Raw genomic sequence first — 72,089 nt, 5'->3', positions numbered from 1 at the left:
TGGTGAATTCTAAACACAAGACTGTCTTTTTTTTCTTTTAAATTATACCCATGTTCAGACAGGCGAGATGGCTCAATCCTGTAATCCTGGGGCTTTGGGAGGCTGAGGCAGGAGGATTGCTTGAAACCAGGAGTTGGAGACCAGCTTAGGTGACATAGCAAGACCCTGGCTCTACAAAAAATTTTAAAAATTAGCTGAGCACAGTGGCATGCAGCCGTTAGTCCCAGCTACCCAGAAGGCTGAGCCTGGATGATGACTTGAAACAAGGGAGTTGAGGCTGCAGTGCACTATGATCATGCCACTGCACTCCAGCCTGGGGGACAGAGTGAAACTCTGTCTCTACAGAAAATTTTAAAATTAGTTGATTTTTTTTTTATTTTTTTATTTTTGAGACGGAGTCTTGCTCTGTTGCCAGGCTGCAGTGCAGTGGCATGATCTCAGCTCACTGCAACCTCCGCCACACGGGTTCCAGTGATTCCCTTGCTTCAGCCTCTCCAGTAGCTGAGACTACAGGCGCGTGCCACCATGCCTGGCTAATTTTTTTTTGTATTTTAGTAGAGACAGGGTTTCACCATGTTGGCCAGGATGGTCTTGATCTCCTAATCTCGTGATCTGCCCTCCTTGGCCTCCCAAAGTGCTGGGATTACAGACGTGACCCACCACACTTGGCCTAAAATTAGTTGATTTTTAGTCATTAATGGTGGTGAATGCCTGTAGTCCCAGCTACTTAGGAGGCTAAGGCAGGAGGATCACTCAAGCCCAGAAGTTCAAGGCTGCAATGAGCTATGATCACACCACTACACTCCCTATAAATATTCCTTTCCCTATGAATGCCTTCGCAGAAATGACCATAACTGATGATTAGCATTCTAGCTGCTGTGATTTATCTCTGGGAATGATGAACGTTGGGTGACTAGAAATAACCTGAGCAATAATAGCGTCACCTCCTGCCACGTCATCCCGAAACATCTTGGCAAATATGATTCATTGCGTTATTCATTAAGTGTTTATGAAGATACTCTATAGCTTGAACTTGACCCTGTCTTCTGGGGACAGGACCTTTTCTGGCAAAATATGACAATAAACCCTACTTTTAACATTAGTGGCCCGGCGCGGTGGCTCACGCCTGTAATCCCAGCACTTTGGGAGGCCGAGGCGGATGGATCACGAGGTCAGGAGATTCAGACCATCCTGGCTAACACGGTGAAACCCCGTCTCTACTAAAAATACAAAAAATTAGCCGGGCATGGTGGCAGGCGCCCGTAGTCCCAGCTACTCCGGAGGCTGAGGCAGGAGAATGGCGTGAACCTGGGAGGCGGAGCTTGCAGTGCGCCGAGATCGCGCCACTGCACTCCAGACTGAGCGACAGAGCAAGACACTGTCTCAAAAAAAAAAAAAAAACCAACACATTCATTTCCACTGAGCTTCTTTTCCCCTCTCTAGTGTAGAAAGAATCTAGTCAAACAATAACAATAATAATAAGTTAATAATAATAACAACAACAGTAATAAGCATGAAGACAGCACTATTTATTGAGTGCTGACATGCATGCCAGGCACAGGGCTATGCCCTTCACATGTATCAGCAACTGAATGCTCAAACAACTTTATGGGGAGGTATTATTATCCCCATTTTATGATTACATTGAGACCCAGAGAGGTTAAGTAACTCACTCAAGGTCACACAGCTAAACAGAGGCAGAATGGGATTCAAACCCATACCTCTCTGATTGCATATGCTGGGCTTGGATCATCATCATCAACAACATCATTGTTGGCAGTGCATGGTGGCTCATGCCTGTAATGCCAGCACTTTGGCAGGCTGAGGCAGAAGGATCGCTTGAGCTTAGGAGTTTGAGACCATCCTAGGCAATATAGTCAGACCTTGTCTCTACTAAAAATCATAAAAGGTAGGCGGGCATGGTGGCATGTGCCTGTAGTCTCAGCTACTCAGAAGGCTGAAGCAGGAGGATTGCTTGAGCCCAGGAGATCAAGGCTGCAGTGAGCTATGATTTCACCACTGTACTCCAGCCTGGGCAACAGAGTGAGATATTGTCTCGAAAAAAAAAAAAAAAAAAACACAAAAATCACTTATCAGAGGAACAAGAGAAGGATGAGAAAAATGAGAAGGATGAGAAAAATGAGAAGGATGAGAAAAATGAGAAGGATGAGAAAAATGAGAAGTTATTGTTTCTTGAACACCATAAAGAAGTAAATAGATTTTTTTTTAATCCCAGAAAATGAAATACCATTGGGAGAGACCACCTGAATTCACTCATCCAACAAAGCATTCTTCTAGAACATGATGCTCCAGGAGACACCCCCAGACATAGAGGTCACATTTATTGCGTGTTTGTCGTGCACCGTATTTTATTAGCTCTGATATCCACCTGTGGAAGTGGGAGCTTTTGGCATACTACCCATTCTACAGACAAGGAAACCAAGGCCAGAAACATACAATAACTGACCCAGAATCCCACAGTTAGACCTGGGGAAGCCCAGATTCCAACTCAAGCAGATAACCCTAGGGCTTGTTCTCATAATCAACACTCTCTTGCCTCCCATTTCCCCTGGTCATTCTTTCCTCTAACAAACATCTGTTGTGCCTCAATTCTGTACCCTCGTCTGGCAATAAGCAATACGACAGCCTCAGTTTCCGTCCTCCTTCGCTGACACGTTCCCAAGCATTCCGCATTATTCCCATGACCTCCCACCCCTCCTTCAAAGCACTTTCACTTACCTGCCCTCAGTTCTACAGGAAAATCCAGACAAACTTCCCCTCCACTTTGTAGTTCAAAGCTAGAGGGACAGGCAACAGGTCCTCTTTTTTTCTTAACTAACCGGTAAGGCCCATCTTTTTCTGCCTCTCTGCCGTGTCGCCTTAAAGACTGCTCCTTGCTATCTTGGTCACACGTCTGGGCGGGAAGCCACGAAGATCACGGTGAGGGGGTTGTTTACTGAGCTCATTGCTGTTTTACGCCGCCCTGGCTATCATCTCTTTCCTCACCAACCAATGAGTAACCAGGTCTCACCTGGTGAAAATGCAAATCAGTCTTCCACCTCTACCATCACAGCTGCACCTACGGCCTCTGTCTACTGAGTCCGCAACGATGAAGGCCTAACTCAGGTCCCAAGTTGTGCATTTCCTTCTTCCTAAGCCCTAACTCCTCCCTCTCATTAATATTCTTTTGTTATCAGTTCAATGAAAATATCAAAGTCCTTTCTAGAGGTTATTTTATTTCTTGGACACCATAAGGAAGTAAATAGATTCGTTTTGTGTTTTTTTTTTTTAACCCTAGAGAGTGAAGTGGTGTGGGAAGAGACTACCTGAATTCATTAATCCAACAAAGAATGGAACGTGATGCTCCACTAGACACCCCCGGGCACTGGCTCCTTTTTTTTTTTTTTTTTGAGACAGCGTTGCCCTGTGTCACCTGGGCTGGAGTGCAGTGCCACAATGTCAGCTCACTGCAACCTCCGCCTCCTGGACTCAAGGGATCCTCCTGCCTCAGCCTCCCAAGTAGCTGGGACCACAGGTGCAAGCCATCATGCCTGACTAATTTTTGTATTTTTTGAAGAGCTGGGGTTTTGTCGTGTTGCCCAGGCTGGTCTTGAACTCCTGAGCTCAAGTGATCCACCCATCTCGGTCTCCAAAACTGCTGGGATTACAGGCGTAAGCCACTGCACCTGGCCTGGCCACGTTTTTCTTTTCTTCTTCTTTTTTTTTTTTTTTGAAGACTGAGTCTTGCTCTGTCGCCCAGGCTGGAGTGCAATGGCGCCATCTGGGCTCACTGCAACCTCCGCCTCCCAGGTTCAAGTGATTCTCCTATCTCACCCTCCCGAGTAGCTGGGATTACAGGTGTCTGCCACTACACCTGGCTAATTTTTGTATTTTTAGTAGAGATGAGGTTTCACCATGTTGGCCAGGCTGGTCTTGAACTCCTGACCTCAGGTAATCCACCTGTCTCGGCCTGCCAAAATGCTGGGATTACAGGCATGAGCCACTGCATCTGGCCGCCTGGCCACATTTTTCTATAGATACATCCCCTTTGGCAACATGCGGACCATACAGGTTTAACTCTGTAGTTATGATCACCAATGGCATGTCCCTTCTGGAAACAAAGGACAGGCAGTATAAAACCAGCCCACATTTCAAGACAGTTGACTCGAATTCAAATGCTGACTCTGGCACTCTAAGACTGTAATGTCTCAACTCCTCTGAGCCTCAATTTCCTCCCCATTAACCTACAAAGTGGGAACTATATACACTCCCTCCTCCTAGTGTTGATAAGGGCTACATCAGTTAACATTTGAGAAAGTTTGGACTAAGATTATTTCTAGCCACCTAAGACTCACATTCCCAGGGATAAACCCCAGCAGATGGGATGCTAATCCATCACAAAGAGTTTTCTCTGAGAAGGAGATTTTATATTCATACAGAAATAAAGAAGGAGGTAGACAATTGAGGGCTGGATCAAATTTCTGTATTTTTACAAATACCAAAACAAACAAAATCTGTTTCCTATGGCATTTGCATTTGGGGGAGTATCATTTAAAAGAAAAAAAGAATGTCCTAGTTCTATAATTCACAGAAAGTATTGGGGTCTATAGTTACCGTTCCTCTTTTTTTTTTTTTTCTTTGAGACAGGCTCTTGCTTTGTCAACCAAGGCTGGAATGCAGTGGTGCAATCATAGCTCACTGCAGCCTCTGACTGTTGGGCTCAAGCAATCCTCCTGCCTCACTCAGCCTCCCAAGGAGGTGAGACTACAGGTATGTACCACCACATTTGGCTAACATTTTAAATTTTTATAGATATGGGGTCTCTCTACGTTGCCCAGGCTTGTCTCAAACTACTGGGCTCAAGTGATCATCCCACCTTGGCTTCCCAAGGTGTTGGGATTACAGGCATGAGCCACTGCACCCAGCCCCAATCTTTGATGTATTAGCACTAAATGCAAAACAGTGGCTTTCCAATGGAGAAATGGAATTTTCTCCTGTGGAAGAGACCTGAGTTATAAATTGTATGATCAGAGGAAATGAGAGGAGGAGGGTGGTGGTTTCCAAGAAGACAGTTTGGTTTGCCCCAAGAGCTGTCATTACTGGGGTGAAAGGGCAGTACCTGGCAGCATTTGACTCTAGGAACACCTGGATCGTGCGGTTCTGCCTGCCAATCATTGTGGAGCTGCGCCAAACGAGCTCCTGGCAAGAAGTCAAAGCAGTGATTTTGATTCTTTTGTAGCTATAAGTCAGGATTTCTCAACCTTGGCAGTACTGTCATTTGGGGCCAGACAACTGCCTGTTGTGGGAAGCTGGGGGGACTGCTCTGTGCATTGTAGGGTGTTTAGCATTATGTCCGGCTTCTATCTATTAGATACCAGGAGGACACCCCAACCCCACCCCATCTGCAAGCTATGACAACCAAAAATATCTTCAGGAATGGGCAAATATCCCCTGGGAGGCAAAACTGCCTCCCCCTGAGAACCACTGCTCTAAATGTTACCAAGTTCCATGGACAGCGTCTCCTCGCTCTCCATTGCGTGGGACAAGGAAAACAGCAACTCAACATTTTCTCTAATAGAGTTTTCTCCCCTCTGTTTCTCCTCTTCTAGAAACTATACCATATTTTTACATATTTCAGTTTATGACACATATATGCCCTACAAACTGTAATTATACATTTCTTGTCTGCAGGTAGACAGTAAGTTGGCAATACTGGTTGCTTCCAGAGTGAGAAACTGGGTGGCCGGAGACAGACATGGAGGGAGATACTTTTCAGTATTTGCTTAGATATGCTGTGGATTTTTTCCATTTTTCTTTTTTAGAGACAGAGCCTTGCTTTGTCACCCAGGCTGGGCTCAAACGATCCTCTTGCCTCAGCCTCAGCCTCCTGAGCAGCTGGGACTACAGGAACTCACCACTATGCCCACCTAGTTTCTCTTTTTTGTCAAGATGGGGTCTCCCTATGTTGCCTAGGCTGGTCTCAAACTCCTGATCTCAAGCGATCCTCCCGCCTCAGCCTCCCAAGGTTCTGGGATTACAAGCCACTGTGCCTGGTCTCTTTGGGGTTTTATACCACGTGGCAGTGTAACTTTTTCAAAAAATAAGTGAAGTCTTGAAAATTGTCTCTTGTGAATTGCACACAGTATGAATAGCACGGTCCCATCTTTTTAAAAGATAAGTAAAAATAATCTCTATTATTACACCCAGGAGGAGACGGAGAAATCTGGAATAACACACATGAAACTCCAAGCAGCAATTATCACCAGGGGGTGAATTAGCAGAGTTTTTCACCTTCTATGCAAATATTTTTATAAATAAATTTTTAAAATAATTTGCATGAGTATTGTGTTAGTAATTGGAGAAAACAACAGGAACAGTGAAAGAAAAAGATATATTTCCAAGGTCACTGGGAGCCCCTCAAGTTTGGGAAGTGAGGAAGAGGGAGAACCTTCTGGAAGCAGCAGATGTGGGAGCCCCAGACACAGAAAGCAGGGACCCTAGATAGAGGCTGATGATTGAATTAGGGGGTACAATGAGGGGGGCATGAATTAAGAGGGAAATGAAAATAAATGAGCAGACACTGGAATAGGAAGGATAGTTCTATGTCATTGGACGGGTTATGAATTTCCCTGAGCCTGACTCAGTTTCCTCAGCTATAAAATGGAAGTCATTGTAATACGTAAGTGGCCGACATTTATCCTTACATTGTTCTGTCACCATCTGTGTGTGGGTTGTATTTAATCCTCACAGCAGCCCTATGAGTTAGGTACTACTAGAATCATCCCAGTTTACAGATGAGTCATTCGAAGCACAGAGAGGTTAAGTAACTTGGCCCAAGGTCACACAGCAAGAAAGTGGCAGAGGCAAGAAAGTGGCAGAGGCAGGATTTTAACCCAGGAGGTCTGGCTCTGGAGCCCGAGTTCTGTAGATGACTAGGGCTGGGACTAAGCACAATATCAGACACATGGTAAGCAGAACAGGCATGAAAGACTATGATTATGTTAAAGGCTAGGATTCCTCATCCACCAAGTACCATATTAAAGGATGTAGTGCCTCCCACTAAGAGGAAAGCACAATGCCCTTCCCATCCCATGCCAGCCTTACTGTCCCCAGAAACTGCCCTGGCTTTTTTTTTTTTTTTTTTTTTTTTTTTTGAGGCAGGGTTTGGCAATGTCACCTAGCCTGGAATGCAGTGGCGCAATCTTAGCTCACTGCAATCTCTGCCTCCCGGGCTCAAGCAATTCTCGTGCCTCAGCCTCCCGAGTAGCTGGAACCACAGGCATGCACCACCACACCCAGCTAGTTTTTGTACTTTTAGTAGAGACGAGGTCTTGCCGTGTTCTCTGGGCTGGTCTGGAACTCCTGGACTCAAGTGATCTGCCCACCTTGGCCTCCCAAAGTGCTGGGAATACAGGCTTGAGTAACCATGCCCAGCCTGCCCTGGCACACTTAAAGGCAGCATTTGTCCTACCAGAACACAGAACTCTCCAAAACTTTGACAGGTGGAGATCCCTGCAAGGAGACTGTCTACATGAGAAGCGAGTGGTAGGGTGCGCCTAAAGCCCTAGCTACTTGGGAGGCTGAGGCAGGATGATCACTTGAGGCCAGGAGTTTGAGACCAGCCTGGGCAACACAGCGAGACCTTGTCTCTACAAAAAATTAAAAAATCAGCTGGGTGTAGAGGCGAGCACCTGTAGTCCCAGCTACTCAGGAAGCTGAGGTGGGAGGATCGCTTGAGCCGTGACTTTAAGGCTGCAGTGAGCTACAATTGTGCCACTGCACTCCAACTTGGGCAACAGAGCAAGACTCAGTCTCTAAAACTAAATAAATAAATAGATGAGAAGGGGTTCAAGGAAAAAGTGCTTTATGGATGCAACTACTGTGCCATTCCCCCACTCCTGTAGAGGGCGGTCATAGCATTTACTGTAGCTAATGTTGATTGAGCACCTACTAAGTGCCAGGCACTGTTCCGAGTGTTTCATCTTTAATCCCCACAAAAGGGTGGGCTCGGGCTGGGTGTGGTGGCTCACGCCTGTAATCCCAGCACTTTGGGAGGCTGAGGCGAGTGGATCAACTGAGGTCAGGAGTTCAAGACCAGCCTGGCCAACATGATGAAAGCCCATCTCTACTAAAAATACAAAAAAATTAGCCAGGCCTGGTGGTGGGCACCTGTAATCTCAGCTACTTGGGAGGTTGAGGCAGGAGAATTGCTTGAACCTGGGAGACAGCAGTTGCAGTGAGCTGAGATTGCACCATTGCACTCCAGCCTGGGCAACAGAGCGAGACTGTCTCAAAAAAAAAAGAAAGTCGGGCTTGGTGGCTCATGCCTGTAATCCCAGCACTTTAGGAGGCTGAGGCAGGAGGATCTTTTGAGCCCAGAAGTTCAAGGCTGGACTGGGCAACATAGTGAGACCCCCATCTCTACAAAAATTTAAAAAATTAGCCAGGCATGGTGGTGCGTGCCTTTGGTCCCAGCTACTCGGGAGGCTGAGGCAGGAGGATCGCCTGAGCCTGGGAGGTTGAAGCTGCATAAGCTACAATCACAACACTGCACTCCAGCCTGGGCAACAGAGCGAGACAACAATTCAAAAAAAAAAAAAAAAATCCCACAAAAACCCTATAGGATAGGTGCCATTATTGTCCTCATTTTACAGATAAGGAAACTGAGGCACAGAAGAATCAGATAACTGCCACATTCACTGTGCTAGGAGGTGATGGAACCTGGATTGCATGTCAAGATCACACAGACTCCTCTACAGACCACCCAGGTAACATGGGGTGACTTATTCAACCTCTTGGAACCTTTGTCTCCTAATCTGCAGTCTGGAACTAGCAGGGGTTATTGAAAGGATAAAAGGTAACACGTGCCCCTTATTCATCCAAGTATTTATAGGACATCTACTGTGTGCCAGGCACTGGGGATGTATCTGCAAGCAAAACAAAAAAAATCCTACCCTTCTGGCATGCACACATTAGTAGGGGGACACGTATGTGGGTTAGCTCAGTAGATCTTCACAACCCCATAGGCAAGCTACTATTATTGCACCTGTTTCACAGATAGGGAAAGGGGTCCCAGAAGTGGCAAACCCAAGTTCACCCTTCTGAGAAATGGTGGGACCTGGATTACATAATATTCAGTCTCCGGAGTTTGACTTCCTGAGTTGAAATCCCACAGTTTCCATTTAATTGCTGTGGGCAAGTTACTTAACTGTCTGAAACTGGATCTCCCAAGAGTAAAATAGGACCAGGAGACCCTATTTCGTAGATTACCCCAGGAGAAATAACAACATCTAACATTTAGGAAGCAAACAAGGCTCACAGAATCTCTGTGAGGGAAGTCTAATTTTAACCTTTCTTTTTCCTTTTGTTTTTTTAAACAGGTGTGGAAACTGGAGCCCAGAGAGCATAAGTAACCTGTCCAGAGATGCACAACACACAAATAGTGCGCTTCCAAAGCTCATGTTCGCTCTGACCCAGGCCGCTGCTCAGATAAAAAACTTACCGGATCGGACATGGTGAAGTAAGCACCTGAGAAACGGGTGCGATTATTTTCTTCCTGCACCTGCAGGGCGGGCTGCACGAAGGCGGCGGCCAGGCCGTGTGCATTCCCCGGAAGCTTTCTTAATGCAAAGTGACAGAGCGCGGCGGTCTGGGGCTGGAGCCGCTGCCCCCTCCACGTGCTTCCCAATTCCGGCGCTTGGTGGTTCTCCCTGCACTCTGGCGCCGCACCCCGCTGGCTCTCCGCTCCCAGCCCGGGCTGCCACGCTTGGGCGCCCTGCACTGGGGACATCCCTCCCAGTTCTTCCCAGCCTCTCTGGGAGCCGGCGAGGGGGCTCCGCCAAGACGCCCCTGCTAGGCTGGCAGCCCGGGTGCTGGCCCCACTCCTGGCGAACCCGCCTCACCTCCTGGCGCTCCTGTTGCCGCTGCTTGCGCTGGCCCTCGGGTCGACCCTGGCCCGGAGCAGCCCGCAGGCGGCGCGCCCTGCACCGGAGCCGGCCTTCCTGCCTCGGGGCCGATCGCTTTCTTCTGGGAATTGAGCCAGTTCCTGCTGGGTTGGGACGCCTGCTGGCATCCGAGACCTCTATTCACCGCCCGTAGTCTGCATTCATTCTTTCTTTCCATGACCCAGCCTTACCCAACGGCGACCAGACGCCGCGCAGGCCTGGGTGGGGCGGCTCTCGGAGGACCCAGCAGGCGCATGGGCCAGGGCTGTGCTCTCCAAAACTCTGGCCAAGAGCCACATCATCTAATCCTAAGAGAGATGCAAGTCCTCTAATGATTATCAGTAACTACGAGATAAATGCAAATCAAAACCATAATGAGATATTGGAGCAGGAATTAAAAGAAATTAAAGAGTGCATAAGCAGAAACTCAGCTGTATGTAAGAAAACTCAATTCCCCCTGAGAAAGAGAAAGAGCTGGAGTCCTTTTAAAACTAACTGCCTATTTTTCTGTGGCTAGTGAGCCTTCTCTCCCCTCCTTTCCCAGGCATTGTGAAGACCCTGATTCCCTAGCTGTGTAGCTGCAAGGTCACTAGACAGATAAACTCAAGTAACAAAACATGTTTTTCCTTGAAAAGTAAGAAATGATGTAATGCATGTCTCAATTGAATAACTGCCTTTGTTTCTCGCTTCTGTAGTATGCTTCCCCCTGCACAGATCTCCCTACCCCTACGAAATGCTTAAAAGTTAACTTAACTCTTTGTTCAGTGCTCAGTCCTTTGGATGTTAATCCGACTGGGCCGGTGCACCTAAATAATTAATAAATATCCTCCTGAACCTCATAGGTCTCTGTGATTCCTTAAAAATCCCGCAACAGGCCAGGCGCACTGGCTCAAGCCTGTAATCCCAGCACTTTGGGAGGCCGAGGCCAACGAATCACGAGGTCAGGAGATCGAGACCATCCTGGCTAACACGGTGAAATCCCGTCTCTACTAAAAATACAAAAAAATTAGCCGGGCATGGTGGCAGGAGCCTGTAGTCCCAGCTACTCGGGAGGCTGAGGCAGGAGAATGGCATGAACCTGGGAGGCGGAGCTTGCAGTGAGCCGAGATCGCGCCACCGCTCTCCAGCTCTGGGCGACAGAGCAAGACTCTGTCTCAAAAAAAAAAAAAAATCCCGCAACATTTCCAGCTCACATCTACTAGGCTGGCCACTATCAAAAAACAAAAACAAACAAACAAAAAATAAGTGTTGATGAGGATGTGGAGAAATTGTGCACTGTCGGTGGGAATGCAAAATGGGTGCCACCGTGGAAAACAGTATAGTGGCAAAAAAACAAAAACAGAAAGGTATATATCTAAAAAAATTCAAAGCAAGATCTCAAAATGACATCCGGGCCAGGCATCATAGCTCAGGCCTGTAGTTCCAGCACTTTGGGAGGTTGAGGCAGGTGGATCACTTGAGCCCAGGAGCTTGAGACCAGCCTGGGCAGCATGGTGAAACCCAGTTTCCACAAAAAAATACAAAAATTAGCCAGGCATGGTGGCACATGCCTGTAGCTCCAACTACTCAGGAGGCTGAGGTACGAGGATGGCTTGAGCCTGGGAGGTGGAGGCTGCAGTGAACAGTAATCGTGCCACTGCACTCTAGCCCAGACAACAAAGGAAGACCCTGCCTGAAAAACAAAACAAAACAACAACAACAAAAAAAGATATTTGCACACCCATGTTTATTGCAGCATTATTCACAATAGTCAAGCATTAAAAGCAAACTAAATGTCCATCAGCAGATGAATGGGTAAAGACAATGTGGTTACATACATACAATGGAATATTGTGCAGCCTTAAAAAAGAAGGAAATCCCATCACATACTACCACATGGATGAACCTCAAGGACATCATGCTAAGTGAAATAAGCCAGGCACAGGAGGGCAAATACTGTATGATTTCAATCATTGGATGTACCTAAAGCAATCAAAATCATAGAAACAGAAAGGAGAAAGGTGGTTGCCAATGGCTTAGAGAAAGGAGGAGGGAGATAATTTGTGTGCAATGAACATAGAACTTCAGTTTTTCAAGGTGAAAACATTCTAGAGATCTGTTACAAAATGTGAATACTTCCTATACTTCACACTGATGAACCATACAGTTAAAAATAATTAAGACTGGTAAATTTAATAACGTGTGTTTTTACCACAATATTGAAATGTCATTATGTCCTTACAATGACATAAATGTAATTGTGATTATTGCAACCAAGAAGAGGTATATAATGTTGTAAGAATTTATAATTAGGGGCATTCTCCCAGTGTCAGGGAAGGTTTCCCTAAGGAAATAATGCTTCAGTGAGCATCTGAGTCAAAGTCAAAGTTGGGAGGTCACATGGCAAGTCTAATTTCTTGTATATAATACAGTTATCTGTCCATTTGATCTTTTCTGCTTTGTAAATAGAATCAAGGATAATGGGGGCATGATGGCAGAGGCCTATAGTCCCCAGCTACTTAGAAGGCTGAGGCAGGAGGACTGCTTGAACCCAGGAGTTTGAGATTGTCATGAGCTATGACTGCACTACTGCACTCCAGCCTGGGCAATGGAGCGAGACCCTGTCTCAAAAAAAATTTTTTTTAATGTTAAAAGGTGAAAAAGAAAATAATAATGATGACAGCAACAGCCAACATGTACTGAGAAATAATTCAATTAATTACTTAATTAACATAGTAGTTAAGTGCAGGGACTCTGAAGCCATACTATTTGACTTTGAATTCCAGGTGTGCTATATCCTTACTAGCTTCATAATCTTGGGCAAATTACTTAATCTCTCTGCCTCAGTTTCTTCATCTGTAAAATGAGGGCAATAATAGTGAGACAGCCAGGTGGGAGGAGGTCCCTCAATAATCTCCAGCCTCTCCAACTGGCCTGCACACTGGGAGGAGCCACAGAAGTTTGTGCTGTTTGCAGCAGGGAGAAGCCTGGCCCCTCCTCTTTCTGTGTGGAAACTGGGATTTGAATGGCCAGGTAGGAAGTGCTCTAACAGAGACTCTGGCCCAGTGAGAGTCCCTGTTTCCCCTTTTCTTCCCTTTTCACCCAATAAAACCCTGTCTTACCCACCATTCAAATTGCCTGTGAGCCTGAATTTTCATGATCATGGGACAAAAAACCCTATCTTTAGCTGAACTAAGGAAAAGCCCTGCGACATTTTTGGCACCCAACGTGGGGCCTGAGAAGTGGTGAGTGAGATGCAAATCAAGAATTATTTTTCTCTCTCCCTTCCGAGCCTTTTAATCCTCATGGCTTTTTCCTTCCTCTTTTGGGATGCACCAGAAAGCAGCAGCTCCCCGCTGCTCCCCACTCCCTCATGGGGCTGGGATGCATGGCCCAAGGGTTCAGCTGGCTGGCTGGTTCCCAGCCACATGCCACCTGCCGTGGCCTTCCCTTTCCCTAGCCAAGGAGTTTAATTCTACCAGACAGTAATTAAGCTTAAACTTGTCTCCCTGGTGGAGGAACCACTTGCATAAGAATGAGACATTCTTCCCCAGGCATTTTTAAACTGTTTATTTTTCTTTCCTATTGTCCACCCTATCAGCAGTTAACCTTTAAAGTTTTTTTTTTCTTTCTTTTAGAAATCGTTTTTACTAGGCCAGTCCCCAAAGCTATCACTGTTTATATTTTCTGCAAAGTTTTAGTTGTGAAATCAAGCCTCCATCTTGTTTTACATCCCAAGGGCATGGCTTGTAACTGTGGTGGCAAGGCTTTGTTTAGCAGTCCTGCCTTAGGGAATAAGTTTCTTTCTGGTTTGATATTTGCATGTTTTCCTAGCCCTGTCTGTTAAAGGGCCCTACCCAGAGGACTGGGTTTTCTTCTGCCTGTCTGTGTGTGTATTATATGTGATGTCTGTAAAAGAACTCTAATTAATTTGGCCTAAAGAAAGACAAGCGCTTGCATCTAATGTTTTTTAAAGGGGAGATAAAAGCTGTGGTACCTTTCAGTTCACGTGACTTTAATCTTTGAGAAATAAAAACAGTCTTAAAGATTATTTGTAAAAAGTAGATGTCATTAAAATGTGAGTAGGTGGACAAAATAATGCAGGTCAAATGCTAGGTTTGCTAAGTGTTTTGAGGTTACAAACTGCTTTTTGGGTTTTGAGAACTATTTGACTTGCCAGCTTCACAACTGGTAAGGCCTGAGGACCCATGAAACTAACCACACCCTTAATTATAGTGGAGTCAAAACTTGTCTGTACTTAGCACACAATTAAAACAACTTGCCAGGTTTTAAATTAAAGTTAAAAATTGCTAGGGGTTACCATTATAACATGTAATTGAAACTACTGGAAATAGATTTACATGCAAGATGTGTAAGAACAGTACAATGTGGTTTTTTTTTTTTTTTGTAAAAGGTTATAAGAAGGCATGGAAATATACATTTTTGCCTAGGGTTAAAGGATTGTTTTAAATTAGATAGGGAAAAGCTGAAAGTTCAAAGAAGTGGTGGAAGAATTGTGGAGATTAATTTTGCAGAAAAGGTTCTCTGTGTGAACATATTAATTAAATTCAAAAGGGTATTATATGGTTTTTCTGTAAATTGAGAATTGAAATAAAAACACAACAAGGTATTCTTAAAATGCCAATCTGCTCTTTGGCAAAATTCATAAAGGGTTATAAAAGGTTTTTGCTTCTTTTAAATTTCTGAGTCATTATTTTGGCAAAATAAATAACTTATGGTAACCTGGAATTCTATTTCATAGTATCGAGTGCTTTAAACATATTTAAAAGGCATCCCAAAATCAAACTGAAATTTCAAAATTGTCTTTCCTAACACCTGGCTTTTCAGATGTTTCAGAGGGCCCATAAGTGTCCAGAAAAGAGAGGTAAATAGGATTATTTGACATGTTTAGGTACATGGGATTGCCAAAATGATGTTCAATCTTCTTTAGATTATATTTTTGGTAAATAATGCTAATATATGTTCCAAAATTATATGGGATTTCTAAAATTCTTGTGTCTGAGTATATGCTATCAATCATAATTAAGATTTTTATGTTAAGTTGTTGTAAACCATGGAGGTAACCAAACTTCTTTGTCAATTTTGTTTCTAACTGTAACCACCCTGGACATTTTGCTCTTCACAGACATTTGTTGTCTTGTTTTAATCCTTCTCAAAGACAGTTTATAATGAGCTATAGAACTTTAACAGGTGCTCTCAAATACAAACTTCTGATAACTTTAAAGATTGTACCATTGGATAAAGGAAAATGTATAGGACTCATAAAGAGCTGAAATGTTCACAAATATCAAGCAAAACAAGAGTTAACTAAATGGACTGAACTCAAAAAGCTGAAGAAACCTTTCTGACTTTTGCTTGGAACATTGCTAATCCTTGTTTTGTTTTTCAGATTCAAGGAAACTTATTTTGAACTATTTATGGCCTTTAATAATTGAGCAAGGTATACTCCTGGAAACAAAATTTGGAGCACGTCTGTTTCTCTCCACCTGGTTCCTGTAGAATTTGGAAACTATGTGTGAGTATTCTTAAATTACGGCAATATGGTTGTTTGCATCAGTGCAAATAAGAATCCAGTTTTCTTTTGCAACAGGACACAATTGGAGAAAGTGGTTATTTTACCAAGGCTTTGACTGGAAGGGTATGTTTCCCTTTAAGGAGTCAATCTCAACTTGCAGAGCCAATAAAAGCCCAGGGGGGAAACTGGCTTCATACCCTTGCTTACGCAGTCCCTGTACAGGGTTCCTGACTTGGGGTCAGTAAAGAACGTCACTTTCTAACACATCCAGGATCTCCAACTTTATCTTGGGACCTTAAGAGGAAAGGATCACCCAACTCACGGGAATTTGAGGATAAATCCATGGCTAGCCTTGGCTTTAAAAGGTCTTCTTATCTGAGATTCCTGTGGAACAAATTTCCATCAAAGCGAATCCAAAAGGCCATGTAGAAATAGTTATTCTTGCTGCACTTTATGCAAATAATCAGGCCAAGTATAAGACTGAAGTCTATTCTGCAAACCACTCAGTCCTATGATGATTTTTTTTTTAACAAACATGTGGACTAGAGAGAGAGAAATCATGTGTCAAAACTTATATATTTGTCATTAAATTCTAAACTCACTAGTTGTTTTTAAGTTTTCACCTACATTTTAGACTAACCCTGCTTGTTCCTGTGAACCAACCAGTAATCTCCGACTGCAACACAGAAAGAGCAAGAGGGATGGCTAATGTAAAAATCTGGATCAATATTCTAGTTCTGAGCAATTATCTCGCAGATCCCGCCAGGTGATGGGAATAAAGAGGGTGCCCATCACCCAGAGGTTTCCTTTTTGGGAAAGTAAGACCAAGGGAGCTAACCAAAGCCAAGCACAATGCACCCAAATCCTAGCAAACATAACTACAGCCACCAGTTATCTGGGCATGTCACAAGACATCCTCTTCTTTCCCTTGTTGGAGGAGGACTCAGTTCCACAGTTTCACCTTAGCATTCAGCTTATAATAAGGAGTCCATGCAATCCCCGTGAGACACATTTTTATCCCAAACTCAATTCCAAGCATCATGTCAAAGCCCTGGAAAGGAAAACTGAATCTGAGGAATCCAGAGTCAAATGACAACAGTAATTAAAGGGCACAGCGCAGGTGAGCATGGCTGATTCCTGACGATTAAGCCAACCCCGAGCTTCCTGTTTCATGGATAATGGCCACGTTAAAATCCATGGCATAAATGAGGTCTAGGGAACTCCAAGGCTACTGACAGTAGGGGGGATAGAGGCATAGGTGAGAGAGAATAATTCGTATTCTCTAGGCCCTCCCTGCTTCATGGGTGCAAACTGCTTTAGCACTCGTGGCCATGCCTGCCAAGGTCACGAGGACATGGGAATGCAGGATGGAAGAGGAAAGAAGACGCTCTTCCCTCTCTCCCTCATATGCCCCAGGTATCTGCTAGGAAGAGAAGGGAACCAGGGATGACTTCTCCCCTCTTTCTAGATGGACAGCCATTCATCTTCAGTCTGTACCCCTTTCAAATGCATCCTGAAGCCCCCGGACTCCTTTGAAAAACGCCTTCTTTTTCCTTTCTCCTCCTCTGTTCTCTCATCACTGATAGGTAATTGTGTCTCCATAGTATGGGACACTCCCCTCAGATGCATCCTCCAAACTGGAAAGAGTTAATTTCCCAAACCTTAAACTGGTGGGCTTAGGATTGGCCTCAAGGGAAGGGAACCCAGAAGCCCAACATGCTGGCAAAAGGTAAAGCTTTTTTGCCAGTCAGGCTTTTGGTCTCCCTCTCCCTGTGCAAACTGGTAAAAGGCTTTGAAATTTTTGAGCTGTCCTTCCCCTTCCCCTTGTTTCGTTTTGATACATGTTTTCTAATAACCTAGTTTGTCTGTTCTTGCCTTCAGGCCATCAAACTCCAAACAGTCATATAACTGGAGCCTGGGATGATGGTCCCTTCTGCTGGGAACCCTTAGATAGACCTCTGAGGGAGCTCTGACTGTCATTTCCCCAAAACAGCATCCCCTGTCAGCAGGAAGCAGTTAAGATCAGTCTTTGTCCTTTTCCTTAATCTAATGGCAGTTAGATGTACTTTTTTAGAGGTGGGAATGAGACAGCTAGGTGGGAGGGGGGTCCCCAGAGAACCTCCAACCTCTCCAACTGGCCTGCTCACTGGAAAGAGCCACACAAGTTTGTGACTTTGCAGCTGGGAGGAGCCTGGCCCCTCCTCTTTCTGTGTGGAATCTGGGATTTGAATGGCCAGGTGGGAAGTGCTCTAGCAGGGACTCTGACCTAGCAAGAGTCCCTGTTTCCCCCTTTTCTTCCCTTTCCACCCAATAAAACCCGGTCTTACTCACCATTCAAATTATCTGTGAGCCTGAATTTTTGTGGCTGTGAGACAAAAAACCCCATCTTTAGCTGAACTAAAGAAAAATACTGCAACAATAGGACCTATCATTTTGGGCTTTAATGGGGATTTAATGAGTAGCTTATATAAAGAGTTATACCTATAGTGCCTGCCACACATAAAAGTGTGTAAGTGCTTGTTAAATAAAAAGAAATTTAGTTCCATGTAATAACTGTGCTGACCATTTTACATGCTATCACAAAGTCCTCCCATCCCTTTCAACATACCCTTTTCAATGTGATCTTGCAGGATCAGAATCCATCACCCCACTCAAAAGTAGGGTGAATCTCAGAGTCTGGGGCAATAGCTCACTCCTGTAATCCCAGCACTTTGGGAGGCTGAGGCAGGGGAAGGTTGCTCGAGTCCAGTAGTTCAAGACCAGCCCAGGCAACATTAGGTAGACCCCATCTCTCAAAAAAAAATTCCTCAAAAAATTAGCCATGCGTGGTGGCATGCATCTGTGGTCTCAGCTACTTGGAAGGCTGAGGTGGGAAGATTGCTTGGGCCTGGGAGGCAGAGGCTGCAGTGAGCTATGATTATGCCATTGTATTCCAGCCTTGGTAACAGAACAAGACCCTATCATAAAAAAAAAATATTGGGTACATCTCAAATTTAACAAAACTAAAATCGACCCCTGAGGGTTACTCTTCTAACCTGCTCTTCCACAATTTCCCTGTGGGAAAGAGAGTTTCTGGGTTGCCAGTTGAGTTGGTCTCCCCTGTGTGAGACACCCATGGGAAGCCATGGGCAGCCTCTAAGGAGAAAAGTCTCCTTATTGCCTTCATGTTTTTATGCCCCGAGAGCATAACTGCTCAGCAGCATTCCACAGGTTGCTCAGGGAGATTACACTCCCTTGAAGCAATGGAGTATAATCAAACATCTTGGCTTCTCCTGAAACCCACTTCCACCTGTTTCAGTCCTGATAAGTTAAAGATCTTAAGTAGTTTAGACACACATCTTTGCTCAAGGAAATTCACAGAAACCACCATTGCTACACATCTTATCGAATGACTCACGAGTTCTCCTTCACTGATTAATCCTGTTCCTCATCCCTTCCTCCCCCTCCCATCTGCCCTAAGAACAAAGAGCTTGTAAGCCAATAAATTGGGTGAAGCCCAAGAGCTGTGGGCCCTGAGCAAGCCTCTGATGCTCTGGTCCCCTGAACCCACCTTTTAAATGCTTATTCTGTCTCTTTCTAAATCCTTTGTGTCTGTCGGACTTGGGGTACCCACTGGGTGGTGTGGGGCTGGTTTTCCCAACATCTGGCGCCCAACGTGGGGCTCCCCATAATCTCTACAAATAATCCAGTGAAGAAATGCCAGAGCGTGGAAAGTGGAGGATGACTGACAAAGGTTGCCTGAGTACATTTTCACTTCAGGCTCTATGGGTAAGTAGGGTGCTCAGAGAATTCCAGGGTAACCTCAGGAAAATATGGGTCAGGCTGAAAGTAAGTTTGCAAATTACTTAAGCCTGGTACAGCAGTTGTTGTGCCACGGGGGGGGGTAATTGTGAGTACCCAAAATCTCACATCTTTGTTCCATCTCATAGAAAAGTATTCTCCTTTGTTCCCAGGATATGGAACCATGAATGTAAAAGATTGGGACAAGTCGGATCAGACTTAAAAGGAGCAAAACAAGAGGGTTATGATATTCCCTTCTCCACTTGGTCTGTGTGGCCAGCAATTAAAACAGCACTGGAGCCCTTCTACACTGAGGAGGAGGAGTTTCAGGATGACATACAAAAGTTTAATAATCATGAGTCTGATGATCAGCAAAGTGAACCATCACAGTCTAGTTTAAAAAAGGGGGAGAAACAGGAAGCTACATGGGCTAACCTCCAAAAACTTATGAAAGAAACAGTTCCACCTACTGCAGAAACAGTGCCACCTACTGCGCCTTTAGGGGAAGGTCCGGAACGGCCACCCCTGCCTCAGCCTTATGAATTTTTGTAACGAGAGCCTGAGACGCAGCTTGCCACTCCCATTGTTGCACGCCCCACCATTAACTATGGCAAAGGGAAGCTTCAGTCTTGCCCAACAGCCAGTTACAGTGAGGGAATGATCCAGGTTGGTCCACCTGTTAATTATGGTAGAGGAATGCTGTGAACCGGCCCAAATACATATTATGGCGCAGGGACAATCCAGGCATCCATTCGCCAGGCATGAGAAATGGGGGATTTGGATGCTTGGCAGTTTCTGGTAATTATTTCGCCAGCTGAAGAGCCTGGAGAACATGCTCAAGCATGCTGGGAGCCATTTCCTTTTAAAATATTAAAAGACTTAATGCAAGCAGTTGGACAATATGGGCCAAATTCTCCTTATGTTCATTCCTTGTTACAATCTGTGGCTTATAACCAGCATTTAATACCTATGGATTGGGAGACATTAGCCTGATCCACCCTGCCCCCTCTCAATTTCTCCAATTTAAAACCTGGTGGATGGATGAAGCAATAAATCAGGCAGGCAGAAATGCTCAAGCCCAAACTTTCATTAATATCACATCTGATCAATTGCTTGGAATTGGACAGGCATGGGGTACTCTAAATAAACAGATGGTAATGGGCGATGAGGCTGTTGATCAGCTCAGAACTATATGCCTAAGAGCCTGGGAAAAAATTCACTACCCTGGTATTACTTATCCTTCTTTTAACTCAGTTTGACAGGGTCGAAGGGAGCCTTATCCAGATTTTATCATTCATTTGCAAGATGTAGCTCAAAAGGCTATTTTGTATTCTCATGCCAGGAAAGTGATCGTTCAGCTACTTGCTTATGAAAATGTTAATACAGAATGTCAGGCAGCAATTAGACCTATTAAGGGAAAGGCAGATCTAAATGAGGAAAAAACTTTAAGAGTATACATTAAAGCCTGTGATGGCATTGGGGGGCACTTATATAAGGCCAGCCTCCTTGCTCAAGGAATGGCTGGACTAAGGGTAACAAAAAACATATGAGCATGCCCTGGATCTTGCTATAATTGTGGACAGATAGGACATACAAAAAGAGAGTGTACAAAGAGCCAAAAAAGGCAAAACTCAGGAGGAAAAAGCAGGGAACCAAGTACCTTTCCTAGAAGTAAAAAAGGAAAAGACTGTGCTAATCAATGTCATTCAAAGTTTGATGACAGCAGACAGACAGAACTTGCCAGGAAACGGACAGAAGGGCCAGCCCTGGGCCCCGATTCAAAATGGGGCATTCCCAATTCAGGATGGGATGTCCCCAACTCCAAACGGAGTGTCCTCAGCCCAGTCTATCCCTGTATGAATGTACAGCAATTGTCCCCCTCCACAGCTAAAAGTGGGGCAGTAGATTTATGCTGTACCAAAGCCATATCCCTCCTTCCTGGGGAGCCTCCTAGGAAGGTCCCAATGGGAGTTTATGGCCCATTGTGAAATGGCATGGTGGGACTTATACTGGGAAGGTCCAGCTTAAACTTAAAGGGAATTCAAGTACATACTGGAGTAGTGGACTCTGATTGCCAGGGAGAAATTCAAATTGTTATCTCCTCCACTGTTCCCTGGAGTGCTAATCAAGGTGACAGAATAGCTCAACTGTTGCTTTTACCATATGTTAAGTTAGGAGAAAGCTCAGAAAAAAGAACAGGAGGATTTGGAACACAAATTCAGCAGGCAATGCTACCTATTGGGTACATCAAGTCTCTGACAATAGACCTATTTGTATGGTTACTATTCAAGGAAAACAATTTGAGGGTCTGGTGGACACAGAAGCAGACGTGTCGATCATAGCTCTTTATCAATGGCCAAAAAACTGGCCCAAACCAAAGGCCCCAGTAGGTCTTGTTGGGGTCAGAATTGCTTCAGAAGTTTTCCAAAGTACTTTTATCTTACCATGTCTTGGTCCAGAAGAACAGGAAGGCACACTACAACCTCTAATTATGCCCATTCTTGATAACTTATGGGGGAGAGATCTGCTTCAGCAATGGGGCACAGAAATTTCAATCCCTTCTCCCCAGTTCAGTCAAGCTAGTCAAAAAATAATGTCAAACATGGGCTATGTTCCCAGAAAAGGCCTAGGAAGACAGGGGGCTGGCATTATTGAACCCATACAGGTTACTGTAAAAAATGACTGAAAAGGATTAGGTTACCATTTTTAGGGCTGGTCACTGTTGAGTCTCCAAGTTCTATTCCCTTAAAATGGAAGACCCAAAATCCTGTTTGGGTTGAGCAGGGGCCACTTTCTCAGGAAAAATTGGGGGCCTTACAGGAATTAGTCAAAGAGCAATTAAACAAAGGAAACATTGAGCCCACATTTCCTCCATGGAATTCGCTAGTGTTTGTAATAAAGAAAATATCCAGCAGATGGTTCATGCTAACCGACTTATGAGCGGTCAATGCAGTCATCCAGCTGATGGGGGCCCTGCAGCCAGGGCTTCCATCACCCACCATGATTCCTAGAGACTGGCCATTAATAATTATAGATTTGAAGGATTGCTTTTTTAATATTCCTCTAGCAGAGTCCAATTTTGAGAAATTTGCTTTTACTATTCCTGCTATGAACAACAAGGAACCAGCAGCCAGATCTCATTGGAAAGTCTTGCCGCAGGGTATGTTGAATAGTCCTACTATTTGTCAAACTTTTGCGGGGAAGGATGTTCAACCTGTGAGAGATCAGTTTCCCGATTCATATGTCATTCATTATATGGATGACATATTGTGTGCGGCTGAAAATCGAGACCAACTTATCCAGTGTTATTCATATTTACAGGAGGTGCTAGCCAATGCTGGATTGCTCATAGCACCAGATAAAATTCAAACGGCCACTCCTTTCCAATATTTGGAAATGCAGGTTCAGGAAAGGGCAATTAAACCCCAAAAGGTTCAAATTCGAAAAGACTCTCTGAAAACTAAATGATTTTCAAAAATTATTAGGGGATATCAGTTGAATTTGACCTACTTTGGGAATCCCTACCTATGTTATGTCTAATCTGTTCTCTATTTTAAGAGGAGACCCTGCTCTCAATAGTAAATGATAACTGACTCCTGAGGCTGACAAAGAATTACAAATAATTGAAGAAAAAATACAACAGGCCCAGGTTAATAGAATAAAGTCAAGTTTACCATTACAGTTCATTGTGTTCCCTACTCTCCATTCTCCTACAGGGGTTATAGCTCAGAGGGAGGACTTAGTTGAATGGTCTTTTCTGCCTCACAATACTGTTAGAACACTCACAGTATACTTGGATCAGATGGCAATCTTGACTGAGCAAGCTTGCCTTAGAGTTGTTAAACTTTGTGGCTCAGATCCAGATAAGATTATAATTCCAATGAATAAAAATCAGATTTGGCAAGCCTTTGTTAATTCGGTCAATTGGCAAATAAATTTAGCTGGCTTCATTGGAGTTCTTGACAATCATTATCCAAAAAACAAAATTTTTCAGTTTTTAAAGCTAACATGGGTCCTTCCAAAAATTACCTGTAGTGCTCCATTGGAAGGAGCAGTGACTGTGTTTACAGATGGCTCTAGTAATGGAAAAGCAGCTTACGTAGGACCTAAAACAGAATTATTCAAACTGACTTTCAATCGGCACAGAAGGCTGAATTACAGGCAGTTATAGGTGTGTTCGAAAACTTTAAGCAACCTGTAAATATTGTCTTTGATTCAGCTTATGTTGTTCAAGCCACTCAACACATAGAAACTGCACTCATTAAATATCCGGTGGATGAACAACTCTATCAGCTGTTTTCTTCTTTACAAAAGGCAGTGCATGATCACCGTTTTCCTTTCTATATTACACACATTTGAGCACACACTAATCTTCCTGGGCCCCTTGTAAGGGCTAATGATCAAGCTGATTTATTAATTTCCACTGTGCTTACTAATGTACAAGATTTTCACTCCCTAACACGTTAATGCAGCAGGACTTAAACAAAAATAACAAATTACTTGGAGACAGGCAAAGGGCATTGTGCAACATTGCCCTCAGTGCCAGGTAGTACAACTGCCACGTGAAAGGACTGGTGTTAACCCACAGGGATTAACCCCCAATATGTTGTTGCAAAAGGACCTAACCCATGTACCTTTGTTAGGGAAACTTTCATACGTCCATGTTACTATAGATACATTTTCTCATTTTGCATGGGCAATTTGCCAAACAGGCGAGGCGGCTGCTCATATTAAGACATTACTTCCCTGTTTCACTGCCATGGGCATCCCACAAAAGATTAAAACAAACAATGGCCCAGGCTACTGTAGTAAATCTTCACAGGCATTCCTTCAACAGTGGAACATTGAGCACAGTACTGGAATACCCTATAATTCTCAAGGTCAAGCCATTGTTGAACAGGCTAATCGAACCTTAAAATCTCAATTACAAAAACAAAAGACAGAGGGGGAAACCAGAGAATACGCTACTCCTTATATGCAGCTACAATTGGCTCTTATCACTTTACATTTTCTTAATTTGTCTGGAGATCAGGTTACAATGGCAGCAGAGCAGCATTTGACAAGGCGAAAAGTAAATGCTTATGAAGGAAAACATGTGTGGTAGAAGGACATCAGAACCAAAACCTGGGAAAAGGGCAAAATCATTACATGGGGTCAAGGGTTTTCTTGTATCTCACCAGAAGAGAATCAGCTTCCTGTCTGGGTGCCCACAAGACATCTTAAGCTGTGCCATGAGCCAGAATCCAAGGAAGAGGAAAAGACCTCGGAACATCCCTGCACCCCCAGTTCATCAGATGGCTCAGATGAACATCTCTGTTGAGCAGATGGAAACCAGTAAAACTCGCCAAGCAACTCCACTGACCTGGGGGCAGGTGAAGAGACTAGCTCACATTGCAGAAGAGAACCTGAGGTCTCTGAACAAGCTGCTGACCACCAGTAATCTAATGGTAGCTATGATGGTGGTAATCTCCCTGCAGTGAGTCTCCCCATAGCTGAGGCAGATCAAAATTACACTTACTGGGCCTACATTCCATTCCCACCACTGATTAGGCCTGTTACATGGTTAGACCCCATGTTAATGATAGTATCTGGATGCCTGGACCAATAGATAACCGAGGCCCTACTCATCCAGAGGAGGAAGGAATGTTAATGAATGCTTCCATTGGTTATCACTTTCCTTCCATCTGCCTGGGGCCGGCAGCAGGATGTTTAAATTATGATAAACAAAGTTGGATGACTTGTGTCCCTGCAAATAATGGATCAAAAGCCCCTATTCATGCAATCAGTGGAAGAACATTTCAATCTTTGGACACTATTAAATACCTTGAGCACGGCTATGTTATGACACATCGCCAGATTAATAAATATAAACCTAATAAGAAGCCCTGCCCTAGGAAGGCCACTAAATGGTCTGGAAAGCTAGAGGTGCTAAACTGGGAAGATTGTATTGCAAACAGCACTGCTGTACTGCAAAGTAATTCCTATGGAATCATCATTGATTGGGCCCCTATGGGGCGCTTTGCAGTAAATTGTAATGGACAGTGCGAAGATGGTAGAGAGACTCCTTTTGCAAACAACTACCCAGATAATGCACCAAAATTATATAGAAGAATTAAAACAAATTAACCTATTAAGTGGGAGGAGAACGGTATGGCTCTTTCAAGCCCAAAAATGATTGATCCAATTATAAGTCCAGAACATCTAGAATTGTGGAAATTAATGATGGCTCAAACCCCAATTTGGATTTGGAAAGGAGAATATAAAACAAAGACCCTTAGTAAAAAAAACTTTGATTTGTTGTAGCCATGACCTCTAATCAGACATTCCCATTGCAGAGTTTTGTTAAACCTCCTTTTATGTTGGCAGTGGGAAAAATTAATATCCTAACTGACTCTCAAACCATATCATGCCTCAACTGTCATCTTTTTACCTGCATTAATTCTACCTTTAATAAAGATAATAGCATTTTACTGGTTAGGGCCCAAGGAGTTTGAATAACTGTTTCCCTCAATAGACCTTGGGAGGCCTCTCCCTCCATACATAATATCACAGAAGTACTAAAAGGAATACTTAATAGATCAAAGAGATTCATATTTACTTTAATAGCTGTGATCATGGGCCTTATAGCTGTCACAGCTACTGCTGCCGCTGCTGGTGTTGCTTTGCATTCTTCTATTCAAACAGTGGGCTTTGTGGATAGTTGGCAGAAAAATTCTTCTAAGCTTTGGAATTCCCAAAGCCAAATAGGTCTAAAATTGGCAAATCAAATTAATGATCTCTGTCAAACAGTAATTTGGATGGGAGATTGGATTATGAGCTTGGAGCATAGAATTCAAAAACAATGTGACTGGAATACTTCCGATTTTTGTTTTACTCCTAGCTCTTATAATGCCATTGAACACCAGTGAGAGACGATTAGATGTCACCTACAAGGAAAAGAAGATAATTTAACATTAGATATTGCTAAACTGAAAAAACAAGTTTTTGAGGCATCTCAGGCTCATCTCACCCTATTGCCTGGAGCTGATATTCTTGCTGGAGCCTCTGATGGCCTTTCTAATACCAATCCTTTAAAGTGGATTGAAACCATAGGTGGATCAACAATTGCAAATTTTATTTTGGTTTGTGTCTGTTTATGTTGCTTGTTTTTAGTCTACAGATGCAGATGGTGCCTTGGGAGAGAAACCAGACACCATGAATGAGCCATGATAGCAATGGCAGTTATTAATAAAAAAAAATCAATAGAGGCAAAAAAGGGGAACATGTGGGAAAGTGTTTCTGGGGTGCCAGTTGAGTTGGTCTCCCCTGTGTGAGACACCCATGGGAAGCCATGGGCAGCCTCTGGGGAGAAAAGTCTCCTTATTGCTTTCATGTCTTTATGCCCCAAGAGCATAACCACTCAGCAGCATTCCACAGGTTGCTCAGGGAGACAACACTCCCTTGAAGCAGTGGAGTATAATCAAACATCTTGGCTCCTCCTTAAACCTGCTCCCACCCATTTCAGTCCTGATAAGCTAAAGATCTTAAGTAGTTTAGACACACGCCTTTGCTCAAGGAAATTCACAGAAACCGCCACTGCTACACATCTTATCGAATGACTCACGAGTTCTCCTTCACTGATTAATCCTTTTCCTCATCCCTTCCTCCCGCTCCCATCTGCCCTAAGAACAAAGAGCTTGTAAACCAGTAAATTTGGCAGAGCTCAAGAGCTCTGGGCCGTGAGCAAGCCTCCGACATTCTGGTCCCCTGGACCCGCCTTTTAAATGCTTATTCTGTCTCTTTCTAACTCCTTTGTCTCCACCAGACTCAGGGTACCCACTGGGTGGTGTGGGGCTGGTTTCCCTAACATTCCCCACCAAATAAAGCAGCTCCAGCCTTCTAGATGGTTGCTCAGCTCAGAAGTCTTAGAGAAATTCTGATGCCTCTCCTCACATTTGCTCTGTCGGCAAATCCTGGTGTCACAAGAGGGCTCAGGAGGGTTTCTGGATGCCAGTGAGACCCCAGCCACAGCCGGTCCCCAGATTCTTGACATCGTCACAAGAAAGAATTCACAGGTGAGTCAGAATGAAGTGAAAAGCAAGAAACTTTTATTGGAAAGCAAAAGTCCGCACTTAAGAGAGAAGTGGGTGCATGCTCGTGAGAACGAGTCACGCAAACAGAGTTTGGGTTTCTAATTTTATCTGGTGTTTCTTTAATTAGGGGGTGGAATAATCATTAGGTATTCTGGAAAAGGAGGGGACTTCAGGGACCCCTGAAATTGCCCATGCTAGAGTGTTGTGGCACAATCCTAGCTCACTGCAACCTTGACCTCCTGGCCTTAAGTGATCCTCCTGCCTCAGCCTCCTGAGTAGCTGGGACTACAGATGTGCACCACTATGCCTGGCTAACTTCTAAAAATTTTTAGTGGAGACAGGGTCTCATTATGTTGCCTAGGCTGGTCTTGAACTCCTGGCCTCAAGTGATCCTCCCACCTTGGTGGGAGCCTGCAATTACAGGCATGAGCCACCACACCTGGCTTCTGCTTTATTATTTTCCAAAGCACTCATCCCTGCCTGACACATTATAGATGCATGTGTGTCTTGTCTCTACAATGTGGGCTCCCAGAGGGCAGGGACTTTGCTCTGTTCTGTTCTCTGTTGTTGAATCCCCAGTGCCTAGGATGGTGCCTGGCACAGAGTAGGTATTCAACATCTATTGAATGAATATGGTCCCTGGGGCTAAAAGTAAGAAAGGAGAAAAAAATAAAGCAACCCCCAAATTTGATGAGAACCCTATAGTCCCTGACTGATTGTTTCCTGGCCATCATCATCATCAGCTTCAACTTTGTCAACACACCCTTAATATGGGTGTACCTTGTTTTACAGTTTGTCAAGCACTTTCACACCCATTATTGGATATGACACACAACCCGGTGAGAGTGCTCTCAGTGGAGTTAAGATTCATACTTTTCCCAGACATGGTAGATTGCCCCTGTAATCCCAACAACTTGGGAGGCTGAAGTGAGAGGATTGCTTAAGGCCAGAAGTTTGAGACCAGCCTGGGCAACATACTGAGACCTCATCTCTAAAACAAATAAATTAGCCAGGCATGGTGGCACATGCCTGTAGCCCCAGCAACTCAGATCACTTGAGCCCAGGAGTTAGAGGCTGCAGGGAGCTATGGTCACACGACTGCACTCCAGCCTATGCAATAGAGTGAGACCCTGTCTCTAAAACAAAACAAAAAAATTCATACTCTCCCCAGACTTCAGTTTTTTATCAAGAAATGGATAAAACCAGGGGACTTTCCCATGATCAGTTTACTCAGTGGTAAAGAACAGTGATTCAACCATGTGTTTTAATTCCAAGTCCAGTTGTCTTTATCTCGAGCAGAAAGTCTACATATGCAGCAGTTAAGACCTGCAAGCTGTGGAGTTTGGACAGAAAAGACTTTGAAACTTGCCTCCAGCATTTCCTGGCTGTGTGATGTTGGGAAAGTTGTCAGCCCTCTCTGTTGTCTCTATTTTTTTCACTCATCAAATTGGGCTAATAATAGTACCAGCTGTGTTTGGTGGCTCACACCTGTAATCCCAGCACTTTGGGAGCCTGAGGCCAGTGGATCACTTAAGTACAGGAGTTCAAGACCAGCCTGGGCAACATCATGTTGAGAGGTGGAGCCAGCTGGACTTGTGGGTCGAGTGGGGACTTGGAGAACTTTTCTGTCTAGCTAGAGGATTGTAAATGCACCAACCAGCACTCTGTAAAAATGCACCAATCAGCGCTCTGTGTCTAGCTAAAGGATTGTAAATGCACCAATAAGCACTCTATAAAAATGCACCAATCAGCACTCTGTGTCTAGTTAAAGGATTGTAAATGCACCAATCAGCACTCTGTAAAAATGCACCAATCAGCACTCTGTGTCTAACTAAAGGATTGTAAATGCACCAATAAGCACTCTGTGTCTAGTTAAAGGATTGTAAACGCACCAATCAGCACTCTGTAAAAACACACCGATCAGCGCTCTGTGTCTAGCTAAAGGATTGTAAATGCATCAATCAGCACTCTGTAAAATGAACCAATCAGCACTCTGTAAAATGGACCAATCAGCAAGACGTGGGTGCAGACAAATAAGGGAATAAAAGCTGGCTACCCCAGCCAGCAGCTGCAACCTGCTCGGGTCCCCTTCCACACTGTGGAAGCTTTGTTCTTTCACTCTTCACAATAAATCTTGCTGCTGCTCACTCTATGGGTCTGCACTATCTTTACAAGCTGTAACACTCACTACGAGGGTCTGCAGCTTCATTCCTGAAGTCAATGAGACCATGAACCCACCGGGAGGAACAAACAACTCTGGACACGCCACCTTTAAGGGCTATAACACTCACTGTGAAGGTCTGCGGCTTCACTCCTGAAGTTAGCAAGACCACGAACCCACCGGAAGGAAGAAACTCTGGACACATCTGAACATCTGAAGGAACAAACTCTGGACACACCATCTTTGAGAGATGTAACACTCACTGCAAGGGTCCGCAGCTTCATTCTTGAAGTCAGAGAGACCAAGAACCCACTGGAAGGAATAAATTCCGGACACAGTGTGACCCCATTCCTACAAAAAATATAAAATTTAGCTGGGTGTGGTGGCATGCACCTGTGGTCCCAGCTACTCGGGAGGCTGAGATGAAAGGATTACTTGAGCCCTGGAGATCCAGGCTGCAGTGAGCTGAGATTGCACCACTGCACTCCAGTCAGGATGACAGAATGAGACCATGTCTCAAAATAATAATAATGACAGTACCTATCTCATAGGGTGGTTCTGAGCATTGAATGAGGTAAGACCTGGAACATAACAATAACTGATTTTTAAAAATAATTTTAAAAATCTAAGTGTTACCAAAATACCAGGGGTTCAGTCTTGGTCCTGCTGCTCACCACACAGAAAGCCAATGACTGGGACAATGACTACTGCCAAGGAAGAAGGCTTTAATCAGGTGCTGCAGCCAAGGAGATGGGAGCTCGGGCTCAAATCCATCTCCCTGACTGACTAAATCTAGGGGTTTACATAACAGGGAAGAAATGTAACAATGTATAAGAAAACAGGAAGGGGCAAGGAAGCAATCATGATAAATGAGGGGTCCCATACCTCATTGTTCTGATGTGGTGATCTGGTGAGTTTCAGTTCTTTGATAGTTTTTTTTTTAATTTATTTTTTATTTTTTGAGAGGCCTGAAGATGTTTTCTGAGGAAGGAACTCAGACAAAACAAATGTAAGTTTCAAGCTTTAAGACCAGAAGCGGCCAGACATGGTGGCTCATGCCTGTAATCCCAGCACTTTGGGAGGCTGAGGTGGGCAGGTCACTTGAAGTCAGGAGTTCGAGACCAGCCTGGCCAACATGGTGAAACCCCATCTCTACCTAAAATACAAAAATTAGCTGGGCGTGGTGGCGCACACCTATAATCCCAGCTACTTGGGAGGCTGAGACAGGAGAATGGCTTGAACCCAGGAGGTAGAGGTTGCAGTGAGCCGAGATTGTGCCCCCACACTCCAGCCTGGTCAACAGAATGAGACTTCATCAAAAACAAAAACAAAACGAAATAAAAACAACAACAACGAAACAACCAGAAGAGTCAATTTCCATGTTTAAAGAAAAAAAAGAAGTCTGTCTGTCGATCTATTGGGTCGGTTTCATAAGCATGTTACACTGTGTTCATGCAAGCATTTTTTGAGTGGCCCTTGATTCTGTCCAAATTTCTTCAGCTAACCTGATAGAGAAAACACTGGAAGTACGACATCATCTACTTTAAAGTTGGTAAAAACTAAAGCTCCTGGTCACAAAAGGGATTTCACTCAGTGCCTTTGGGAAGAGAAGGACGGAAAATTGCATAGCAACTAGAAGACAGGCTCCCCAGAGGGAGAACAGAGCTGTGGCCAACCCCTGGAGCACTCATAACTGAGATCATTTTATTGTGCCCTCGCCTGAGAGGATGGTGTTTGCACACAGCAGAGACATACAAAGGTGGCCCCTTAGCCTCCATGGGCAGGGACTGTGCTCTGCTTCCCGGCTGCAATCCCTTTGTACCTGCGCCCCCTTGTGGGAAGTCCCACAGTCTTTCCAGAAGTGGGGTGCAGAAAAGAGTGTTAACCTAGACCAAAGAAACGGTGCTAACCAAAACTAAGAAAAGGGAGCCAACCTAGGGCAAAGTAAAGGTGCTAACCTGGACCACGGAAGGGAGCTAACCTGGACTAAGCACCTCAGGCTAGGAGTCAACTTTGCACCTGACATCATGCATGACCTCACTTAACATATCCATGAGGTGGCTCTGCAAATATGGAAACTGAGAGATACAGACAGACAAACAAAGAAAAACTTGCCTAAACTCATCTCATTAGGAAGCATCAGAACCAACATTCAAATCCAGATCAGTCTCCAATTCAGAGCTCACACCCTTTCTCCAATATTGCATTGTAGATGTGAAATGAAGTCAACCAGCCTATTTGTAGATCCAGCTGTATCACAATTCCATTATTCCATCCTATGTAATATCCCAAAATATGAAAACATCCCCCTACCCTCTAGAAAAAAAATATTTCACGATGGTCATGCCAGCAGGAGTGAGGTAGGGCTTGGGGCTATTATCTAAATGCCTTGTTATAACATGCATAATTTTCAAGATAAACTGTTCAACCAATTCTTAAATCACTGACCCATATAAACACAATAATCCCATGTATTTAATACCAGTACAGCATGTCTTTTAAGACAAAGTGGTCAGAAGAATATAAACTTAAAAGTGGTTACCTCTGGGAAGAGAAGCATGAGAGAGGTATGAAGAGGGATGCTACTTTTTATTCTGCTTGTTTCTGTATTATTGAAAACAAGCATATGTTATACATATGTCTTTTTTCTTTTCTTTGAGACGGATTTTTGGTCTGTTGCCCAGGCTGGAGTACAGTGGCACGATCTCAGCTCACTGTAACCTCCACCTCCTGTGTTCAAGCGATTCTCCTGCCTCAGCCCCCCGAATAGCTGAGATTGCAGGCACGTGCCACCATGCCTGGGTAATTTTTGTATTTTTAGTAGAGATGGGGTTTTGCCCTGTTGCCCAGTTGGGTCTCAAACTCCTGACCTCAAGTGATCCCAAAGTGTTGGGATTATAAGCATGAGCCACAGTGCCTGGCCATGTTATACATATTTCTGTCAAGTTTTTCAACAAGCATTATTTTCATAAGTTCAAAACCATTTAAAATTGTTTTAAAAGACAACATTCAACTCAAAAATCCATAGGTGATTTTGAGATTGAAGATGGGCAAAAAAGGAAAAAAAAAAGATAATTGCTGATTTTAATCTGTAACAGATAAAAACAAACAAACGAAGACAGAAAGATTATTACCTTAAAAATGACAGTATCTGTAGTGAAACTGCTATGCTATGGGCCAATAATAACAAAAACTAACATTTATAAGCATTTACTGTATATAAGCTTTGGTCTAGGATTCTTTCCATATACTAACGCATTTAATCCCCATGGCAACCCTTTGAGTTAGATACTTGTGGTAGTCAGCCTTCAAAATGTCTCTCAATGATCCTCCCCTCCTGGTATTCACCTTCCTGTGTATGCCCTGTGAATAGGGCCAATATGTGCAATCAATAAGATATTGTAGAAATAATGGTATGTCAGCCTGAGCAATATAGTAAGACCCCACCTCTGCAAAATATTAAAAATTAACTGGCATGGTGGCAATGGCACACATCTGTAGTCCCAGCTACTCAGGAGGCTAAGGCAGGAGGATCTCTTGAGCCCTCAGGAGGTTGAGGCTACAGTGAGCTGTGATTGTACCACTGCACTCCAGCCTGGGCTACAGAGTGAGACCTTGTCTCAAAAAAAGGAAAACAGAGAAATGACGGCATGTGACTTCCAAGACTAGGCTATAAAAGACACTGCTGCTGCTTCCTTCCTCTTTCTCTTTCTTGAGTTACCCATTCTGGGAGAAGCCAGCTGTCATTTTGTAAGGACCCACAGTTAGCCCTGTGGAGATGCCTGTGTGTAGAGGAACAGAGGAACAGCCATGTGTCTGGGCCACCTTGGAAGCAGGTCCTCCAGCCCCAGTCAAGCCTTCAGATGACTGCAGCTCCTGCAACATCTTAACTGCAAACTCATGAGAGACCCTGAGTTTCTGAGCCAGAAACTCCAAGCTAAGCTGCTCCTGAATTCCTGACCTATAGAAGCTGTGAGAGACAATAAATTCTTATTTGTTGTTTTAGATTGCTATATTTTGGGTAAATTTGTTATGCAGCAGTAAATATTACTCAGTTGGGCATGGTGGCTTATGCCTATAATCCCAGCACTTTGGGAGGCCAAGGCAGGAGGATTGCTTGAGCCCAGGAATTTGAGAACAACCTGGGCAACATAGCGAGACCCTATCCTTATTTATTTTTTAAAAAATTACAGCACTTATTATCGCATCCATTTTACAGATGAGGACACTTAGGCACAAAGATGTCAAATAATTTGCCAACTACCAAGTAGTCAGAGCGGGGGCCAGGATCACAGCCTGAGTAAATCACTCCCAGAGGTGGTGCAATTAACCTCAGCACCAGCAGAAATGTGATAGAGGGCAGAGTGCAAGAAACCAGGTCTCCTATTCTCTGTGCCTCTCATCAGTTCCTTTGATCCCCTGACCTGCACCCCCACGCCACCAAAGCCTCCTTGGTGAGTTTCTAGCTTAGTTTCCAGGGAGCACATCATGTAAGTTTATGACCAGCATGTGACTTGGTAATTAATATCCATGACACTTGGCCTTTGAGCACAAGAAACAAGCCCAGTGTATTCATCTGTTCTCACACTGCTATAAAGACATACCTGAGACTGGCTAATTTATAAAGAAAAGAGGTTTAATTGGCTCACAGTTCCACAGTCTGTACAGGATGCATGGCTGGGGAGGCCTCAGGAAACTTACAATCATGGCAGAAGGCAAAGGGGAAGCAGGCACATCTGCATGGCAGGAGAAGGAGGAGGAGAGAGGCTTAGGGGAAGTGCTAAACACTTTTAAACAAGAAGATCTCAGGAGAACTCTGTCACAAGACACCACTAGAAGGATGATGATAAACCATTAGAAACCACCCCCATGATCCAATCATCTCCCACCAGGCCCCACTTCCAACACTGGGGATTACAATTCAATATGAGATTTGGATGGGAACACAGAGCCATCACCCAGGAACCACAAAGTGAAGCTACCTGGCATGGGCATTGACGCTGTGGTCTGAAGCATGCCATCTTATTCTTCAGTGATGAAGAAGGAACCCTGCTGTTTGTATAAGAAGGAAAATAATTTTTAAAGGTTACATTCTGTCCAATCAGCAAAGGATGCATTTAAATGTTCAAATCCTACTTCTGACTACATTGGGCTTGGCAGTAATACTCCAGCAATATTTGAAGATGCTAGACTTTTCCATGCTGTTTTGTTTCATTTTATTTTATTTTTATTATTGTTAGAGACAGGGTCTCACTCTGTCACCCAGGCTGGAGTGCAGTAGTGTGATCACAGCTCACTGCAACCTCCACCTCCTGGGTTCAAGAGATTCTCCTGCCTCAGCCTCCTGAGTAGCTCGGATTACAGTTGTGCGCCATCGCACCCAGATAATTTTCGCATGTTTAGTAGAGGCAGGGTTTTGCCATGTTGGCCAGGCTAGTCTCAAACTCCTGGCCTCAAACGATCCTCTTGCCTCAGCCTCCCAAAATGTTGATTACAGGCATGAGCCGCCATACCCGGCCTATACTGTAATGTTTTAAATGAGTATTTTTATTCCTTCCTCCATCTTTTATTCTGAAAATTTTCAAACCAACAAAAATTTGCAAGAACAGTACAATAGACAACCACATTCCTTTTATGTAAGTTCACTAATTGTTCACATTTTACCAGACTTGCTTCTTCCTACTTCTCTCTGAGCCGTATGAGAGTTAATTACAGACTTTTTGAAACTGCATTCCTGTATTCGTTTCTTGTGACTGCTGCAACAAATTATCATACATTTGTTGGCTAATTCTCAAAGCTCCACCATAAATCACATTGCTAAATTATCTGATGTCACCCAAGGCTCCAGGTAAATAAAGATGTCCTGTCATGCAGGCCATCTCAGGGGCTTAGAGATCACCCCCCAGGAGCTGGAGGCAAAGGGATAGACCTCTCTGTGAGTAAAGTAATTCTTCACTACATAGTAATGTTCACACTTTTTTTTTTTAGATTAGGGTCTGAAATCTTCGGGAGACATCTTTTAGCCTACCTCAATCCCAGCTACTTTTCTAGGTACCTCCTGAGAACAAAGACATCCTCCTAAATGGTCGTCTTCTATTCCTTCAAACAGGAGATTTAAGAGACTGTTGTTTCCTGAAGAACTATCCAATTTCTATTCCTGTGAAATTGTTCCTCTTCTGGGAGTGGGAAGTCTCCTTCAGGAACCTGGTTCATTCTTCTGCTCCTGGAAGAAAAAACTGAGGTCTCCCTGGCTCAGGTGCAGATCCAAGTCAGGGCCAGGTGCCAGGTGCCAGGTGCAGCCAGCAGGAAATGCTGGGTCTTCTCTCTAAGGTCACTGCACAGTCACCACTCGCCTCCATCACATTCCATCTTCCATACGTGGAACAACTGGGTTCCACCCATCCCTTTCCAGACCTGCAGGCTGGGACTGGGGGCGGGGAGGTGGCCTCCAGTAAGGAAGGGAAGAGGGAGGAATTGTCTCACAATAGAAATAGCCATCATTTCCTGACACTTCCTCTGTGCCACAGACTTAAAGATCATTTTTTAAAATTTGAGCATGTATTAGTAATATGTCTATGGAGTAAAAAAAAGGGGTAATCAGTAAAATTTTCCCTGCCCTTGTCCTGAGATGTATGATGCATTTACAAACATATACACATATATTCTTGGTTTTTTAACCCCAAAGGTGGCTTACCTGGCATCTTGTTTTGTTTTGTTTTGTTTTTGAGACAGTGTCTCACTCTGTCACCCATGCTGGAGTGCAGTGTCATGAGCATGGCTCACTGTAACCTTGAACTCCTGGGCTTAGCAATCCTCCTTCCTTAGACTCCTGAGTAGCCAGGACTGCAAGCATGTGCCACCACCCCTGGCTAATTTTTACTTTTTTATTGTTTGTAGAGATGGGTGTCTTGCTATGTTGCCCAGGCTGGTCTTAAACTCCTGGACTCAGACGAACCTCCTGCCTCAGCCTCCAAAAATTCTGGGGTTATAGGCATGAGCCACTATGTCTAGCTTCCACCTTGCTTTTTCACTTCATAATATACCTTCTATAGGCTGGGCGCAGTGGCTCACACCTGTAATCCCAGCACTTTGGGAGGCCGAGGCGGGCGGATCACGAGGTCAGGAGATCGAGACCATGCTGGCTAACATGGTGAAACCCCGTCTCTACCAAAAATACAAAAAATTAGCCGGTGTGGTGGCGGGCGCCTGTAGTCCCAGCTACTCGGGAGGCTGAGGCAGGAGAATGGCGTGAACTCCGTAGGTGGAGCTTGCAGAGAGCCAAGATTGCGCCACTGCACTCCAGCCTGTGCGACAGAGACTCCATCTCAAAATATTAATAATAATAATAATAATAAACCTTCTATAAATATAATTTTCTATATATCTACATATAGAGGTAATTGCTGCACAGATGTGTCAAAATTTATTTAATCCATCTCCTATCGATGGAAATATAGGCTGCCTCTAGGCAATTGTTCTTGCCACAGCCCTGAGACCTAAGCTCTAGTCTTATATCCTCATTTTATGGATGAGAAAACAGGCTCAGAAAGGTTGTGGCATGTGGTCCAGCTCACACAGGAAATAATCGGAAACCAGGTTCCCATCCAGTGACCTTACCCTTAACCACAATGAAAATAGCTTTTATTTTGAGCCAGGAAATTACTTACCCACACACATAATTTTCTGTTTTAGAACAGTTTTAGATCTACAGAAAACCTTTGAGGATAAGATAGAGACTGCAGCCGGCAGTCCACCACGGTAGGGCCATGGGGAGCGCTCATAGGGAAGGTGTTCCTGGCATCCGAGGGTGCACGGAGGGACCCGGGTGCTATAAGCTGTGTCCGGTCACTGCCACCTCCCACCCTCAGCACCGGGTGCTCCCAGCTCTGGGGGATAGCAGGTGGTAAGGGTATCTTCCTTATTCCTGCTCCCTCCTCCAAAGTGTCCTCATCCAACCCAGACGGAGCCAGCCGACATCTCAGCTAGCCTCTCAGCCAGACTCTCAGCCAGCCAGCCTCTCACCCAGCCAGGAAGACTGCCCACTAGCCTCTCGACCAGCTTCTCAGCCAGCCCACCAGCCTCTCAGCGGGCCAGCCAGCCTGCTGGCAAGCCTCCAAGACAGCCACTCGGCCAGCCTCCCAGCCTACCCCTCACCCAGCCTCCCAGTCAGCCACTTAGCCGGCCAGCCATTTAAGACTGAGCCCAATCTCTCTCCCATTGCAAAATTTCATTACTGTGTTCCCTATACCTATCATGATGGTCCTGAATAGTCTGCCTTACCGTATTTTAACATGTGTCATTGAATAATTTTTTCTTCTACAGAGGTAGATGCTATTATTAGAATCACTCCCAAGCAGCTGAGACTACAGGTGTGTGCCACCATGAACAGCTAAGCTAATTTTTGTATATATATATATATATATATATATATATATATATATATATACATATTTTGGTAGAGATGTGGTTTCACCATGCTGCCCAGGCTGGTCTGGAACTCCTGGCCCTAATGCCTGCCTTGGCCTCCCAAAATGCTGGGATTACAAGCATGAGTCGCTGTGCCCAGCCTCATGTGCTCATTCTGAGGGAGATATTACAGGATTTGGTGATTGAATGAAGAAGGAGGAGGAGGGAAAGGAAAATATTTCTGATGACAGTGAAGATTTTAACATGTTATGGTTTCGGAAGACACCATCACCCAGGGAGGCTTGAATATATCACCTGACTCAGTTACTGATATGCATCTCTCCTTCCTTAGCAAATGTGAAAGCCTCAATTTTTTTTCTTGTTACCCTGCTCATTCAGGCTGCTCTCCGCCCCCAAATGTACTGCCAGCTGCTGTTTATTTAGGAAACGAAAGCTAATTTTAGTGTTAGCTTTAGCAAACCCTAATCTCGAAGCAAATCAGCTGCAAGTACAAGGGGCTTCAGAGTCAAACAGAAATACCTTTGGACTTACCTGCTGGACAAAGTTACCTCAATACTCCCCAGCACCGCTCTACTATGGAGCTAAAAATAATGATTTTCCCTGCTGAATTTTGAAAATATCATGTTCACTGTATTTGCTTTATCCTCCACCTGGGATGCTCTTCCTTCAGTTCTCTGCTCAAATGTCATCGTATCAGTGACAGATGCTGAACTCCTTATGTAAACTAGCACCCCACTCCACCTTCTTGGGTGGAAAATCAACCACTTTGATTTTCTTCATAGCACCGATTGCCATCTGACAAATGACATATTTACTTGGCAAGCAGTTTATTGTATCTCCTCACCCCTTTCATAGATTACAAGCCCCATGAGGGCAATGACTTGTGTATTTTGGTCACTGCTGTATCCCCAGAGGCCCCTGAAACAGTGGAATACCTCAATTTCTATTTGCATAATGTCATCCAGGGCTGGCCAAGGTGGCAGGCCTGGGATATGAAACCTTTAAACAAACTGCTGGTGGCAATGTTGCTTGAAATCAACTTTCTGAAAAGTAATTTGACTTGATACTCTCTTTAAAAAAAATTAAGGTCAGGTGCAGTGGCTCATGCCTGTAATCCTAGCACTTTGGGAGGCCAAGGCGGGAGGATTACTTGAGCCCAGGAGTTCAAGACCAGCCTGGGCAACATAGTGGTACCCTGTTTCTACAATTTTTTTTTTAAATTAGCCAAATGTGGTGGCATTCGCCTGTGATCCCAGCTACTTAGGAAGCTGAGGCAGGTGGATCATTTGAACCTGGCAGGTCAAGGCTGCAGTGAGCCATGTTTGCACTATTGCACTCCAGCCTGGATGACAGAGAAAGACCCTGTCTCGATTTTAAAAATTTAATATTTTTAAACTTTTATTATCTTAAAAAATTATATATATATATATATATTTTGTGTGTGGAGACAGGGTCTCACTATGTTGCTCAGGCTGGCCTCAAACTCCTGGCCTCAAGTGATCCTCCCTCCTTGGCCTCCCAAAGTGCTGGGATTATAGGCATGAGCCACTGCACCTGGTCTTACTTTTAAATTTTTAATTAATTTATTTATTTTTAAGAGGTAGGGTTCTTGCTATGTTGCCCAGGCTGGATTTAGATTCCTGGGCTCAAGAGATCTTTCTGCCTCAGCTTCCAGGGTAGCTGGGACTATGGTGTGCAGCACTGCACCTGGCTGGTTCTATTTTTTTTTTTTTTTTTTTTTGAGACAGAGTCTGGCTCTGTTGCCCAGGCTGGAGAGCAGTGGCACAATCTAGGCTCACTGCAACCTCCATATCCCAGGCTCAAGCCATACTACCACCTTGGCCTTCCAAGTAGCTGGGACTACAGGTGCATGCCAGCTAATTTTTGTAATTTTTTTTTTTTTTTTTTTTTTTGTAGAGATGGGGTTTAGCCATGTTGCCCAGGATCCTGGGCTCAAGCGATCTGCCCACCTGGGCCTCCCAAAGTGCTGGGATTGCAAGTATGAGCCACCACTTGCGGCCTTGATTCTCTTTCTATATGTTTATCCTAAGGATGGACTCAGCATTGTAGATAAATATTTAGAACAGAGGTTGGCAAACCTTTTCTGTAAATAGTCAGATTGTAAGTATTTGAGGCTTTGTGGGACATAAGGTTTCTGTTGCAACTACTCCACTTTGCCTTGAAAGCAACCATAGACGCTATGGGAATAAATGCACGTGGCTGTGTTCCAACAAAACAGGCAGCAAAGTGAATCTGGCCCACAAGCTGCAGTTTGCTGACTGAGATTTAGAACAAAATGCTGATTATAATGGCAAAGATTGTGAATGTCCTAATTATTCAACAACTGGGAGTTACTTAAATTATACAGCATCCACAAGATAAAAAAGAAGTTACAGCCATTAAAAATGGTATTTTCAAAGAAATTGTAATGAACTGGTGATGGGCTCAGAGCATAATTATGTCAATGAGAGTCAGTTTAGCCATTAATTAAGACTCTGAACTCTGGAGTCAGAGAAATTGAAACTTCAAACTTGAGCACTTTCTAGCTGTTTGACCTTAAGCAAATTGTTTAACTTCTGGGAAACCTTTCCTTATTTAAAAAATGGAAACAGAAATATTGTCTATCTTGTAAGATTGTTGAAAGATAATGCATAGAGCATATTGCTTAGCATACAATAAGTGCTTAACAAATCATTGTTTCCAAGTGAGGAATTAAAAATGGAATTATTTTTATAGGTTCGTGGATTTCAAAGCTGGAAGGAAACCTTGTAAGTCCCTCAAAATAGGTGCTCAGTAAATATCTCCCAGTCTGTTTCTAAAAGGCAAGGGAAGGACTTTGATTGGTTCATTGAGTGTCACATGACCACACTCTGGCCCAATCATTGTGTCCGCAAGTTGAAGTACTATGGTTCCTCTCAGACTTGCTCTTCGACTTGTGCCTGCAACAGGCAGGGCAGCAGTACAAACTGACCATGGAGCACAAGATTTCTTTTTGAGACAGGGTTTTGCCCTGTCGCCCAGGTTGGTGTGTAGTGGCACAGATTACAGTTCACAGTAATCTTGAACTCCTGGGCTCAAGGGATCCTCCCACCTCAGCCTCCTGAGTAGCTGAGATTACAGGTGCCTGCGCCCATGCCCTGCTCAATGTGTCTTTTCTATAAGCACCCACGTGCTTATAGACAATGACGGTGATGGCAGGTGAGTCCCTGCCTTGGTTAGTTTACCAGTCCCTGTCTGGTGGTCTTTTGGGAACTTTCCAGACTTTGGCACATAGCATGGTAGAGCATTTCCAAAATATATATCCTGGATCGCACTTCTTATCACGCTTTGTGCTCTGGGGTGCTGAGTGTCTGTTTCTTTCTGTCTTTGTTCCTTTCTTTCTTTCGTTCATTCATATATATATATATATATATATATATATATATACACACACACACACACACACACACACACACAGGGCCTTTCTCTGTCACCTAGGCTGCAGTGCAGTGGTGCAATCATAGCTCACTGCAGCCTTGACCTCCTGGGCTCAAGCGGTCCTCCCACCTCAGCCTCCTGAGCAGCTGGGAGGCCTCCTGAGTAGCGGGGACTACAGGGGCACACCACCATGCCTGACTAATTTTTGTATTTTTTGTAGAGATAGTGTTTCATCATGTTGCCTAGGCTGGTCTCAAACTCCTGGGCTCAAGTGATCCACCTTCCAAACTGTTGGCATTACAGGGGTGAGCAACCACACCGGGCCCTGAGTGTCATGCTTACTGTTTTGACTCTTTTGAGCCCTTATAGTACAGTCCTGAGTTGCTCAACGATGAAGGTATGTTTCGAGACATGTGTCATTAGGCAAGGTTATCTTTGTGTGAACATCATAGCGTGTACTCACATAAACCTAGATGGTATAGCCTTCTACACACCTAGGCTATAGGTATAATGGTATAGCCTGTTGCTCCTGGGGTACAAACCTGTACAGCACGTTCCTGTACTGAAGATTTTAGGCAATTGTAAAACAACGGGAAGTATTTGTATATCTAAACATAGAGAAGTTACAGTAAAAATACAGCATTATAATCTTATGGGACCATCATTGTGTACGCAGCCTACTGTTGGCGGAAACATTGTCGCAGTGCATGACTGTATATATGATGCAGTGATTACAGTGGTAGGGATTGAGTATCCTGGTATAAGGGGCTGTGCTTTTGAAAATGTTTTTTTCTCTCTTGCTTTCTTTTTTTCTTTTCTTTCTTTTTTTTTTTTTCTTTTGAGACAAGGTCTCACTCTGTTGTCCAGGCTGGAGTGCAGTGGAGTGATCTCAGCTCAGTGCAACCTCTGCCTTTTAGGCTCAAGCCGTCCTCCCACATCAGCCTCCCAAACAGTTGGGACTACTGGCGCATGCTACCATGCCCAGCTAAATTTTTTTTTTTTGGTAGAGACTGGGTCTCACTACATTGCCCAGGCTTGTCTTGAACTCCTGAGCTCAAGAGATCCGCCCACCTCAGCCTCTCAAAGTGCTGGGATTACAGGCATGAGCCACCGTGCCTGGCCTCTCTTGCTTTTTTCTCTCCCTCTTCTTCCATAAAACCCAATTCCCTGCCTTATAATCAATCTCCCCGTTTACTTTTCTCTCTCCCTCTTCCCTCTACAACTTTCTCCAGTTCCAACTGCCTTGCTAACCTGATGATTTCCATTCACTGGTTCTTGGTGCTCTGATATCTTTGCTTTGTTTGTAATTTTATTGTCAGTGCATTTAAAGTCTAATTCAACATTCAAAGTTCCCTGTAACCCACCCCAAACCGATCTACTACATCCTTATCTGTGCATCAACAATCTTGTTGGGTGCTGACAGAAAATACAGATTTCCTGGGCCCCACAGTAGGCCTATGGACACAGATCTCTGGGAGTGGGGTTTTTGGTAAAAATTATTCTAACAAAATTCTTATGGGGATCTGATGAACAGACAGCTTGGGGATCTCTTGTCACGGCTGAATTTATTACACTCGTAAATTTACAGTTATTATATGTGAATGGATGTCCATCTTCTCTACCAAATCCTGAGCTTTATGGACATAAGACTGTGTCCAACACATATTATTTGTTCAATATGTATTTATAGAAGAAATGAAAAATACCCCAAACAAGCATCACATGGTGATGAGGTTCCCATAATCCACCAGCAGGTGGCGGAAGAGGCTAGGCCATAGTCAATAACTGGACCTGTGTTCTCATTCCCCCTAAGATTGACAGCAGGTGTGGGTTTACATTTTTTTTAAAAGTCGTTTTTAATGAACAATCCCATAAGTTTATGGAATGATTTCTGTTTGCAGCACATGAAAAACCTTCTTGAAGTTCCTTTTAAAAGTCATTAAAAATGGAAACATTAAATGGATTTCCCTAGAAGAGGAATGACTTTTCCTCCAACAATTCTATCAATTAAGCATTTTCAAAGAGTACTTGATATTTTCCAAATAAATATATGGTACTACTTACTGCACCTTCCTGGGCCTTGGTTCTTGCTAGTTCCCACAGGCTCCTTCCAGGTATGAGGGGGCTCCTGGGGGAGGGGTCATAGAGTTGTTTCTTGATCCAGATGCTGGTTTTACAGGTGATAAATTGTGAAAACTTAGCAAGCTGTTTGCTTATAGGTGCATTTTTCTGTGTGTATGTTATACGTCAAAAAGGTTGGAAAAAAAAAAAAGGCTGAGCATGGTGGCTCATGCCTGTAATTCCAGCACTTCGGGAGGCCAAGGTGGGAAGAGGAGCTGAACCCAGGAGTTCAAGACCAGCCTGGGAAACAAAGTGAGACCCTGTTTCTACAAAAAAAAAAAGTAGAAAAAGTTAGCTGGGCATGATAGCATGCACCTGTAGGCCCAGCTACTCAGGTGGCTGAGCTGCGAGAATTGCTTGAGCCCAGGAGTTTGAGGCTGCAGTGAGCCATGATTGTGCCACTGCACTCCAGACTGGGCAACAGAGCAAGACTCTGTCTCAAAAAAAAGAAAACGTTAATAAAAAGAAGCAAAATCAATAAAGACCCAATATTAGTTTCCTATCACTACCACAACAAATTGTCACAAATTTAGTGGCTGCAAACAACATAAATTTATGATGTAGCCACTCTGGAAAACAGTACGGAGGTTCTTCAAAAAATTAAAAATAGAATTACCATATGCCCCAGCAATCCTCCTTCTGGGTATATACCTAAAATATTTGGAAAAGCATCTGTGCAGATATCTGTACTCCCATGTTCATTGCAGCATTATTCACAATAACCAGAAGTAGAAGCACCTAAATATCTATCAGCGGATGAGTGGATAAACAAAATGTGGTATATACACATAATGGAATATTATTCAGCCTTAAAAAAGGAAATCTTATCATATGCTGCAACATGGATGAACTTTGAGGAAATATGCTAAATGAAATAAACCAGTCACAGAAGGACAAATACTGCATGACTCCATTTATATGAGGTATCCAAATTAATCAACCTTTTTTTTTTTTTTTTAGATAGGGTCTCACGCTGTTGCCAGGCTGGAGTGCAGTGGTGTCGTCATAGCTCACTCCTGGGCTCAGTGGGCTCAAGTGATCCTTCTGCCTCAGCCTCCAGAGTAGTTGGGACTACAGGCACACAGCACTGCACCCAGCTAATTTTTTAATTTTTGTAGAGATGGGAGCTCACTATGTTGCCCGGGCTGGTATCAAATTCCTGGGCTCAAGTGATGCTCTTCTCTTGGCCTCCCAAAGTATTGGGATTACAAACATGAGCCACCATGCCTGGCTGTCAAACTCTTATAAACAGAAAGTAAAACAATAATTATCAGGAGGCGTGAAGGAGAGGAAAACAGGGCATTGTTGTGGATATAGTCTCGGTTTTGCAAGATGAAAAACTTCTAGAGGCTCATTGCAGAACAATGTGCCTATAGTTAACACAACTGTTCTGTACACTTAAAAATAGTTAAGACGGTATTTTTTTTACCAGAATAAAAAAACCTCATAAATGTATTATCTTATGTATCTATAGGTCAGAAGTGCAAAATTTGTCTCACTGGTCTAGAATCAAGGTGTGCAAAGGGTTGCATTTCTTTCTGGATGTTACAAGGGAGATTCCCTTTCCTGCTTATTTGAGTTGTGGGCAGAATTCTGCCCTTTGCAGCTATAGGGATGGAGCCCTGGTTTTCCATCCGGCCATCAGCCAAGGGCTGTTGTCATCTTCTAGAAACTTCCACATACTGTGTTCCCCTCCTCCATATTCTGAGCCAGCAGTGACTGGAGGCGTCTTTTGCTTATAGCATTTCTCTGACCCACTTTTCTGCCTCTCCTTTCTATCGATAAGGACTTGTGTTATTAGATTTGGTCCAATTGGGTAATCTAGGATAATCTCCCACTTTGAGATCCATAATTTTTTTTGAGACAGGGTCTCGCTCTGTTGCCCAGGCTGGAGTGCAGTGGCACGATCTCAGCTCTCTGCAACCTCTGCCTCCCTGGTTCAAGCAATTCTTGTGCCTCAGCCTCCCGAGAAGCTGGGATTACAGGCACCCACCACGACACCCAGCTAGTTTTCATATTTTTAGTAGAGATAGGGTTTCACCATGTTGGCCAGACTGGTCTTGAACTCCTGGCCTCAAGTGATCTGCCCACCTCGGCCTCCCAAAGTGCTGGTATTACAGGTGTGAGCCATTGCACCTGGCCTGAGATCCATAACTTAATCAAATGGGCAAAGTCTCTTTTGCCATGTAAGGTAACATATTCTTAGAAATTTGGGAGAATTAGAACGTGTCCATCTTTGGGATGTGTAGTTCTACCACACCTCCTCCCACCCTCACCTGATCATTTTCATTCAGCTCCACATGATGGCAGGAGAGAGGATTCAATCTGGCAAAAGATGCCAATATTGACTTTCATATGTGTATAAGGACTCACATTTATTGAGTATTTATTATGTGCCAGACACATTTTAAGCACGTCACAGGCCTCATCTTATATAATTCTCCTAGAAGTAAATGTTATTATTTTGTAGCCAAGTAATATGGTTTGGCTGTGTCCCCACCCAAATCTCATTTTGAATTGTAACTCTCACAATTCCCACATGTCGTGGGAAGAACCTGGTGGGAGGTAATTGAATCACGGGGGGCGAGTCTTTCCCATGCTGTTCTCACCATAGTGAATAAGTCTCACAAGATCTAATGGTTTTAAACGGCAGTTTCCCTGCACAAGCTCTCTCTTTTTGCCTGCTGCCATCCATGTAAGACGTGACTTGTTCCTCCTTGCGTCACACCATGATTGTGAGGCCTCCCTAGCCACGTGGAACTGTAAGTTCATTAAACCCTTTTTCCTGTATAAATTACCCAGTCTCAGGTATGTCTTTATTTGCACCATGAAAACAGACTAGTACACCAAGGAAACTGAAGCTTAGAGTGGTTAATAAATCTCTTTAATGTCACACTGCTACTATTAATAGATTTGTTGTAAACTTGGAATTTATATTCATACAGTCTCATCCTTAATCAATTAGCTATGCTGTCTCTTTAATAAATATAATAATATCGATGACAAAATGTTATTAGAAGGTTGCACTTGTATATTAAAAAAAACTCAGTAAGCAGTAATTTCAAGAAATTGGAGATAGCTAGGGATGATGGCTCATGACTGCGATTCCCAGCACTTTGCGAGGCTAAGGCCAGAGGATCACTTGAAGCCAGAAGTTTGAGGCCAGCTTGAGCAACATAGCTGTCTCTACAACAACAACAACAAAAGTTAGCTGGGCGTAGTAATGCATGCCTGTAGTCCTAGCTAGCCGTGAGGCTGAGGTAGCAGGATTGCTTGAGCCCAGGAGGTTGAGGCTTCGGTAAGCCGAGATCATGCCACTGCACTCCAGCCTGGGCAACAGAGCAACATTCTGTCTCTAAAAAAATTAAAAATTGCAGAATTAGACATATTTCCATATTTATTTACAGTCAAATACATTGTAACTCAAAGAGAAAGTGGTTATATGTTGAAGGGCACAAAGCAATTTGACGTCCTAGATAGAAACTTAGTGTCTTCAGACTAGAAGGGTCTTGAAATGGTAATTTTTTTCTCTCTTTGCATTTGGGTAGGACCTCATATAACCCAACCTAGTGAGAAAATCTGGCTTTGGGGAAAGTGGTGTGTTTTGGTGACAGGAACATAGTTTCAACTTGGTTTTCCTTTTTAGAATTATTTTTACTTGTTTTAGAAATAGTGATGGGGTCTCACTATGTTGCCCAGGCTGGTCTTGAACTCCTGAGCTGTAGGGATCCTCCTGCCTTGGCCTCCCAAAGCGTTGGGATTACAGATGTGAGCCACTGCACCCGGCTTCACCTTAGTTTTCTAATTACACATGAAAGGAGTTGTTCTTTCCATTTTCTCTTGTATTCACAAGACTGTGCTGAAGCAGCCAGCTGCCCTTATGCAGCCTGAATCCTGATTTTTACCGTGTCCAGCCCTCCCTGTGTGACTGCAGGGCAAATTCTGATTGGTCTCAGCCTGTTCTGGTGGTGCCTGGGCTTAGCAAGGGGTGTTAGGTTCTGGTCAATGAGGCAGAGTCTACTGGGCAGCTTCTGGAAATGTTTTTTTAGTCTTAAAAAAGAGACACACAAAGAAGAAACAGCTCCTGCTCTCCATCCCTGCCTGCCCACAGTGCTTGGAAGTGCCCATATCAGGTCAATCAGAGGAGGAGACCCCAAAAATGGCCAAGTATGAAGATGGAAGGGCTTGACTTGGTTAAGCCACTCAACCAATTGGCCCTGGATTCTCTCTGCTGCCTGAATTCTTTTTTTTTTTTTTTTTTTTTCTTAATTTTAGACAAGGTCTCACTCTGTCACCCAGGCTGGAGTGCAGTGGTGTGATCTCAGCTCACTGCAGCCTTGAACTCCTGGGCTGAAGCAATCCTCCCACCTCAGACTCTCAAGTAGCTGGGACCCCAGGCATGTGCTACCACACCTGGCTAATTTTTGTATTTTTTTGTAGAGATGGGGTCTTGCCATGTTGCCCAGGCTGGTCTCCAGCTCCTGAGTTCAAGCAATCCACCCACCTCAGCTTCCCAAAGTGCTGGGATTACAGGCATGAGCCACTGAGCCAGACCTTTCCTTTCCTTTTCTTTTTCTTCTCTTCTTCTTCTTTTTTTTTTTTTTTTCTTGAGATGGAGTCTCACTCTGTTGCCGAGGCTAGAGTGTGGTGATGTAATCTTGGCTCACTGCAACCTCCGCCTCCTGGATTCAAGTGATTCTCCTGCCTCCGCTTTCCAAGTAGCTGGGATTACAGATATGCACCACCACACCTGGCTAATTTTTTTGTATTTTTCATAGAGACGAGGTTTTACCATGTTGGCTGGGAGTTCAGACCTCCCAAAGTGCTAGGATTATTACAGGCGTGAGCCACTGAGCCCACAACCTTTCCTTTTCTTTTTTGAGACAGGGTCTCACTACCTTCCCCTGGCTGGTCTCAAACTCCTGGGCTCAAATGATCCAATCCTCCTGACCCGGTCTCCTGAGTAGCTGGGATTTCAGGTGCGCACCACTGCAGCTGGCTCTGGATTCTTACACTTAGGCCATTTTTGGCTGGAGTTTCTCTTATTAATACTTGCAGATGGCAGCACCCCAACTGAATCACACAACACTAGTTTCTGTCTGTTTTATTCATGGGTTATACTTTGTCTCAAAACCAGAAATGGCATTAAGTCCTTAGTTTTCTGTAATGTCCTTTTTCTGATCCTGGATCCCATCCAGAAACATGACATTGTACTTAGTCCTAATATCTCCTTAGGCTCCTCTTCATGGTGACAGTCGCTCAGACTTCCCTTGTTCTTGGCTTTTTTGACAGTTTTGAGGAGTGCTGGACGGTTATTTTGTAGAATGTCCCTGAATTTGGTTTTATGTCTTTATCATCATTAGGCAGAGGTTATGGGGTTTTGGGAGGAAGACCTCAGAGGTAAAGTGCCTCTCTCATCGCATGTCGAGGGTGCCTACCATCGACGTGACGGGTCACTGTTAATGTTGACCTTCATCACCTGGCTGAGGCTGGGTTTACCAGGTTTCTCCACTGCACGCTCACTCTCCTTCCACTCCTTTCCATACTGCATGCACTCTTTGGAGGGAAGACACCGTGTGCTGCCTACACTTAAGCAATGAGGCATTATGTTCCCCCAACTCTTGAGGACAAAGTGTCTACATGAATTATTTGGAATATTCTTCCACATGGGTGATTCGCCTTCTGCCATGATTGGAAGCTTCCCGAGGCTCTCACCAGGAGCAGATGCCAGTGCCATGCTTCCTGTACAGCCTGCAGAACCATGAGCTAGTTTTCCTTATTTGTTTATGAAATCATTTATTTAAACCGAGCTTGGTGGCTCATGCCTCTAATCCCAGCACATCGGGAGGCTGAGGCGAGAGGACTGCTTGAGTCCAGGAGTTTCAGGCTGCAGTGAGCTGTGATTGCACCACTGCACTCCAGCCTGGGTGATAAAGCAAGACCCTGTGTCAAAAATAAAAGTAAAAATAAGATAAAAATAGATAAATCATTTATTTGTATCAGTATGGACTCATGAGTTCTTTTGAGTTCTAATCTAATATAACTTTATGTTTTGGGGGCTTTTTGTCGCTCAGATTATTCTAGTTTTGGTTACTGAGACCCTTTTAGTCGGCATCTGTCTCCCTTTGGCATACCCCACCATTGTGGGTTGTGTGTTTGTGTGTGTGTGTGTGCGTGCGTGCGTGTGCATTTCCTTCCTTTCTGGCACTACAAGATTCTCCAGGCTTGTCTTTATATTTCCTGGTGGATATACTTTGGATGTGTGTCCCCTTTACATCTTATGTTGAAATGTGACCTCCAGTGTTGGAGGTGGGGCCTGTTGGGGAGGTGGGAAGTGACTGGATCACAAGGGCGGATCCCTCGTAAATGGCTTAGTGCTATCCCCTTGGTGATGAGTGAGTTCTCACTCAGTTCACATGAGAGCTCATTGTTTAAAGGATCCTGGCTCTTCCCTCTGTCTCTTGCTTCTGTTCTCACAATGTGATACATCAGCTCCCCCCTTTGCCTTCTGCCGTGACTGGAAGCTTCCTGAGGTCCTCACCAGAAGCACATGCAGATGCCATGCTTCCTGTACAGCCTGCAGAATCATGAGCCAATTAAGCCTCTTTTCTTTATAAATCACCCAACCTCGGGTACTTTTTTACAGCAATGCAGAAATGGACTAACACACTGGCCCTGTCCTAGAATCAGCTGCCTCTCCAAAGGGCTCTGTGCTGGTTAATACTAAATGCTGACTTGATTGGACTGAAGGATGCAAAGTATTCATCCTGGGTGTGTCTGTGACAGTATTGCCAAAGGAGCTTAACATTTGAGTCGGTGGGCTGGGAAAGGCAGACCCACCCTTTATCTAGGTGGGTACCATCTAATCAGCTGCCAGCGTGGCCAGGACATAAAGCAGGCAAAAAAACATGAAAAGGCTAGACCGGTCTAGCCTTCCAGCCTACATCTTTCTTCCATGCTGGATGCTTCCTGCCCTCGAACATCGAACTCCAGGTTCTTCAGTTTTGGAACTTGGATTGGCTCTCCTTGCTCCTCAGCTTGCAGATGGCCTACTGTGGGACCTTGTGATTATGTGAGCAAATACTTAATAAACTCCATACGTGTGTGTGTGTGTATATATATATATATATATATATACCATCTGAATGATAGTACACTAAACAGGACTTTGTACTAATGTCTCTAACTCAAATCTGTTTCCACGTGGATCATTTTAGTCATCTCTACTTGCTTATCTGTAATCTCCCACCCCAACAATGAAAACATTAGCTTCCACCATTGCTAATCTAGGTGAGTACCAACTAATCAGCTGCCAGCGTGGCCAGGATGCTTCCACCATTGAATGTGTCCCCCAAAGTTCATGTGTTGGCAACTTGATCCTCAACATGGTGGTGTTGGGAGGTGGGGCCTAATGGGAGGTGTTTGGGTCATGGGGGCCCTGCCTTCATGATAGAGTAATGATAGAATGGATTCCTTATAAAATAATAAGTTTGGCTCTCTTTTGGCTGTCTGTTACCTTCTCCTTGCTCATCTGCTATGAGATGGTGCAGAAGAAGGCTCTCACCAGATGCTGGTCTTGTGATCTTGGACTTCCCAGCCTCCAGAACTGTGAGCCAATATGTTTCTGTTCATTATAAATCACCCAGCCTGTGGTATTCTGTTATAGCAGCACAAAATGGACTAAGACACCTTGTCAAACTCTCTTTTTTCCTGTGCTACACTGTCCTGCACCTTCCAGATAATGGCTGCTCCATCAGCCTGGTTCTTGGAATGAGGATGACATAAGGTAGAGTCCCAGCTGACCAACAGTGGAGATGTATCATGAGCAAGAAATAAACCTTTCTTATTTTCAGCCACTAAGCTTTGAAATATTCATTACAGCAGCCTAACCTAGCTCATCCTGACTGACAATTTATAGCAGTGAAAGATGGAAGTAATGCAATTATCTACCAAGAAGGGACTGATATAACTTGGATATTTGTCCCTGACAAGTCTCATGTTGAAATTTGATGCCCAATGTTGGAGGTGGGACCTAGTGGGAGGCATTTGGGTCATGGGGGTGGATCCTTTATGAATGGTTTGATGCCCTCCCTTTGATAATAAGTGAGTGGTCCCTCCATTAGTTCATGTGAGAGCTGGTTGTTTAAGAGAGCATGGCACCCCTCCTATTCTCTCTTGCTCCCTCTCTTGCCATGTGACATGCCTGCTCCTCCTTCACCTTCCACCATGAGTAAATGCGTCCTGCAGTCCTGACCAGAAGCAGATGTTGGTGTCAAGCTTCGTGTTCAGCCTGTAGAACTGTGAGCCAAATAAACCTCTTTTCTCTATAAGTTACCTAGATTCAGGTATTCCTTTATAGCAATGCAAAATGGACTAATACAAGGACAAAGTTAATAAATTATGGTACATTTCAGCAATGGTTTACTTGTACAGCCCTTGCAAAAAAAAAAAAAGTCAGTTTCTGTTACTGACATGAAAAACTGTCCGTACTGTCAAGTGAAGAAAAGAAGCAAGTTATGGAACAGTTTATTCAGTATGATCACATTGTTGTAAAACAAATAATGTACACACATTTTTTAGTATATGGATAGAAAAAAAGCACTGGAGGAATATACACCAAATTGTCTACAGAAATGATCTTTGCATTTTAGAGTTTTGAGTTGTTTGAATTTTTACAAGTTCTGAGTCAAGATTCTCTCTGCTCTGGGCTGGATCTGTTTCATTTGTCAGTTGGCAGCTAGACTAGATTATGCAAATTGGATTTCCCCTTGGATGGATTTGACAGTCTACAAGGTTAAGTCTGGAGGCAAACATGTGGACATGTTAAGTGGGGACAGGCTAATAAATAAGGCAATTTGAGCAACATTCCTGGAATTTTTTCCAAGCCTATCAAACGCGCAGAATGTAATCGGTACTTATCTTGATTCCCAGCATAAACAATGGTGATTACAAACCGAAGAAGACCTTAGATGGTTTCCGAGCCTCTGTTTGTTCCTTATGACTCTCGAGTAATTACTTTCAGAGAGCAGTTTCAGCAATGATGAGGATTGGGTTTGGGGTGGGGGCTTTGTCTCATTCATCTTTGAATTTTCAGTACCTGGCTCTGGCTTGGCACGGGGTAGGTGTTCAATTAATGTCATTCTGAAATGTCTGTTTTCAATAATGATTATTAGTTCCCAATATATTTATTTTATTTTTTGAATGATCATACAGTAAGATTGACCTTTTGTGGTGTGCAGAATTTTTTTTTTTTTTTCTTTTGAGTACAAGGTCTCACTATGTCACCCAGGCTGGAGTGCAGAGGTGTGATCACAACTCACTGCAGCCTCAACACAACTGGCTCAAATGTTCCTCCACCTCAGCTTCCCAAGTACCTGGGACCACAGGTGTGCACCATCACACCTAGCTAATTTTTAAATTTTTACTTTTGTGGTGATGGGGTCTCCCTATGTTACCCAGGCTGGTCTTGAACTCCTGGGCTCAAGCAATCCTTGCGTCTCAGCCTCCCAAAGTGTTGGGATTACAGGCATGAGCCACCAGGCCCAGACTGGTGTGCAGATCTGTGAATTTTAAGACATGTATAGATTTCTGAAACCACCACCATCATCAGAATACAAAACAGTTGCGTCGTCCCCACAACTCCATCATGCTTTCTCTTTATCATTACATTCCCCCCACCCCTCACCCCTGGCAAACACTCACAGGCTCTGTGTCATGGCTTTGTCTTTTCAAGAATGTCCTATAGATATGATCATGTGGCAGATGAACTTTTGAGAGCAGCTTCTATTACTCAGTTAGTTTCTTTTTATTGCTGAGGAGTATTCCTCAACATTTTTTTTCTTTCACCTTTCATTTCACATTCAATGAGTACATGTGTGAGTTTGTTACATGGGTAAATTTTGTGTCATGGGAGTTTGGTGTACAGATTATTTCACCACCAAGGGAGTAAGCACAGTACCCGGAAGGTAGTTTTTCAGTCATCTCCCCCACCTTCCACCCTCAATAGGTACCAGTGTGTACCGTTCCCTTCTTTGTGTCCATGCGAACTTTGATATTTAGCTCCCATTTATAAGTGAGAACATGTGGTATTTGGTTTTCTGTTCCTGTGTTAATTTGCTTAGGATAATGTCCTCCAGCTCCAACCACGCTGCTGCAAAGGATATGATCTCATTCCTTTTTATGACTACATAGTCCACGGTCCTCAACAACATTTTTTGAGCACCTACTATGTGCCAGGCACCATGCTAGGTATTGGGGATATAACATATAAAGGGAAGACGTGGTCTCTATTGGCTTGGAGCTTTCACACATTGATGGGAGATTCATAAATCTTTGGGGTCCTAAGGGAGTCTGGTTCATCTCATCCTTAGCTTCTCAACATATGGACTATAGACCAAGAGCACCAGCATTCCTTGAGAGCTTGTTAGAAATGCAGAATCTCAGGCCCTAAACCCAGGCATATTGAATCACGGTCTGTACAAGATCTCTGTGCACATTCAAATTTGAGAAGTGTTGGTCTTACCATGCCCTCCACAGAGTGCAGAACTTCCTACTTCCCTGCCCAATACCCATTCAGTCTTATTATTTTTTTTCTTTTTTGAGACAGAGTCTTGCTCTGTCACCCAGGCTGGAGTGCAGTGGCACGAGCTCAGCTAATTGCAACCTCTGCCTCCTGGGCTCAAACGATCCTTTCACGTCAGCCTCCTGAGTAGCTGGGACTACAGGTGTGCACCACCATGCCCAGCTAATTTTTGTATTTTTTTTGTAGAGATGGGGTTTTGTTATGTTGCCCAGGCTGGTCTTGAACTCCTGGGCTCGAACAATCTGCTGGCCTCAGCCTCCCAAAGTCCTGGGATTACGGGTGTGACCCACCGTGCCCAGTCAAGTGTTTTACAATTTTTAATTTTTTTTTTTTTTTAATTTATTTATTTTTATTGATCATTCTTGGGTGTTTCTCACAGATGGGGATTTGGCAGGGTCATAGGACAATAGTGGAGGGGGAGGGTCAGCAGATAAACAAGTGAACAAAGGTCTCTGGTTTTCCTATGCAGAGGACCCTGCGGCCTTCCGGCCTTCCGTAGTGTTTGTGTCCCTGGGTACTTGAGATTAGGGAGTGGTGATGACTCTTAACGAGCATGCTGCCTTCAAGCATCTGTTTAACAAAGCACATCTTGCACCGCCCTTAATCCATTTAACCCTGAGTGGACACAGCACATGTTTCAGAGAGCACAGAGTTGGGGGTAAGGTCACCGATCAACAGGATCACAAGGCAGAAGAATTTTTCCTAGTACAGAACAAAATGAAAAGTCTCCCGTGTCTACCTCCCTCTACACAGACATGGCAACCATCCGATCTCTCAATCCCTTCCCCGCCTTTCCCCCGCTTCTATTCCACAAAACCGCCATTGTCATCATGGCCCATTCCCAATGAGCTGCCGGGTACACCTCCCAGAAGGGGCGGTGGCCGGGCAGAGGGGCTCCTCACTTCCCAGTAGGGGCGGCCGGGCAGAGGCGCCCCTCATCTCCCGGACCAGGCGGCTGGCCGGGCGGGGGGCTGACCCCCCCACCTCCCTCCCAGACGGGGCGGCTGGCCAGGCAGAGGGGCTCCTCACTTCCCAGTAGGGGCGGCCGGGCAGAGGCTCCCCTCACCTCCCGGACGGGGCGGCTGGCCGGGCCGGGGGCTGACCCCCCCACCTCCCTCCCGGACAGGGCGGCTGGCCAGGCGGGGGGCTGACCCCCCCACCTCCCTCCCGGATGGGGCGGCTGGCCGGGTGGGGGGCTGACCCCCCCACCTCCTTCCTGGACCGGGCGGCTGGCCGGGCAGAGGGGCTCCTCACTTCCCAGTAGGGGCGGCCGGGCAGAGGCGCCCCTCACCTCCCAGACGGGGCGGCTGGCCGGGCGGGGGGCTGACCCCCCCACCTCCCTCCCGGTCGGGGTGGTTGGCCTGGCGGGGGGCTGACGCCCCCACCTCCCTCCTGGACGGGGCGGCTGGCCAGGCAGAGGGGCTCCTCACTTCCCAGTAGGGGCGGCCAGGCAGAGGCGCCCCTCACCTCCCGGATGGGGCGGCCGGCCCGGCGGGGGGCTGACCCCCCCACCTCCCTCCCGGACAGGGCGGCAGGCCAGGCGGGGGGGCTGACCCCCCCCACCTCCCTCCCAGATGGGGCAGCTGGCCGGGCGGGGGGCTGACCCCCCCACCTCCTTCCCGGACGGGGCGGCTGGCCGGGCAGAGGAGCTCCTCACTTCCGAGTAGGGGCGGCTGGGCAGAGGCGCCCCTCACCTCCCGGACTGGGCGGCTGGCCGGGAAGGGGGCTGACCCCCCCACCTCCCTCCCGGATGGGGCGGCTGGCCGGGCAGAGGGGCTCCTCACTTCCCAGTAGGGGCGGCCGGGCAGAGGTGCCCCTCACCTCCCGGATGGGGCGGCTGGCCGGGTGGGGGGCTGACCCCCCACCTCCCTCCCGGTCAGGGCGGCTGGCCTGGCAGGGGGCTGACCCCCCCACCTCCCTCCCGGATGGGGCGACTGGCCGGGCGGGGGGCTGACTCCCCCACCTCCCTCCCAGATGGGGCGGCTGGCCTGGCAGGGGGCTGACCCCCCCCCCCTCCCGGACGGGGCGACTGGCCGGGCGGGGGGCTGACTCCCCCACCTCCCTCCCAGATGGGGCGGCTGGCCAGGCGGGGGGCTGACCCCCCCACCTCCCTCCCGGACGGGGCGGCTGGCTGGGCAGAGGGGCTCCTCACTTCCCAGTAGGGGCGGCCAGGCAGAGGCGCCCCTCACCTCCCAGACGGGGCGGCTGGCCGGGCAGGGGGCTGACCCCCCCCCACCTCCCTCCCGGACGGGGTGGCTGGCCAGGCGGGGGGCTGACCCCCCCACCTCCCTCCCGGACGGGGCGGCTGGCCGGGCGGGGGGCTGACCCCCCCCACCTCCCTCCCGGACGGGGCGGCTGGCCGGGCGGGGGGCTGACCCCCCCACCTCCCTCCCGGACGGGGCGGCTGGCCTGGTGGGGGCTGACTCCCACCTCCCTCCTGGATGGGGTGGCTGCCGGGCAGAGACGCTCCTCACTTCCCAGATGGGGTGGCTGCCGGGTGGAGGGGCTCCTCACTTCTCATATGGGGTGGTTGCCAGGCGGAGGGTCTCCTCACTTCTCAGACGGGGCGGCTGGGCAGAGACGCTCCTCACCTCCCAGACGGGGTCGCGGCCGGGTAGAGGCGCTCCTCACTTCCCAGACGGGGCGGCGGGGCAGAGGCGCTCCCCACATCTCAGACGATGGGCGGCTGGGCAGAGAGGCTCCTCACTTCCTAGATGGGATGGTGGCCGGGAAGAGGTGCTCCTCACTTCCTAGATGGGATGGCGGCCGGGCAGAGACGCTCCTCACTTTCCAGGCTGGGTAGCCAGGCAGAGGGGCTCCTCACGTCCCAGATGATGGGCGGCCAGGCAGAGACGCTCCTCACTTCCCAGACAGGGTGGCGGCCGGGCAGAGGCTGCAATCTCGGCACTTTGGGAGGCCAAGGCAGGTGGCATGCTTCGCCGGGTGGTCAGAGCTATTCGCCCATAGTCCGTAGCCCAGAGCCGGGGCTGCTCGGCTCTCCGTCCCGGGGGGCCGGGGCCGGGCTGGAGGCGTGCGAGCCTCTCATCGCCGCCTCCCAGCGCAGCCACCCGAGCCGCCGCCGCCGCCGCCGCCCTACAATTTTTAATTAATTAATTTAGAGATAGGGTCTTGCTCTGTTGCCCAGGCTGGAGTATAGCGGCGTGATCACTACTCACTGCAGCCTCAAATTCCCAGGCTCAAGCGATCCTCCTACTTCAGCCTCCCGAGTAGCTAGGACCACACGTGTGCACCACCACTTCTGGTTAATTTTTTATTGATTTTTTTATTTTTTTGATACAGAGTCTTGCTCTGTCACCCAGGCTGGAGTGCAGTGGCATGATCTTGGCTCACTGCAACCCCCACCTCCCGTGTTCAAGCAATTCTCCTGCCTCAGCCTCCTGAGTAGCTGGGACTACAGGCGTGTGCCACCATGCCCAGCTAATTTTTTGTATTTTTAGTAGAGATGGGGTTTCATCGTGTTAGCCAGGACGTTCTCGATCTCCTGACCTCGTGATCCACCCACCTAGGCCTCTCAAAGTGCTGGGATTACAGGCATGAGCCACCGTGCACAGTATAATTTTTTTTTTTTTTCTGTAGAGACAGGGTTTCACTGTGTTGCCCAGGCTTGGCCATTCAGTCTTTGCAAGAATGCCTTCGGTAATGGAGGTCTCATTCTTGGCAGCCAGCCCTTTCCAGCGATGGGCAGCTCTAATTGTTTGCAGTTTTTCTTAGTTTAAATGAAAATTTGCTTCTGTATAAATTCCACAGTACAGCTCTAGTTCTGACTTTTGGGTCAAGCCAAAATACACCTACTTCTTCTTTGCCCTAATACTTCTCTGGTTGTTTACAGACTTGCTGCCCTTTTCTCCAGGCTGCACATTCCCCTCACCGCCACTGATGCTATAATCATTCTTTATATTCATTTATTCACCCACTTTGTGTGTGTGTGTGTGTGTGTGTGTGTGTATTTTTTGAGACGAAGTATTGCTCTGTCACCCAGGCTGGAGTGCAATGGCACAATCCCAGCTCACTGCAACCTCTGCCTCCTGGATTCAAACAATTCTCCTGCCTCAGCCTCCCAAGTAGCTGGGATTACAGGCAACCGCCACCATGCCCAGCTTTTTTTTTTTTTTTTTTTTTTGTATTTTTAGTAGAGATGGGGTTTCACCATGTTGGCCAGGCTGGTCTTGAACTCCTGACCTCAAGTGATGCGCCTGCCTTGGCCTCCCAAAGTGCTGGTATTACAGGCGTGAGCCACCACATCTGGCCCCACTTAGTATATTTTTATTGGAACCTACTACATCCAGACATTGAACTTGACCAACGTCAAAAAAAATTGACATAGAGTTAAAATGGCTTAATTGGATGTTATAGTTCTGAGTATTTCTTATAAGATATTAATATAAATGATGGAAAGAAAACTTTTAGATGAAACATTTAATATGGATATTGAGGCATAATTAGAAAGATATATTTGGTCTTTGTCCCTGGTGTCTGGCACATTGCTCCTAATACCTTTGGAATTTCTGGACTGATAAAGGTGTTTTTTTTCTTTGTTTTTTTTTTAGAGACAGGGTTTTGTTCTGTCTCCCAGGCTGCAGTGCAGTGGCATGATCATAGCTTACTGCAGCCTCAAGCTCCTGGGCTCAGGTAATCCTCCTGCCTCAGCCTCCAGAGTAGCTGGGACTACAGGTGCGGGCCACCACACCTGCCTATGGGTGTATTTTATATGCTAATGAGATGACTGGTGACTGGGGGCCCCTACATCTCTTCAGATGAGGCTGGTCACTGGAAAGACCAAGGCAGGATTAGAGGGTTGGAACTTCTGGCTCCACCTCCAACATCCCAGGGTTCGAGATTGACTTCAGTCACCAATGGTCAATGATTTAACAAATCACGCCTATGAAATGAAACCTCCTAAACCACAGGGCTTGGAGAGCTTCTGGATTCATGAATACATCAAAATGCTGGGAGGGTGGTGCACCCAGAGAGCGCATGGAAGGTCTACATCAGCCAACACCCCCATACTTTGCCCTAGGCATCTCTTCTATTTTGCTGTTTCTGAGTTTTATCCTTTACAATAAACCAGTAATAGTACACAAAGAGCATTCCTGGCTGGGTATGGTGGCTCGTGCCTGTAATCCCAACACTTTGGGAGGCTGAGGATTGCTTGAGGCCAGGAGTTCAAGACCAGCCTGGGCAACATAGTGAGACCCTGTCTCTACAAATAATGAAAAAATTCGCTGGGCACAGTGGCTTATGCCTGTAATCCCAGCATTTTGGGAGGCCTAGGTGGGCAGATCACAACGTCAGGAGTTCGAGACCAGACTGGCCAACATGGTGAAACCCTGTCTCTACTAAAAATACAAAAATTAGCCAGGCGTGGTGGTGGGCACCTATAATCCCAGCTACTTGGGAGGCTGAGGCAGGAGAATCGCTTGAAACCAGAAGGCAGAGGTTGCAGTGAGCCGAGATCACGCCACTGCACTCTAGCCTGGGCAACAAGAGCAAAACTCCTTCTCAAAAAAAAAAAAAAAAAATTCACTGGGCACAGTGGCACACGCCTGCAGTCCTAGCTACTTGGGAAGCTGAGGTGGGAGGATCACTTGCGTCTGGGAGGTTGAGGCTGCAGTGTGCTATGATCACACCACTGCACTCCAGTGTGGGCAAGAGTGAGACCCTGTTAAAAAAAAAAAAAAAAAAAGAGCATTCCTGAGTTCTGTGAGCTATTCTGGCAAAACATCAAACCTGAAAGAGGAGGAGTTGTGGGAACCCTTGACTTTGTGGCCAAGTTGGACAGAAGTGTGGGTTCCCTGAGCACCCAGTACTTATGACCTGCATCTGAAGCGAGGCCATTCTTGTGGGACTGAGTCCTTAAGCCAGTGGAGTCTGATGCCAGCTCCAGGTTGTTAGTGTCAGAATTGGATTGAATTGTAGGATACCCAGTTGAGAGAGCTGGAAAAGTGGTTGTTGGTGTGGAAGAAACTCACACATTGGGCGTCAGAAATATTGTGAGTAAAAACAGTTCATAGATAACTAGGACTGAAAGACATAAGCCCGAACAACATGTTCGTCACCAAAATATACCATTGAAAGGCAGGTGGTAGCTATTACTCAGTGTCCGCCTACTGTTTCTGCAAGGAAATTAAGGTCCAATCTTGCATAGTCTTCTGTTTTTTGTTTTTTGTTTTGTTTTGTTTTGTTTTTGAGATAGAGTCTCACTCTGTTGCCCAGGCTGGAGTGCAATGACACTGTCTTGGCTCACTGCAACCTCCACCTCCCAAGTTCAAGCAATTCTCCTGCCTCAGCCTCCCAAGTAGCTGGGACTGCAGGCGTGTGCCACCACACCCAGCTAATTTTTATATTTTTAGTAGAGACAGGGTTTCACCATGTTGGCCAATCTGGTCTCAAACTCTTAACCTCATGATCTGCCCAGCTTGGCCTCCCAAAGTGCTGGAATTACAGGCATGAGCCATCACATCTGGCCAGTCTTCTGATTTTTTAAGACAAGTAAAAAATATGGATTTCAATGTGAATGTTTTGATTTTTAGATATGAGCAGTTATATCAGTCAGGGTTAACAACTGCTAACAAAATCCTTTCTGACTTAAGCAGAAAAATAATTTACCAGGTAGCCCAAAAAATTGACCACAAGGTGGAAAGCTGGACTGAAGAAGTAGGCAAGAGGCAGGTTATGATGGCTTATATCTGTAATCCCAGCACTTTGGGAGGCCAAGGAGGGAGGATTGCTTGAAGCCAGGAGCTCGAGACCAGCCTGGGCAACATAGTGAAAACTCATCTCTAACTAAAAAAAAAAAGCTGGATGTGGTGGCACACACTTTTAAGTCCCAGCTCCTTGGGAGGCTGAGGTGGAAGGATAACTTGAGCATGGGAAGTTGAGGCTGCAGTGAGCTATGATCATGCCACTGTACTCCAGCCTGGGTGACAGAGTGAGACTCTTTCTGAACAACAACAACAAAACAAAACAACACACAAAAAAACAAATAGGCAAGAACCGGGAGAGGCCCAGCCTCTGGGGACATAGCAGGTGGTAAAAAGCTAACATTGGCCATATTGCCCAGGACACTGAACAATGACCTTCTAGACCACTGATATCACTGCCTTTGCTTTCTCCCAACTTCCCCCTGTGTTCAAAATACTGGGTGTGTGCTTCTGTTGGCAGCACCTGGGTTGTGTGTCCCAGTACCCTGGCTTCCAGGGGACAAGGAGAGGGAGTATCTGTCCCTGTTGACTTCTGAAATGGGGAGAAGAACCTGTTTCAGGATTCTCTCAACACATGAAGTTTAGATGCTGCGAGGTTAAAAAAAAAAGTCAAGCACAGTGACCATATTAGGAATGCATTCAGCTGCAAAATAGTAAGAACTGTTTAAGGCCAGGCACTGTGGCTGACGCCTGTAATCCCAGCACTTTAGGAGGCCAAGGTGGGCGGATCACTTGAGGTCAGGAGTTCCAGACCAGCCTGGCCAACCTGGCGAAACCCCATCTCTTCTAACAAATACAAAAATTAGCCAGCATGTTGTCACCTGCCTGTCATCCCAGCTACTCGGGAGGCTGAGGCATGAGAATCGATTGAATCCAGGAGCATGAGGTTGCAGTGAGCTGAGATTGTGTCACTGCACTCCAGCCTGGGTGATAGAGTGAGACTCTGTCTCAAATAAAAAAGAACAGCTTAAAACACAAGGACACAAGAAAGTAGAGATGGGCAGTCACAGAGGTAGTCCAGTATTTCCACAATGTCATCAAGGACCAGGCACTTCCTCTCTGCACACTCATCCTTCACATATTGGCTTTTTCGGCTCTTAGTCTTGTTGCCTCATGGTCATAAAATGGCTACCACAGCTCCAGCATCACATCTGTATTCCACTTGTGAAGAGGAGGATGGGGTGGCACCCCTAAGCACCCCTCACAGGACTTTCCCTTTTATCAGGGTAAACAAAAGCCCAGCATACCTTGTCTTATAGCTCATGAGCCAAACCTAGATCGCACGACCACATTTAGCTTCAAGGTAAGATAGGACAGTGAGTATCTGCCTTTATTCTCTTTTTCTTTAAAAAACTTTTCTCATTTTAATTATTTTTGGTAACTTTATTTTGAAATATAAGTTCAAATTACAACAACATTGCAAGAATAGTATTAAAAACTTCTATATATCTGTCATCACATTCTCCAATTAACATTTTGCTACATTTGCCTTATAGTTCTATTTTTCGTATTATTTTTCTGTTTATTTAAAAATAAGTTGTAAACAGAATGCTCTGTACTTCTGCACGTGTCAGAGTTTATTTGCCATGTACAAGTTCATTCTTATATATAACCACAGTGCAATGGTCAAAATCCAGAAATTACATATTATTACAAGTATCTGTAATATTTTATTTTTTTATCTATATTTTATTTTTTTCAGACCCTATAGTCATGCATAAGGGAGAAGAGGATAGGGAATAGCCATTGAGATAGCCAACCACAAAAGACTTTTTTTTAATTTTTACTTTTATTTTTTAGAGATGGGGTCTCATTCTGTTGCCCAGGCTGGGGTGCGGTGGCATGTTCATAGTTCTCTGCCTCCTCAAACTCCTGGGTTCAAATCATCCTCCTGCCTCGGCCTCCCAAGTAGCTGGGACTACATGCGCATGCCACCATGCCTGGCTAATTTTTAAAAATTATTTTTTTAGACAGGGTCTTCCTATGTTGCCCAGGCTGTGCAATTTTTTTTTTTTTTTTTTTTTTTGAGGCAGAGTCTCTCTCTGTTGCCCAGGCTGGAGTGCAGAGGCGCGATCTCAGCTCATTGTAACCTCCACCTCCCAGGTTCAAGCGATTCTCCTGCCTCAGCCTCCTGAGTAGCTGGGACTACAGGCATGTGCCACCTGTAGCCATGCCTGGTTACTTTTTGTATTTTTAGTAGAGACAAGGTTTCACCATGTTGGCCAGGCTGGTCTCAAGCTCCTGACCTCAAGTGAGCTGCTCGCCTAGGCCTCCCAAAGTGCTGGGATTACAGGCGTGAGCCACTGCACCCTGGCTGTGCAACTGATTTTTTAAAAAATCCCACCAGAGGCCGGGCGCGGTGGCTCAAGCCTGTAATCCCAGCACTTTGGGAGGCCGAGGCGGGCGGATCACGAGGTCAGGAGATCGAGACCATCCCGGCTAACATGGTGAAACCCCATCTCTGCTAAAAATACAAAAAATTAGCCGGGCGCTGTGGTGGGTGCCTGTAGTCCCAGCTTCTCGGAAGGCTGAGGCAGGAGAATGGCGTGAACCCGGGAGGCGGAGCTTGCAGTGAACCAAGATCCCGCCACTGCACTCCAGCCTGGGCGACAGAGCGAGACTCCGTCTGAAAAAAAAAAAAAGTCCCACCAGATGGAGCAAACAACTGTGTCTACGGACCAGATTCTGCCTGAAAGCTATTAATTTGCCTTACCTGCTTTATACATTTTGCTGGACTCTCTTTTTTTGGATTAGAGTACTTAGAATATTTGTGTGGTATACATTTCTACTTTTCATGTTAATGTCATTTAGACTCCAAATAGCGTTGAAAAGACTGCCAGTTAACAGGTATGCATGGGTATAGAGTGCTATTCTATCCAAATATTCACTAAATAGATTTTAAAAATGAACAGGATTTTTTCTTCTTCAGTTCTCTTTTAATGTCAATTTCCTGAAAACCTTCCCTAAATGATATAATTATGTTGCTATAATTCTCACAATTTATAATAAAATCAGAGGATAAAAGAGGAATATTGAGAGTTCTTCCTCATCTCCTAGCAAAATTAAATTCAAGTCTCTGGGAAGATAGAAAACAGTATTCATGGAGTAATATCTTCATATTATCCTTTTTAATGAAATGGAGGATAGGAAATGTTTTTTAAAAAGTGAGTACAAGCCGGGCGAGGTGGCTCATGCCTGTAATCCCAGCACTTTGGGAGGCTGAGGCAGGTGGATCACGAGGTCAAGAGATCGAGACCATCCTGGCCAACATGGTGAAACCCTGTCTCTACTAAAAAATACAAAAAATTAGCTGGGCGTGGTGGTGTGTGCCTGTAATCCCAGCTACTCCGGAGGCTGATGCAGGAGAATCGCTTGAAACCGGGATGCATAGGTTGCAGTGAGCTGAGATCCTGCCACTGCACTTCAGCCTGGGCAACAAGAGCAAAACCCCGTCTCAAAAAAAAAAAAAAAAAAGGAAGTGAGTACAATGGAGGCCTGTCCTCTGGTCTTTTGGGGGAGTGTGGGGTGGTTTTGTATATAACTAGCTAATAGGTGAGTCAGGGTAGGTGGGCAGTTATGAAGGACGAGAGGACCAGGTGTGGTGGCTCACACCTGTAATCCCAGTGCTTTGGGAGGCCAGGTGAAAGGATGACTGAAGGCCAGGAGTTTGAAACCAGCCTGGGCGGCATAGTGAGAACCCCAACTCTATTAAAAAAAAAATCATGAAGGACAGCCCCTGTCCTTCCCATTCCATTATTTCCACTTTCTGAGGCTGTTCTTATTTGTGACAACACAAGGGAATATTGTATAGGTTAATCTCTTAATAAGTCTATCTGAGTAATGGCATCTGGAATACCGATGGTTAAAAAAGGGAAAATATGTATAACTTAGAGGTTAAACAGTACGGGATTGGGGCTCAGACAGCCCTGAGGTCTATCCTGGCTCTGCCACTCACTAGCCGTGTAACCATAGACAAGTTACTTAACCTCTGTGTGCCTCAGTCCTCCTTTATAAAATGAGAATAGCAGTAAAGTCTACCTCGTTAGGTTGTAGTGAAAATTAGATAAGACTATTTACGTACAGTGCCTAGCACAGATTCTGGTGCATACATGGTGGCTGCTATGTTTCTGGGTGACCTTAGGGACGTCATTTAATCTCTTGGGACTTCTTGGGGTTGTTCATGTGGAGAAAATAATACAAAGGATGGGAAATTGCCTTGAAAAAAGTAGAACTGTATTTATTAATAGAAGTTGTTTCTTTTTTAACCATTCAATAATATATTAATAAATAGCTGAAGGGTTTTTGCTGGTTGAGTTGAAAGCCCCAGAGGGGCTGGAGGCCACCCCAAGGCAGTACACATGAGTGCAGACAGAAGCTAAGATCTCATTCATAATCAGCTTGGAGTCCTGCAGTGGCTTGATTCTTGGAAATTGTGTGTGGGATAGCGTGGCAGATACCATTGCTTACCTGGTAGTCATTTTCTCTTTTTTACTCGTCAGCCAAATTCTGGTTTCCTTCAGACATTCAGTGGCCGTGAGCTTTAAGGAACCCTAGCCCTCTCCCCAGGTCCATGAGATGGGAGAGTGGATCTTGAATATTTCAAACCAATCATGGAAAGTCCTCTTTTTTCTGCCAGTGATTGGTTCAGAAACAGGCATGTGACACCATTCTGGCCAATGCAGGAAAGCCTGAGGGGTGGGGCTCTGGGAACATTTTTCTCATTTGATGAATGAACCCAAGGAGGAAACATGTGTTCCTTTCTTGCTCTGGCTTTGGAAGTTACTTTGTGAAGATGTGATGTTCATAGCTGTGGCAGTCATCTTGCAACCATTAGGAACAACGCTATGTTTGGCAATATGAAAAGCTCAAAAGAACTTAAGCCTTTGATGATATCATTGACCCATTGGGACCCTCCCCAACTCTTCCACCCTCAGGCATTTTGCTATGTAATTATTTTGTATATGGACCCTGTATTCTGCAACCTTGTTAAATTCATTTATAAGTTCTAGTGGTTGTTTTGTAGATTCCTAAACCTTTTCTATGTAAGAATCAGGTTGACTGGGTGCGGTGGCTCACGCCTGTAATCCCAGCACTTTGGGAGGCCGAGGTGGGCGCATCACCTGAGGTCAGGAGTTCGAGACCAGCCTAGCCAACATGGTGAAGCCCTGTCTCTACTAAAAATACAAAAATTAGCCAGGCATGGTGGGAGGTGCCTGTAATCCCAGCTACTCAGGAGGCTGAGGCAGGACAATCGCTTGAACCTGGGAGGTGGAGGTTGCAGTGAGTCGAGATCACGCCATTGCACTCCAGCCTGTGGGACAAGAGCGAGACTTCATCTCAAAAAAAAAAAAAACAAACAAAAAACAAAAAAACAAACAACAACAACAAAGAATTAGGTCACCTGCAAATAGAGACAGCTTTTCTTCTTCCTTTCTGATCTTTATGCTTTTTATTTATTTTTTCTTGCCTTATTGTAAGGGCTAGAACTACCAGTACAATGTTGAATAGAAGTGGTGAGAATATGCATTCTTGCCTTATTCATGATTTCATCTCAAGGTATTAGATTATGCATTTATCATTGCTTAAGTCAGTTGAATTGGGTTTTCTGCAAGCTTCAGTGCTTCCAGCTAAAAGCACTCCATCAGACACCATCAGTGAAGGAAAGAGTGATCTTAGAAGACTTAGTTATATCTAGGTTGGTGTTATCAGGGTTACAGTTAAAATAGTTAACATCTTAGGCCAGGTGCAGTGGCTCATGCCTGTAATCCTAACACTTTGGGAGGCTAAAGCAGGAGGACTGCTTGAGACCAGGAGTTCATGACCAGCCTAGAAAACATAGTGAGACCTTGTCTCTAAAAAAAGAAAAAAGAAAAAAAAAATAGCCAGGCATGGCTGTGTGTGCTTGTAGTCCCAGCTACTCAGGAGGCTGAGGTGAGAGGATCACTTGAGGCCAGGAGTTTGAGGTTACAGTGAGCTATAATTGTGCCACTGCACTCCAGCCTGGGGAACAGAGCAAGACCTCACTAAAAAACAAACAAACAAACAAACAAAAACTAACATCTTGAATTACTTCTATCTGCACATCTCTTAGGTTCTACTTGAATCATAGTTTCTTTGCTCCTGGGAGACTCCTGCTATTCCCAGTGATGCTGCGAACTGGGGTTCAAAGTGGGGTGGTCTGGTGAGGCCTAAAATCCATGTCCCATGGAGAACTGGCTGCATCCCTTACAGAACCTGCCACATATTTCTGCAACTTCCAAGAGGAAGGCTGGAATTTACTGAGCTTACTGAAGCCAATTATCCAAAGAGGATGTGATCCAGAAGCAAGATAAAGATCAAAAGGACTCAGCTGGGATTTGGCCTTCTCCAAGTGGAAGGAATAAAATCTGCAATTGGCTCTGAAAATAAAAACCAAACAAAATCTCAGGCAATCATAAACACGGCTCTTTGCTATTTATGAGCTTTTCTTTCTTTCTTTTTTTTTTAAATTTAAACAAATGTTAAAAGATTTTTGTGTGGACCTCAGATTCCAGCTTTCACACTGAAACTCAACATCAGCGTCGAAGCACTTGCAGGCCATATGTGCTCCAGCGAGGGTTTGGGAATGTTGGGTGGTGTTGGTGGGCACCCATAGTTGCCACTTGCTATCACGTGAATGCCTTAGGCATGACGGATTGCCAGTGCCCCTCTGAGCAGTCACTTGGAAGCTTTGCCAAAATATAAATATGTAACATGAACAGAGGGTGCGTGGCTTTTTAACTGCAGTAGCCACCTTTCAGACACCTGAGGCTTTGGTGTCCTCAGTTCCAAAAGCCACACAGCAGCTCTTAACCTGGAGAGAGGAAGGCACCTGGGGAAAAGTCACGTTCTTCCAAAGCCTTCACATCAATCTTTCATGGATATTGAGTTTTTAAATGTTGGTGATTGTCGTGTCTTTTGCAGCCTGACATTTGGGAGGAAGGGTGTCGAACTTTATTATTTAAAAAATTTTTTTTTAATTTTAATTTAATTTAATTTAATTATGGCAAGAACACTTAACATAAGATCTGGCCTCTTCACAAAATGTTAAGTGTACAATACATTATTGCTGACTATTAAATTTTTTATTTTATATATATATATTATATATATATATTTTGTGTGAGACAGAGTCTCTGTCACCCAGGCTGGAGTGCAGTTGTGGAATCATAGCTCACTGTAGGCTTGACCTCCTGGGCTCAAGCAATCCTCCACCTCAGCCTCTTGAGTAGCTGGGACTATAGGTGCACGCCACCAAGGCTGGCTAATTTTTTTTTTCCATTTTTAATAGAGAAAAGGTCTCTATAAAAGAGGGAATTTTGGCCTGGTGTGCTGGTTCACACCTGTAATCCCAGCACTTTAGGAGGCCGAGGCGGGCTGATCACAAGGTCAAGAGATCGAGACCATCCTGGCCAACGTGGTGAAACCCTGTCTCTACTAAAAATACAAAAATTAGCTGGGTGTGGTGGCGTGTGCCTGTAGTCCCAGCTACTTGGGAAACTGAGGTGGGAGGGTCACTTGAACCCAGGAGGTGGAGGTTGCAGTGAGCTGAGATCGCGCCACTGCACTGCAGCCTGGCAACAGAACAAGACTCCGTCTCAAAAAAAAAAAAAAAAAAAAAAGAGAGATTTTTGCCCAGGCTGGTTGCCCAGGCTGGTCTCAAACTCCTGGCCTCAAGCAATCCTCCTGCCTTGGCCTCCCAAAGTGCTGGGATTACAGCACGAGCCACTGTGCCCAGGCTATGGTTAACTCTATAAATTATTATTTGTCGTGAACCACAGAGAAATCATTTAAAAAATGGATCCAAGGGGTTTCTAAAGGGCTGCTCCCGCGGCTGCCAACACAGGTCTTCCGTGGTGCTGGGATGGAGGCTGTAAATGGCCTTGCCCTTCACGACTGGCCCTGGATCTGAACAGAGCTGAGCTCTCACTGGCTGAGTCTTCTTATGGTTCTACTGTTGCACATTGACAATCCCGCAGGCTGTAGAAAATGCTCTCATAACAGAGGAAACAGTTCCGATCTAGTGAATATCACTATGTGATATTTTATTGAATAAAATAATAATAGTAAACTCCTGGATCACTCGGCATCTGTCCAAAATAGTCCAGACCTCTAGGATGAACAAGTGAATGAGTAAATTTTTTTTACTTGTGGTAAAATGTACATAACATAAAATTTAACATTTTATACTGAAGTGTTACACTAAAGTGACCACTAAGTTGTATATCTATGCTAAACATATACTCTATACAAAAGGCCACTAAATGCTACATTTTATTTTTATTTATTTATTTATTTTTGAGACAGAGTCTTGCTCTGTGGCCCAGGCTGGAGTGCAGTGGCGTGATCCCGGGTCACTGAACCTCTGCCTCCTGGGTTCAAGAGATTCTTGTGCCTCAGCCACCCAAATAGCTGGGATTACAGGTGTGCGCCACCACACTTAGCTAATTTTTGTATTTTTAGTAGAGACAGGGTTTTGCCGTGATGGTCAGGCTGGTCTTGAACTCCTGGCTTCAAGTGATCCACCTGCCTCGGCCTCCCAAAGTGTTGGAATTACAGGCGTGAGCCCGGCCACATTTTTCAATGGTTAATTTTATGTTTTGCGGATTTTGCCTTAATAAAAAGAAGGACCTTAAATATTCACAATTTTAACCATTTGAGAGTGTACAATTAAGTGGTACTAAGTCCACTCACAATGTTGTGCAAACATCACCTCTATCTTGTTCCAGATTATTTTCCTCACCCCATATGGAAATCCTGTACCCACTAAGCAGTTCCTGCCATTTCCCTCCTGCCTCCAATCCCTGGCAATCACAAATCTGCTTTCTATCTCTGTGGATTTTCTTACTCTAGATATTTTTTATAAATGGAATCACACAATATGTAGCCTTTTGAGTCTGCCTTCTTTCAGTCAGCGTAATGTTTTCAAGGTTCATCCATGTTGTAGCATGTATCAGTACTTCATTCCTTTTTAATAAGAAGGAATCTTATTATTATTATTGTTGTTATTATTTCTGAGACAGAGCCTTGCTCTGTCACCCAGGCTGGAGTGCAGTGGTGCGATCTCGGCTCACAGCAACCCCTGCCTCCCGGGTTCAAGCGATTCTCCTGCCTCAGCCTCCCAAGTAGCTGGGACTACAGGCGTGTGCCACCACACCCAGCTAATTTTTGTATTTTTAGTAGAGATGGGGCTTCACCACGTTGGTCAGGCTGGTCTCGAACTGCTGACTTCAAGTGATCTGCTCGCCTTGACCTCCCAAAGTGCTGGCATTACAGGCGTGAGCCACGGCGCCTGGCCAAGAAGGAATATTATTGCATAATGATATTAACGCATATTGCACGGCACAGGTATCTCTCATTTTGATTATCCATTCATCAGTTTATGGATATTTGGGTTGTTTTCACCTTTTGGCTATGAACATTTGTGGATAAGTTTTTGTTTAAATCCATGTTTTCAATTTTTTTGGCATATATGGTAATTCTGTGCTTAACTTATTGAGGAACTGCCACACGGTGACAGCCCCACAGTACCTGCATAATTTTGCATTCCTACCAGCAGCATATGGGGGCTCCAATTTCCACACCCTTGTCAATACTTGTTCTTGTCCTTTAAAAAAAATTATAGCCATCCTAGTGGGTGAGTAAAAGACTTTCTGCTGGCTGGGCTCAGTGGCTCATGCCTATAATCCCAACAGTTTGGGTGGCTGAGGCAGGCAGATTGCTTGAGTTCAGGAGTTCAAGACCAGCCTGGGCAACATGGTGAAAACCTGTCTCTACTAAAAATACAAAAAATTAGCCAGGTGTGGTGGTGCATGCCTGTAGTCCCAGCTACTTGGGAGGCTGAGGTGGGAGGATTGCTTGAGCCCAGGAAGTTGAGGCTGCAGTGAGCTGTGATAGCACCATTGCACTCCAGCCTGAGCAACCGGAGTGAGACCCTGTCTCACAAAAACAAAAAACCTCAACTTTCTGTCTAAACTCTGTCTCCCCTGCTTTTCTCCCAATTTCTCAAAGAACTAATATAATTTTGCACAATAATTTTTTAAGCTATCTATCGTTTAGTCTATCAATTGTGATTCTTTTGGTTGCAAGTAACAGGAAACCAACTCAAACCAGGTCAAACAATAAAAGCCAGCTTCAGAGACACTTCTGGTGTGGTTTGATCAAGATTCCAGCTCTGTTTCACTGCAGTTCTTCTGGCACTGCCTTCTCCGTAAGTTGGATTCATCCACAAACTGGCTTTCTCCAGGGCTTTAAGGTAGCTATCAACAACAAACGAGGTTACAAGCTTCCTTATTCATATCTGAGGAGGGTGAGTCACTGCCCTTAATTGATGAATACAAATCCTAACTCCGTTGATTGGACCAGTCTTAAACCAGTTCTCCTAATCGTGGATCACTGAGCTGATTCGCTTAGGCTAGGCCTGGGTTACTTGAACCAGTCAAGGGCAAGTCTGATGGAAATACCCTGATAAGCTTGGACCCATCAAGTCCCACCCTTGGATTTGAGATTTAGGTCAATTCCATCCACCACGGCTTTTAGACAATGAGGGAAAAGGAAAAAGGAAATCGATGTCCGCTCTACTACTATTTGCTTTGTTAGAGGATTTGGTGAAAAGAAGTCCATTTGGTAGAATCTTTTTTCTTTTCTTTTCTTTCTTTCTTTTCTTTTTTTTTTTTTTGAGATGGAGTCTCGCTCTGTTGCCTAGGCTGGAGTGCAGTGGCACGAATTCGGCTCACTGCAACCTCCACCTCCCAGGTTCAAGCAATTCTCCTGCCTCAGCCTCCTGAGTAGCTGGGACTACATGTGCGTGCCACCACACCTGGCTAATTTTTTGTATTTTAAGTTGAGACGGAGTTTCACCGTGTTAGCCAGGATGGTCTCCATCTCCTGACCTTGTGATCCATCCGCCTCGGCCTCCCAAAGTGCTGGGATTACAGGCGTGAGCCACCACGCCTGGCCCATTTGGTAGAATCTTAATGTCCATCTGCTAGAGTTATGGTCAAATTGAAGTGGACTGGCAGCCTTTCTGTTATAATGATTCTAAATAGCATTATTAATACTTAGTGTCTTAAACCTTTATATATCTTAAAACTTATTTGTGGGTATTATCAGTATTCCCACTTTACCGATGAGGTTTGTAAGGTTGACAAATCCGAAAGATTCTATCACCTTGAACCAAGACGGGATATATGTGTGTCCTTTCTAGGCATATTCTGACAGCTCAGCAGAGTCGGTTAAGATGTGTGGGCACCTGGACAGGCTAATGTTGAGGTATCCTATTGAGTCTGGCGGTCAGGGTTAAAAACCTGGCCCCATCACCTACCAGGTGG

General features: G+C 45.1%; 1 protein-coding gene and 1 long non-coding RNA gene across 4 annotated transcripts in view; one reads left to right on the top strand and one right to left on the bottom strand.

The window, feature by feature from the left end:
- TMC5 (transmembrane channel like 5) overlaps nucleotides 1-11,803 on the bottom strand; it is an 89,730-nt gene extending 77,927 nt beyond the window's left edge. For 2 of the 3 annotated variants that reach the window (XM_063598475.1, XM_008956015.4), the window contains exon 1: nucleotides 9,503-11,803. The gene's annotated coding sequence lies outside the window, so the exon portion shown is untranslated. The remainder of the gene's footprint in view (nucleotides 1-9,502) is intronic. The other variant, XM_063598476.1, reaches the window with a different exon arrangement.
- A 15,133-nt stretch (nucleotides 11,804-26,936) lies between these two features.
- On the top strand, nucleotides 26,937-68,744 carry LOC134729419 (uncharacterized). Its single transcript, XR_010110513.1, has 3 exons — nucleotides 26,937-27,293; nucleotides 50,979-51,045; nucleotides 66,833-68,744. It is a non-coding gene; the product is annotated as an uncharacterized LOC134729419 (long non-coding RNA).
- The last annotated feature ends 3,345 nt before the right edge of the window (nucleotides 68,745-72,089 follow it).

Source organism: Pan paniscus, chromosome 18 (assembly GCF_029289425.2).
Source record: "Pan paniscus chromosome 18, NHGRI_mPanPan1-v2.0_pri, whole genome shotgun sequence".
In the NCBI taxonomy this organism is placed as follows: Eukaryota; Metazoa; Chordata; class Mammalia; order Primates; family Hominidae; genus Pan; species Pan paniscus.
The sequence above is the reverse complement of the archived record's forward strand: the minus strand, read 5'-3'. Positions and strand labels throughout refer to the sequence as shown.